The 58712-nt window shown below is 48.4% G+C and overlaps 2 protein-coding genes across 2 annotated transcripts; both read right to left on the reverse strand.

The window, feature by feature from the left end:
* Positions 1-41274: 41274 nt before the first annotated feature.
* On the reverse strand, positions 41275-42332 carry LOC127292516 (probable glutathione S-transferase GSTU1). Its single transcript, XM_051321935.2, has one exon. It carries the CDS (start codon positions 42231-42233, stop codon positions 41553-41555), a length of 681 nt encoding a protein of 226 aa, XP_051177895.1. The 5' UTR covers positions 42234-42332; the 3' UTR covers positions 41275-41552.
* A 3486-nt stretch (positions 42333-45818) lies between these two features.
* On the reverse strand, positions 45819-46857 carry LOC127292515 (probable glutathione S-transferase GSTU1). The gene has a single exon (XM_051321934.2). It carries the CDS (start codon positions 46754-46756, stop codon positions 46076-46078), a length of 681 nt encoding a protein of 226 aa, XP_051177894.1. The 5' UTR covers positions 46757-46857; the 3' UTR covers positions 45819-46075.
* Between the last annotated feature and the right edge of the window lie 11855 nt (positions 46858-58712).

Consider the following 58712-nt stretch of genomic DNA (forward strand, 5'->3'; position numbering starts at 1 on the left):
TCCTTCTTATTTGTTCTTCCTCTCTTATTCCCCCAATAGGTTTTGTATCTTTGTTGGAATTTTAGAGAGAAGTACTTGAGCATCTTTGTGGTGTTCTTGCCATTGCATTTGGTGCATCGGTTTGAGTTCTCCACGGTGATTCGTGGTGGTGAAAGCAAGAAGGTTGTTTCTCTTGGGTTCTTGGAACCCTAGATGGATTCTAGGCCTTTGTGGCGATTTGTTGGGAGCCTCCAATTAAGTTGTGGATGTGTGCCCCAATCTTTGTGTAAGGCCCGGTTTCCGCCTCGAAGGAAATCCCTTAGTGGAACCGTGACCTAGGCCTTTGTGGCGAGGGTCACCGGAGAATAAGGTGAGGCGCCTTCGTGGCGTTCGGTGTGTGGTGTGAGTACCGCATCTTGGGGTGAGGCCTTTGTGGCGTTGGTGTGCATCGAGAAACCACACCTCAAGGTGAGCCTCTTGTGGCGTTCGGGAGCACTAAGCCACCGCACCTCTCCAACGGAGATTAGCACTCGCAAGAGTGTGAACTTCGGGATAAATTTTCGTCTCCCGCGTGTCTCGGTTATCTCTATTCCCAAGCTCTTTACTTATGCACTTTACCTTGTGATAGCCATCGTGCTTGAAGTTATATATATCTTGCTATCACATAAGTTGCTTGTGTTACTTAGCATAACTTGTTGGTGCACATAGGTGAACCATTGCTTAGAATAAGTTGTTGGTGCACATAGGTGAACCATAGTATGTAGGCTTTGGGCTTGACAAAGTAAACACTAGTTTTATTCTGCATTTGTTAAGACCATCTCGTATAAGTTTTAAACCGCCTATTCACCCCCCTCTATGCGACATCCGTGTCCTTTAAAAGCTAGTACCTAGCGTAGCATTCATGGCAATAGTATGACATCAGATCTGATGACTCAGAGTCGTCAAACTCGATGGACATGGTGGACATAGTGCGACGTGTTGACGATGATGAGGCTAGAGTTAGTGTAATCGATGTCGATGACATGGCAATTGTTGAAGTAGCTCCTGATGAATCATCCACAGTTGGTGATGAAGCGGCGGTCGCGATAGTCGGTGAAGTCATGGCTTATATAGGACCCGAAGTGTTCGAGTCCAGGTGCCGCAGAACGCCACCAGCGCTGATGTTGAGGTGGACGCTACCGGACGTTATGTCCATCCCGCCATGCAGGCTTGAGAAGGTTGAACATCTCGCGATGGCGTGCGGGGTGAACTCGAAGGACCCGAAGCGGATCGAGCCCTCCGAGATCGACGATGATTGAGCCGATGGTGATGGAGATGCCGGCGAAGGTTTAGCCAACATTATCGGAATAGCCGATGAGGTGCCTTGAACTAATAGGTTTCCCACAGATGGCAACAATTGATGAGGGAGCTCCTCAGCAATGCCCACTATGAGGGGCTTAGCGTTACGGAATCCTGCAAGTTAGCACGCGACATCAGATACCGAACGAACAGAAGGCGAGATTTTACCCAGGTTCGGGGCCCTCGATGATGTAAAACCCTTACTCCTGCTTGTCTGATCATGATTTATTGATGAAAATTATAACACTGGGGCAGCCGATAGACTACATTATGGTGAACTCGCCGAACGGCAAGGTTTCTAGGGTTTTTTGTATGCGGGAGTGTGTAGGATGATTTTTATGTCTTCCGGCAGGCCCTCTCATGACCTTTATATAGGAGGCTAGGTCCCGAGAGTCCTACTCGGATTCAACTATGTTACAATGAGATCTAATCTATTCTTTCCTTATTCGACGTTTCCTTGTCTTGTTCATAAAAAATCCGTCTCCTTCTCTCTTTCCTTCATAGCAATCGACGTATTGATCCATCTTAGGCCACGGTGATCTTTATGGGTCCCTTCCTAGATCAAAGGAGGTAGGTCAATGTCCTGTACCCAAAGGATAATGCCCATATCAGACGGACAACTTCCCCAAGGTGGCCAAGGACCACGTCTTCGTCCCCTACCACCATCGGGTGGCGATGGAGGTGGTGGATGCAGCGGCAACCATCACTCGGCTCGTTCCAATGCTACCGGATGCCCTGGGTCTGCGAGACATTATAATGATCAAGCCAACCATGGAGCCAGCACAACTAGTGGATGTGTCTGACCTGAGGAATAAACTCAACCAAATCCGATAGGACAAGGTCCAGCCGTCCGCAGACAGGCATACCTATCTAAGTTATGTTTGCCCAAGCATATACTGGTTTATGATGGTGTATCCAAACCAAAACCTGGCTCCAAGAATACACCAATGTTGTCAAAATTGCCAACGGCAACGGCCTAGCACGGTCTGATATATCCCGATTATGCTCACGGGAACAACTAGGGCTTAGATTGACACCTTGCTCAATAATTCAATAAAAAGCTAGAAAGATATGGAGGATGCCTTCACTCAAAACTTTGCCGATACATACAAGCGCCCACATATAGCTGTACATCTTTATTGGTTCATCTAGCTGAAAGACAAGACTTGTTCCGAGGAGATGGCTACAAACGCATTCTTTCATGGACTAGTATGAGGAAGCAATTTTGCGGCATAAGCTTCAAAGGGAAAAGCTCACTGAACTAGGTAGAACGATTGCCAGTCCCAGCCGCCTTGCATTTCTTGGACGGTTGGGCTTCGATCTCCAGGGATAGAGCTATTCTAGCGCTGGCCTTCTGTTTCTTCGTCGTTTCCTCGGCAGTCGTAACAGCCTTGCATTTCTTGAATAGTTGGGTGCTGGCCTTATAATCGGAAGGGGACACACTGGTGGAATATTCCTAAGTGGGATACGCCGTACGTTCTCGTCGATAGCAAGGCACATGTGGCGACTTCGTCAATCACATGCATCTTGGCACAAAAAAAACTGTTAAAAACGTGCATCTGGATTTAACATTAGACTGGCAGAATGGAGGAGCGCAGCGAGTGAGCGCTGCGAGTGAGCACAGCGAGTGAGCGCTGCGAGTGAGCACAGCGAGTGAGCGCTGCGAGGCGAGGCCCCCTCCTCCGCCCGTCGCCGCGGCGACGGCGTACCCCTTCCCGGCCAAGCATGGCCTCGCCATCCCCTTCCCCAACCCCTTCCCCGGCGCCGTGGGCAAGCCCGCGCGGCCGTGAAGACCGCTGGCGCGGCGGCCGCGGTTCTGACTCCGAGGACACCCCACGCTCGTACAAGGAGGTGCTGGCCGGCGGCTCGGAGGATGAGCACGCCGGTGCGCAGGAGTCCTCTCGACGCCGCCCGGGGGTAAGATCTGTGGTGCGGCGCGAGGAGGCGAGCACCGCCATCGACGACCTGGACGATTCCGACGATCTGCTCGACGAGGAAGAAGAAGCTGCCCCGTGGGAGGAGCCCACACACGTCACCCGCAAGCGCGCCAGGGGCCACCGCGGGGGCAAGAAGGTTGCGGCGAGGACGGTGCGGCCCGTGCGCGACGTCAGCGCCTACGCGGAGTTTGACGGACTCTGCCCACTCTGCACTCAGTCGGGCCACCGCGCCAACGACTGCTTGATGGGGCCGGTCTGCCTCCGCTGCGGCGAGGTCGGCCACATGGCAAGGGAGTGTTCGCTCCCGCGCCCGCCACGACCTGTGTCGCCGCCTGGTGGTGGGGAACCTGCGAGGAAGAGGATGAACGATGGGCGGTTCCGCTAGGAGGGTGTCGGCGCCAGTGGGCTCCGTGCGCATGCGCCGGAGCCGCACCAGGCAACCATGGTGCAACGGGCGCAGCGCCGCGAGGTGGCGCCGTTGCGTGCGGACGGCGACAGGAGGCTGGCGCCACGTCACGCTCAGGCACCGCTCCGGTCCGATGATGGGGCGCGCCGCGGTGTGGCCTCTCACACTGCCACTGCGGGGCCTCGCCGTGATGCTGTGCCGTCGAGGCTTGCCCAAGGAGTCGCCTTGGTGCGCCGCGACACACAGGGTGCTGGTGCTGCGCGCGCGGTCGCTCTCGTGCCGATCCATGGTGGTGCGCCTCCGTCCAACGAGCGGGCCATGGCGCCCGTGCTGGCGGTGGCCCGTCGTGTCGCGGATGTTGCGCGTCCACGCAGGGGTGCAGATAAACAGGTGGCGCCCCTGGGTCTGCGCACGACGGCGGTGGGTGGTGAGTTGGCACGGCGCCCTGCGCGCGCTGTCTGCGTGCTCCCGCGCACGCCTGAGATGGATGAGGCCGAGGAGGCGCTCTCCAAAGCCCTCCTGGCGGTGATCTCCGGGGTTCGCCGGACCGTCACGACGGAAGAGGTGGCGTCGGTGCTCGAGGACGTGCATGGGCTCGTGCCTGGCACCTTCTCTGTGCATTGTCACCGCCCCAGGGACTTCCTGTTGTTCTTCGTCGTGCATGAGGATCGTGATCGTGTGCTCGCGGATGGGGTGCTCGCCTCCCCGTTTTTCCGGCTGCTCCTTCGACCTTGGTCACGGCGCACCCACGCGGCTTCGGGAGGCCTGTGCTTCCACACCGAAGTTGAGATCGAGGGGATTCCGGCCAACGCTTGGAGCCTAGAAACAGCGGAGGCTGTCCTCTCTCCGTCGGCGTGGTTGGAGCGCCTCCATCCTCTGACCAGAAGCCGCACGAACATGGGTGTCATGCGGCTCACGGCCTGGTGTCTCGACCCGGCGGCGATTCCGCGCGAGGTTGACATGCACGTCGTCGAGCCTGACGAGCCACCCTCTGTGGCAGACATGGCGGCGCCGGCGCAAGCGGTTGTCCCTCCCCACATTAGCACACTCGCCTACCCCCTCCTCATCCACATCACTCGCACTGTCGATTTTCGGCGTCCTACGCCGGGCGGCGCGGCGGCGGGTGGCGGCAACGATGGAAGAACGGCGGGCTGGCCAACACGAAGGCAGTACCAATACACCAGGGGTGTGCCGGACGTGCTCCATGGGTGCGGCGGCGGCGGCTCTGCTCCGTCGTCGGGCCAGGCCGGCGGTAGTGGGACGGGGACTGATACGTCTCCGACATATCGATAATTTCTTATGTTCCATGCCACATTATTGATGATATCTACATGTTTTATGCATACTTTATGTCATATTTATGCGTTTTCCGGAACTAACCTATTGACGAGATGCTGAAGGGCCAGTTGTTGTTTTCTGCTGTTTTTGGTTTCAGAAATCCTAGTAAGGAAATATTATCGGAATCGGACGAAATCAACGCCCAGAGTCTTAGAATTGGACGAAGCTTCCAGAACACCCGAGAGTCGCCAGAGAGGGGCCACAGGGCCACCAGATGACACCCTGGCGCGGCCAAGGGGGGGCCCGCGCCCCCCTAGTGTGTCGTCGCCTCGTTGACCTTCTGACGCCGCCTCTTCGCCTATAAAAAGGTCCCTGACCTAAATCTTCGATACGGAAAAGCCACGGTACGAGAAACCTTCCAGAGCCGCCGCCATCGCGAAGCCAAGATCTGGGGGACAGGAGTCTCTGTTCCGGCACGCCGCCGGGACGGGGAAGTGCCCCCGGAAGGCTTCTCCATCGACACCACCGCCATCTTCATCAACGCTGCTGTCTCCCATGAGGAGGGAGTAGTTCTCCATCGAGGCTCGGGGTTGTACCGGTAGCTATGTGGTTAATCTCTCTCCCTATGTACTTCAATACAATAATCTCATGAGCTACCTTACATGATTGAGATTCATATGATGATGCTTGTAATCTAGATGTCATTATGCTAGTCAAGTGGATTTTACTTATGTGATCTCCGGAGACTCCTTGTCCCACGTGTGTAAAGGTGACAGTGTGTGCACCGTGTGGGTCCCTTAGGCTATATTTCACAGAATACTTATTCACTGTTATGAATGGCATAGTGAAGTGCTTATTTATATCTCTTTATGATTGCAATGTGTTTTGTATCACAATTTATCTATGTGCTACTCTAGTGATGTTATTAAAGTAGTTTATTCTTCCTGCACGGTGTAATGGTGACAGTGTGTGCATCGTGTAGTACTTGGCGTAGGCTATGATTGTGATCTCTTGTAGATTATGAAGTTAACTATTGCTATGATGGTATTGATGTGATCTATGCCTCCTTTCGTAGCGTGAAGGTGACAGTGTGCATGCTATGTTAGTACTTGGTTTGGTTATGTTGATCTGTCATGCACTCTAAGGTTATTTAAATATGAATATCGAATATTGTGGAGCTTGTTAACTCCGGCATTGAGGGTTCGTGTAATCCTACACAGTTAGTGGTGTTCATCATCCAACAAGAGGGTGTAGAGTCTAGCATCTATCTATTTATTCTGTTATGTGATCAATGTTGAGAGTGTCCACTAGTGAAAGTATGATCCCTAGGCCTTGTTTCCAATACTGCTATCGCTGCTTGTTTACTGTTCTACTGCATCTGTACTGTCCGCAATATTACCACCATCATCCACACGCCAGTCCTGGGCAGCAAAGCACTTTTCTGGCACTGTTGCTACTGCTCATATATATTCATACCACCTGTATTTCACTATCTCTTCGCCGAACTAGTGCACCTATTAGGTGTGTTGGGGACACAAGAGACTTCTTGCTTTGTGGTTGCAGGGTTGCTTGAGAGGGATATCTTTGACCTCTTCCTCCCTGAGATCGATAAACCTTGGGTGATCCACTTAAGGGAAACTTGCTGCTGTTCTACAAACCTCTGCTCTTGGAGACCCAACACTGTCTACAAGAATAGAAGCTCCCGTAGACATCAAGCACTTTTCTGGCGCCGTTGCCGGGGAGGAAAGGTAAAAGGCACTCATACTCCGGTTCAGTGTAACAAGATTTCTTTCGGCGCCATTGTGTTTGTGCTCGAAGCTATTTCCTTTAGATCCTGCAATTGCATCTTTTTGTTTCTTGTTTACACTAGTTAGGCATAATGGAAAACAACAAAAATATGAGAGATCTTTATGAACTTTATCTTGAATTAGGACATGATGTGTTTGAAGAGAGAATTAAAAAACCCATGGAACTTTATATGCATGCTAATGGGAATGTTATTAATATGAATGCTTTGAACACTATTGTTGCTAATGCTATGGAAAATTCTAAGCTTGGGGAAGCTGGTTTTGATGAGCATAATCTTTTTAGTCCCCCAAGCATTGAGGAGAAAATTTACTTTGATGATACTTTGCCTCCTATTTATGATGATTATAATGATAGTGATCTTTTGGTGCCACCTGTTATGGAGGATAAATTTGATTATGATTACAATATGCCTCCTATATTTGATGATGAGAATAATAATGATAGCTACTTTGTTGAATTTGCTCCCACTTCAACTAATAAAATTGATTATGCTTATGTGGAGAGTAATAATTTTATGCATGAGACTCATGATAAGAATGCTTTATGTGATAGTTATATTATTGAGTTTGCTCATGATGCTACTGAAAGTTATTATGAGAGAGGAAAATATGGTTGTAGAAATTTTCATGTTACTAAAACACCTCTCTATATGCTAAAATTTTTGAAGCTACACTTGTTCTATCTTCCTATGCTTGTTACTTTGCTCTTCATGAACTTGTTTATTTACAAGATTCCTTTTCATAGGAAGCATATTAGGCTTAAATGTGTTTTGAATTTGCCTCTTGATGCTCTCTTTTGCTTCAAATACTATTTCTTGCGAGTGCATCATTAAAACTGCTGAGCCCATCTTAATGGCTACAAAGAAAGAACTTCTTGGGAGATAACCCATGTGTTTATTTTGCTACAGTACTTTGTTTTATATTTGTGTCTTGGAAGTTGTTTACTACTGTAGCAAACTCTCCTTATCTTAGTTTTGTGCATTGTTGTGCCAAGTAAAGTCGTTGATAGTAAGGTTCATACTATATTTGGATTACTGCGCAGAAACAGATTTCTTTGCTGTAACGAATCTGGGCCTAATTCTCTGTAGGTAACTCAGAAAATTATGCCAATTTACGTGAGTGATCCTCAGATATGTACGCAACTTTCATTCAGTTTGAGCATTTTCATTTGAGTAAGTCTGGTGCCTCAATAAAATTCGTTTTTACGGACTGTTCTGTTTTGACAGATTCTGCCTTTTATTTCGCATTGCCTCTTTTGCTATGTGGGATGGATTTCTTTGTTCCATTAACTTCCAGTAGCTTTGGGCAATGTCCAGAAGTGTTAAGAATGACTGTGTCACCTCTGAACATGTGAGTTTTTGATTATGCACTAACCCTCTAATGAGTTGTTTTGAGTTTGGTGTGGAGGAAGTTTTCAAGGATCAAGAGAGGAGGATGATACAATACGATCAAGAAGGGTGAAAAGTCTAAGCTTGGGGATGCCCCGGTGGTTCATCCCTGCATATTTCAATAAGACTCAAGCGTCTAAGCTTGGGGATGCCCAAGGCATCCCCTTCTTCATCGACAACATTATCAGGTTCCTCCCCTGAAACTATATTTTTATTCCGTCACATCTTATGTGCTTTGCTTGGAGCGTCGGTTTGTTTTTGTTTTTGTTTTGTTTGAATAAAATGGATCCTAGCATTCATTGTGTGGGAGAGAGACACACTCCGCTGTTGCATATGGACAAATATGTCCTTAGGCTTTACTCATAGTATTCATGGCGAAGTTTCTTCTTCGTTAAATTGTTATATGGTTGGAATTGGAAAATGATACATGTAGTAATTTGCTAAAATGTTTTGGATAATGTGATACTTGGCAATTGTTGTGCTCATGTTTAAGCTCTTGCATCATATACTTTGCACCTATTAATGAAGAAATACATAGAGCTTGCTAAAATTTGGTTTGCATAATTGGTCTCTCTAAGGTCTAGATAATTTCTAGTATTGAGTTTGAACAACAAGGAAGACGGTGTAGAGTCTTATAATGTTTACAATATGTCTTTTATGTGAGTTTTGCTGCACCGGTTCATCCTTGTGTTTGTTTCAAATAACCTTGCTAGCCTAAGCCTTGTATCGAGAGGGAATACTTCTCATGCATCCAAAATCCTTGAGCCAACCACTATGCCATTTGTGTCCACAATACCTACCTACTACATGGTATTTCTCCGCCATTCCAAAGTAAATTGCTTGAGTGCTACCTTTAAATTTCTATCCTCTACCTTTGCAATATATAGCTCATGGGACAAATAGCCTAAAAACTATTGTGGTATTGAATATGTACTTATGCACTTTATCTCTTATTAAGTTGCTTGTTGTGCGATAACCATGTTCCTAGGGACGCCATCAACTACTCTTTGTTGAATATCATGTGAGTTGCTATGCATGTTCGTCTTGTCTGAAGTATGGGAGATTTACCACTAAAATGGTTAGAGCATTGCATAATGTTGGAGAAGAACATTGGGCCGCTAACTAAAGCCATGATCCATGGTGGAAGTTTCAGTTTTGGACAAATATCCTCAATCTCATATGAGAAAATTAACTGTTGTTGAATGCTTATGCATAAAAGAGGAGTCCATTATCTGTTGTCTATGTTGTCCCGGTATGGATATCTAAGTTGAGAATAATCAATAGCAAGAAATCCGATGCGAGCTTTCTCCTTAGACCTTTGTACAGGCGGCATAGAGGTACCCCTTTGTGACACTTGGTTAAAACATGTGCATTGCAATGATAATCCAGGTAATCCGAGCCAATTAGGACAAGGTGCGGGCACTATTAGTATACTATGCATGAGGCTTGCAACTTGTAAGATATAATTTACATGACACATATGCTTTATTACTACCGTTGACAAAATTGTTTCTTGTTTTCAAAACCAAAGCTCTAGCACAAATATAGCAATCGATGCTTTCCTCTGCGAAGGGCCATTCTTTTACTTTCATGTTGAGTCAGTTCACCTATTTCTCTCCACCTCAAGAAGCAAACACTTGTGTGAACTGTGCATTGATTCCTACATATTTGCATATTGCACTTGTTATATTACTTTACATTCACAATATCCATGAGATATACATGTTACAAGTTGAAAGCAACCGCTGAAACTTCATCTTCCTTTGTGTTGCTTCAATACCTTTACTTTGAATTTATTGCTTTATGAGTTAACTCTTATGCAAGACTTATTGATGCTTGTCTTGAAAGTACTATTCATGAAAAGTCTTTGCTATATGATTCATTTGTTTACTCATGTCATTTACCATTGTTTTGATCGCTGCATTCATTACATGTGCTTACAATAGTATGATCAAGATTATGATGGCATGTCACTCCAGAAATTATCTTTGTTATCGTTTACCTGCTCGGGACGAGCAGAAACTAAGCTTGGGGATGCTGATACGTCTCCAACGTATCGATAATTTCTTATGTTCCATGCCACATTATTGATGATATCTACATGTTTTATGCATACTTTATGTCATATTTATGCGTTTTCCGGAACTAATCTATTGACGAGATGCCGAAGGGCCCGTTGCTGTTTTCTGCTGTTTTTGGTTTCAGAAATCCTAGTAAGGAAATATTCTCGGAATCGGACGAAATCAACGCCCAGAGTCTTAGAATTGGACGAAGCTTCCAGAACACCCAAGAGTCGCTAGAGAGGGGCCACAGGGCCACCAGATGACACCCTGGCGCGGCCAAGGGGGGGCCCGCGCCCCCCTAGTGTGTCGTCGCCTCGTTGACCTTCTGACGCCGCCTCTTCGCCTATAAAAAGGTCCCTGACCTAAATCTTCGATACGGAAAAGCCACGGTACGAGAAACCTTCCAGAGCCGCCGCCATCGCGAAGCCAAGATGCGGGGACAGGAGTCTCTGTTCCGGCACGCCGCCGGGACGGGGAAGTGCCCCCGGAAGGCTTCTCCATCGACACCACCGCCATCTTCATCAACGCTGCTGTCTCCCATGAGGAGGGAGTAGTTCTCCATCGAGGCTCGGGGCTGTACCGGTAGCTATGTGGTTAATCTCTCTCCCTATGTACTTCAATACAATAATCTCATGAGCTGCCTTACATGATTGAGATTCATATGATGATGCTTGTAATCTAGATGTCATTATGCTAGTCAAGTGGATTTTACTTATGTGATCTCCGGAGACTCCTTGTCCCACGTGTGTAAAGGTGACAGTGTGTGCACCGTGTGGGTCTCTTAGGCTATATTTCACAGAATACTTATTCACTATTATGAATGGCATAGTGAAGTGCTTATTTATATCTCTTTATGATTGCAATGTGTTTTGTATCACAATTTATCTGTGTGCTACTCTAGTGATGTTATTAAAGTAGTTTATTCCTCCTGCACGGTGTAATGGTGACAGTGTGTGCATCGTGTAGTACTTGGCGTAGGCTATGATTGTGATCTCTTGTAGATTATGAAGTTAACTATTGCTATGATGGTATTAATGTGATCTATGCCTCCTTTCGTAGCGTGAAGGTGACAGTGTGCATGCTATGTTAGTACTTGGTTTGGTTATGTTGATCTGTCATGCACTCTAAGGTTATTTAAATATGAACATCGAATATTGTGGAGCTTGTTAACTCCGGCATTGAGGGTTCGTGTAATCCTACACAGTTAGTGGTGTTCATCATCCAACAAGAGGGTGTAGAGTCTAGCATCTATCTATTTATTCTGTTATGTGATCAATGTTGAGAGTGTCCACTAGTGAAAGTATAATCCCTAGGCCTTGTTTCCAATACTGCTATCGCTGCTTGTTTACTGTTCTACTGCATCTGTACTGTCCGCAATATTACCACCATCATCCACACGCCAGTCCTGGGCAGCAAAGCACTTTTCTGGCACTGTTGCTACTGCTCATATATATTCATACCACCTGTATTTCACTATCTCTTCGCCGAACTAGTGCACCTATTAGGTGTGTTGGGGACACAAGAGACTTCTTGCTTTGTGGTTCCAGGGTTGCTTGAGAGGGATATCTTTGACCTCTTCCTCCCTGAGATCGATAAACCTTGGGTGATCCACTTAAGGGAAACTTGCTGCTGTTCTACAAACCTCTGCTCGTGGAGGCCCAACACTGTCTACAAGAATAGAAGCTCCCGTAGACATCAGGGACCACCAGGGTGTTGGCATCTGGCGCGGTCCTTGGCACCCTTGACCCGTCCACGTCGCCCCAGGGCGGGAAAAGCAAAAGGAGAAAACGCGGAGGCAGGAAGGTCCGTGCTCTGCGGGAGAAGGCTGCGGCCGCTGTCCTTAGCGCCGACAAAGTTGCTGTGGGTGGGGCTTCTGATAGAGCCCTTACCCTGGTTTCCACCTTCTGCGAGCCGTTGGACGCGCAGGATCCGGTCCACTCCGACACCCTGCCAGTGGTCGTGGAGGAGGACAACGGAGCGGGCGTGTCAGTCCGTGCTGTGGAAGGTGCGGTGCAGCTGGGCGCTGAGCTGCGGGTGGGCTCGGTCGTGGTCATCGCTGTAGCGTCAGCAGCCAGTCAAAAGGAGCTCTCCCCCGTCCAGGCTCACGCAGCGCCCGTGACTGGCAGTTCGCTGAAGGAGACGATGACAACATCTACGTCGCTCGCCCCCATGTTGGGCTCGCCCAGCCTCGGCCCAGGCCCAGCTGCGGGGTCTCCATCCTTGGCGCTGGCCACGTTGGCTGCCAGCCAGTTGGGCCAGGCCCAGGTTGGATCCGTGGCAGTCACTGTGGGCTGCATGGGCCAGTCCTAGGAGGGCGATCTGCTGCCCGCTGAGGACGCGCGGGAATCTGCTTCGGTGGGGGATTAAAATTCGACCCCCTCGATCGATGTTACCGCTGCTCCAACAGTTGCGATAGGTCTGATAGTCGCCAGCGGTACTACCCTGGTTGGTCTCCACGATGCGGATACCCATGTGTTGCAGTTGGCTACGGTTGTCGCGGTTGCGGCCCCCATGGAGGCGCGCCTCTCCGATGAGGATGACTCCGATGATGATCGAGTGGATGAGGAGATTGTGGTTGATCTGCACCCAGCACGTGTTGCACACGACGCGGCCCCACCTGCTGCTACTCCGGCAGTATGCCGCTTCGCTTCGCCACCTTTGGTGTTCCAAAGAGCTCGACAGCCTCCCCCTCCGCGCCCTCTGCCGGCGGTGGCCAGGCCTCGGACCCTAGGGGAATTCCTCACTGCGGCGAAATCACGCTCGGATGCTCTCCTACAGACCCCGGCTGTTCGACGCAGACTCGTAGAGCTCAACTTCCATCCTTGTCGGAGTTCGAGGATTGCTGGGCAACCGGGAGGTCTTAGTGCTGAGATGAAGGCTGTGCGCAACCTGTTGCGCAAGCTTGGTCTTCTCCAGGGGGATGAGGCGCCGTCAGAGGCTGCCCTTGAGGCTTACCATAAGATGTATGAGCTTCCCCTGACAGACGACATGATTGAGGCGATTGCTGAGTTCTACGGGGGGTTGCTTACGACGATCAGAGGCTGCTCTCCACCACTGCTGGGGGTGACGGGTGGTCGCCTCATTGAGGCCTGACCCCGGTGGTGGTCCACAGGTGTTTCTGCGTTGTTCCAATGTTATACGAACCTAAAGTTTTCGTGGCCAATGTGCGAGGCCTCAATGATTGTGAACGGCGTACGGGTGTTAGGAGTGTAGTGAGCACTACAGGTGCATCCATTGTATGTCTCCAGGAGACAAAGCTATATGTTGTAACTCAGGCTATCGTAATAGAAGCGCTTGGCGCAGAGTTTGACGCTTACTTCTGCTTGCCTGCGGCTCACACTCGGGGGGGGGGGGGTATTATTGTGGCTTGGGTTAGCCGGGTGGTGCAGCTCGACAGTGCACACTATGGAGCTAACAGTGTTACGGCAAGGGTCTCTCCCGTGGGTGGTGGTGCTGAGTGGTGGCTGACTTGTGTCTATGGACCTCAGGCTGAGGCTGACAAGGTCGCCTTCTTAGAGGAGCTCCGCGATGTCCGCAGAGGTCACCCTGGACCTTGGGCCCTCTGCGGGGATTTTAACTTGATATACCGGGATGAGGACAAGAACAATGGTAACCTCAACCGTAGGATGATGGGCAGATTCCGGCGCTTTCTGAATGATTGCGAGCTGAAGGAGATCTATCTACATGGACGGCGGTACACTTGGTCGAACGAGCGGGAAACGCCCACTCTGGTGCGGCTGGATCGGGTGTTTGTTTCGGTTGCCTGGGAGGAGTTGCATAGTAGCTGCATGTTGCGCTGCTTGGCAACGGTGGTGGCCGACCACTGCCCACTCCTCCTGGATTGCACCACCAAATCGGCAGGGCGGAAGAGGTTCCAGTTCGAATGCTTCTGGCTAAAGTTGGAAGGTTTTGAGGATGCTGTGCGAAGCGCCTGGGATGCTGTGGAGGGTGACCCAGCCCCTTCCGGCAGCTCACTGCAAAGCTGAAGCGCACGGAGCGCAACTTGCTGAGCTGGAGTGACAAAAAGGTAGGAAGTGTCAAACTGCAGCTGATGATAGCGCGGGAGGTCGTCTTTAGGCTGGATGTGGCCATGGAGTCTAGACAACTTTCACCGAACGAGCGCCGACTCAGGGCGCACCTCAAACACGCTTACCTGGGCCTGGCTTCGCTTGAACGCACTATGGCAAGGCAGCGGGCCAAGATCGCATGGCTGGAGGAGGGGGACGCCAACACAGCCTTCTTCCATCAACACGCGGCATACCGTCGCCATAAGAACGTGATCCACAGCCTGCAGGTGGGAGGCGCGGTCATTTCTGACCAGGCGGCCATGGTTGAAGCTGCTTTCACACACTTTGAGGGCCTGCTTGGCACCTCGGTGGATAGACAGCATTCGCTGGACTTGGACTTCCTGGATACCCACTCTGAGGACCTCGCAGAGCTGGAGGCGGTGTTCACAGAGGACGAGATCTGGGAGGTGATTCGGCGACTGCCCGGGGGCAAGGCGTCGGGGCCCGACGGGTTCACGGCTGAATTCCTTCAGAAATGCTGGGGAGTGGATAAGGGTGACTTCATGGCATCCTTCGACAAGTTGTTCACGTTGTGCGGGCGCAGGTTCCAAGGTCTCAACCTGGCCTTGCTGACCCTACTTCCTAAGCGCCCGGATGCGGCTGCGCTCGACGACTACCGCCCAATCAGCCTGATCCATATCTTTTTCAAGCTGGTTGCGAAGGCGCTCGCCACTCGTCTAGCCCCTAGGATGGAGTCGCTGGTGGATCGTAACCAATGCGCGTTCATTCGCAAGCATTGTATCCACGACAACTTCATGTTGGTCCAGCAGACAGCTAGATTTTTACACCGGGAGAAGGAGCTGCAGGTGATGCTCAAGTTGGACACTGCCGGCGCCTTTGACTCCGTTTCTTAGGCTTTCCTTTTGGAAATCTTTCGCAAGTTAGGGTTTGGGCCTAGGTTCCGCGAACTAGTGTCCATCCTCCTATCCACTGTGAGTACCAGGGTGATGCTCAATGGTGAGCCAGGCCCCCCGATTTGGCATCATAGGGGCCTGAGACAGGGAGACCCCTTGTCGCCAGCGCTGTTTGTACTGATGATGAACACCCTCAACAGGTTGTTGGCTAAGGCAATCGAGTTCGGGGTGCTGAGGCGCTTAGCACGGCGGGACTTAGTGACGTCTGTATTGCTCTATGCGGATGATGTTGTGATTTTCTGACACGCAGATGAGACGGATCTACGCGCTGTTCGTGGGATCCTGGAGCTCTTTGGCCATGCTTCGGGGCTGCGCACCAACTTCGCCAAGTGCTCGGTTTCCCCCATCGCCTGCTCTGAGGATGAGGCCGCGGGCGCTGCTGAACTCATGGAGTGCCAGCTAGCGCCGTTTCCAGTGAGATACCTTGGCATCCCGCTGTCTATCAGGAGGCTGACGGCTGCAGCATTCCAGCCCCTCATAGACCGTCTAGCCGACAAGCTACTTACCTGGAGGGCATCGATGATGCCTCGGGCAGGACGCTTGGCGCTAATCCGTTCGGTTCTCGCAGCGATACCGTTGCACCAGCTGATGGTGCTGAGTCTTGATAAGAAAGCACTCAAGCAGGTCAACAAAATCTTGCGAGGATTCCTTTGGGCTGGCAGGGCAGACGAGGCGCTTAGCACGGCGGGACTTAGTGACGTCTGTATTGCTCTATGCGGATGATGTTGTGATTTTCTGACACGCAGATGAGACGGATCTACGCGCTGTTCGTGGGATCCTGGAGCTCTTTGGCCATGCTTCGGGGCTGCGCACCAACTTCGCCAAGTGCTCGGTTTCCCCCATCGCCTGCTCTGAGGATGAGGCCGCGGGCGCTGCTGAACTCATGGAGTGCCAGCTAGCACCGTTTCCAGTGAGATACCTTGGCATCCCGCTGTCTATCAGGAGGCTGACGGCTGCAGCATTCCAGCCCCTCATAGACCGTCTAGCCGACAAGCTACTTACCTGGAGGGCATCGATGATGCCTCGGGCAGGACGCTTGGCGCTAATCCGTTCGGTTCTCGCAGCGATACCGTTGCACCAGCTGATGGTGCTGAGTCTTGATAAGAAAGCACTCAAGCAGGTCAACAAAATCTTGCGAGGATTCCTTTGGGCTGGCAGGGCAGACGCCAATGGCGGACATTGCCACGTCAACTGGGCAAGGGTGTGTAGGCCGTTGCGGCTTGGGGGGCTGGGAATCCCAGATCTCGCACACAAGGCTATCAGCCTCAGGGTGCACTGGATCTGGAGGAGGCACGCCGACCCCCTGCGACCTTGGCGCGGGTTGGACATGCATTTCTCGAAGACGGAGCTGGATGTCTTTGCGGCTTCTACCCCCATGGTAGTCGGCAACGGGGAGTCCGCCCTCTTCTGGGAGGACAGATGGCTGGACGGCAGGTCCATCAAGGAGATGGCGCCGGAGGTATACGCTTTGGTTCCAAAGCACCGGCGAAAGGCGCGCACAGTCCGTGAAGCGCTGGTTGACCGTACCTAGATCCCCGATATTGTAGGTGCACCGAGCGCCCTGGCAATGTGGCAGTACGTCCAGCTGTGGGGTAGGCTCAGGGGCATTCAACTATCGGGGGACCCGGACAGGTTGGTTTGGCGGTGGATGACGGATGGAGTATACAGCTAGATCCTGTTATGACACCCTTTTCCAGGGGGCAATCATCTCAGGGTCCTGGAAGCTCAACTGGAAATCCTGGGCGCCACCTAGGGTGAAGTTCTTCATCTGGTTGGCCTGCCTCGACAGGTGCTAGACGGGTGAGAGACTGGCACGGCGGGGGCTGCCGCATGCGCCAAGATACCCGTTATGTGACCAGTCTGCCGAAACCATGAGACACCTCCTTACAGGATGTTCCTTCTCTAGGACGGTGTGGTTTGAGGTCCCGTCGTGGATCCGATCCACCTCAGGCCCGCCCATGGCTGAGGGTGACTTCGCGGAGTGGTGGTCGCTGGTGCGAACCGCCCCTCGCCAGCTGCGCAAGGGCACTTCGTCGATTATCATGCTCACGGCATGGTGGATTTGGAAACACCGGAACGCTGTGGTCTTTGATAACGCGCGGCCTTCGGTGGCATCCTTGTTCAACGACATCACTGCCGACGCGCGGCTTTGGGCGGACGCGGGAGCCCGGGGTGTGCGCCAGTTACTCCCCTAGTTTAGGTTTTTCCATTTTCTTGGGTCGAGTTGTACGGCGTGGTGTGTCCGTCCATCGGGCTTGTACATAAACTCTTCTTTATCTATCAATGCATCGGAACCGCAAGGCTTTTGCGTTTTCGCGAAAAAATTCATGTGTTCAATCCATCTATATGTAGCTTTTGAGGCATTGATTCATCAGTTCTGGTATATGGGCTCATGAGTAAGTGTTGATGAATAATTCTGAGTAGGGCCGAGCCGGAAAAATTAAGAGCTCTGTGTGAAACTCTAAAATGGGCCCTATCTTCATAGAAATTTTGAATTATTCAACAAATATAATGTATATAGCATAATGTCTTACATAACAATTAGATATACTAGTCATCAACCCGTGCATCCGCACGTGTCATGGGTAGAATGTTTCAAGAATATATATAAGATTGTAAATGAAATTTCACAAAACACGGTTAATCACAAATTATTATAAATCTGATTTAGTTTCATATATTTGTCAGAGATTAAATTTTCTTACTTGGTTGTAGGGTTTTGAAAGTATGTATGACACTTTCTTTCTTCTATATTAAATCCACGGAAACCAAGAGGACTCATTTTGTGGCGGGACTGCAAAATTGATTTAGACAGAGGCCTCACATTTGATTAAATTCACTATTGTTCAATTCTCCAAATTTGTTCTTCGCAGCCATTAAAGGATAAACAAATAAATAAAAAACAATTGTGGTATGTCATTAAAATTTCAAGAGATATTCTCAAAAGTAAGAAAAATCATCCAGTGAAAAAAATCTTGAAATAGGCTGAGAGTTGTAAAAATATGTACCTTTAAGTTGTTGTCGCAAGATAGTCAAAATGCCATACAGACTACCAACAACAAGCTATTGTTCGGAGTACTTCAAGGATTTACCTGTTTTATTCCATCAAAACTGTTAGAAGCTACTGTTTGGACCCTTCAATTCGCAGCAAGAAATTTCAAAGATCTGTATATATATAAAACTTTTAAAAGGAAAATTTTACGATTTTAAAGAATGAGCAATAATGTTTGTCGTCATACGGAGAAGCAGACTGACCTGGAAAAATCTTCAGAAGTGAACGGGCAGAACTACTGCTTGTTTTAGCAATGAAAAATGATATAAAAAAACTAACCATGACTGATTAAATTGGAGGTTGATCTGGTAATTGCTGAATTCATCCTCGCATGCCTACAAACGCGAATTAGTCGGAGCAAACATCTGTGTTTTTAACTGAAAGAACCATAAATTTGATAGCTTAATTTACCTTACCACATCAGTGAGTTTCCTTCACAAATATTAACACATTATTGTTCTCATATTGTGTAAATAAAATTTATCATATTGTACATGTAGAAATGAGATCTATAAAGTCTACCGGATGGCTTCCTTACTTTGATCATAATAAATATATTCACATGGACGACCACTTAAATCATACAGTTTCCTAGAAAATTAAAATTATAGAGTCCTCAGGTTAGCAGGACTATGTATAAAATTAATTGTTAACTATAATCTACGTAGCACTTAGATACTACCAAGCTTGGGGAGGGGGTGGTGCGTAATGGTGTGCATATCAATCACGGATCAAGGCCCCTATACCGATACCATGCACACAGTACGTTGTAACGTCCGTTGGTTCCCCCCCCCCCCCCCCCCCCCCCTCTGTAGCAGCTACAGGGTTTGAGAGTCCACCGCTTGAGGCCGGGCCTCCCCAGGGCCTCCTCCGCCGGAATAGCCGGCCGGAGCTGGTCAGGGATAGGCGCCAGAGTAGCTACGAGTAGATGTAGGTTCAGATCTAGTAGTCTTCTTAGATTTACCCCAGTGGAGAATGGCGATATGCCCTTGGGGGCTTGGCCACGGCGGAGCTCGAGCTGCTCCCGGTGGTTGTTGGTTGTGTGGCTGCTCTCTGCGGCGCTCCGGTGGACGGAGCCAGAAGCGGAAGGCGGTGGCGCTTCCTCACCCCCTTCAATAAAGCTCGTTGGCTTCTCCCACGATCTGGACGGATCTAGCCGAGATCCTCCCTTTCTTCGCCACCATGGAGGTGGAAAGGAAGCTGGGGGTCAAGGTGGTGCCGTTCTTGGCAGATTGCCGGAGAGGCGGCCTGGAGCAGAAGATCTACCTCGTGCGCAACACATGGCGACCGAGTTCGTCGCCATGATCCACGGCCAGCATGGTGGCCCAACCTCAACCTCCAGATCAGAGGCCCTTCGATTCATCTGCTGGAGCTCGACGCTTCCAGAGGACCAAGTGGTGCGTCCCCGGTCTTCTGGTGGTTGCCAGCGGCGGAATCCTCACGTCGGCATGTAGTATTCGAGCATGCAGCTCCTGGAGCTCGGTGGAGACGCCTGGAGCTCGCCGGCGACTGGTGGCAGAGGCACTGTACTCGATTTCTTTTTCTCATGTAATTTCAGGGTGCTTTCTGTAAAGTGCGAGGTCCTTATTTCAAATAGTAGGTTTGTTAGGGCAAGAGATGACATAGGACTTCGCTGCAAAATGTACCTGCCACATGTGTATCAATAAATGCTCCTCTGGGGTCGCTGACCCCACCTTGTGTTCAAAAAAAAAAGTTGTATCGTCCAAGGTAATATCGTGGACGGTTGCAGCCGCGAAATCATCTATCAGCAATTTTGGAGAAGTATAGATACCTAATCAGTAGAGACTACTGCAAGATCGATCTAGGTTGTCGCCAAACTCCAAGATGACGGGGATGAACAGACATTTCCTGCTGCGGCCAGATGCGCACGGTGAGGTATGGCTAGATCGCCGCATTCCAAACTCCAGGATGTTGGGATGGGCAAATACTAGCCGCCGGCAAGAGGTGGATGCGAACTCCTTCTTGATGGAAAGTCATCGTCCCAGCCAGATCCGCCAACAATCCGGCATACTCTTTTTTTTGCAACTTTTTTTTCCTTTGTTAGGGTGATCGGGAGTGGGGAAAGGACACGCGGGTAAGCGGGAATAATTGTATATCATCTAACGACCTGAGTTGATTATTATTAGATCGGACGGACGTAATATCTCTAATCTCTAGGATTAACGTGGTGTCTTGTTGGGAGTCTCCAATTAGTAAATATAAAATTAAGAACCATACCTGCGTCAACTTCCGGTTGCATAATGTTCATTTCATTATTTGAACAATAGCATTTTTCTAAGGTTGAAATGCTGATTGTGGGAGGACACATGCGTTTCTTTTACAATAATACTAGACTTACGGATATGTTATGCTACGGAAACGTTACGGACACACATGTTGCGGGTTGATTGGCTGTGATTTCTAGCCTTGCTGAAAAATCGGATCGCACTCTGATTTCTAGCCTCCGTAAGTGAATTTTGTAAAAGTAGTCCGTACGTGTAGCATTGCTCTTTCTTTTATGATAAACCTGTCAGTAGCTTCCTTAATTTTCAGATTTAATTTGAACGCCTTTCTTTTCCTTTCTCTTAAACTTTTTTTTTGTATCTGATTCGTACCCCACGTTGAATCAAATCTAGATTCTGAAACACTACATAGAAAAGATAAAATAATAAAATCAGCCGCGGTTGATTGGCTTTGCCCATCAGCCTAAAAGATGTACTACTGTTTTGCTCACACGCCGTGGCCGATCAGGGTCCAGGGAAGATGGGACGGAACTCGCCTCATCTCTCTCTGCCTCTCTGGCCGGCTGGCGTTGATGGCTGACGTCTCAAGTCTCAAGAACAGCGAATTGGCAATCAATCATGGCATCGCGGCCTCGTCGCGGGAGTCAGCGAGTCAGACACGGGCCGCAGGTTTCCTATACGTCGATCGATCAGATCCAGCGGAGGGTTCGCTCGCTCAAGACGAGTCCGTGCAGGACGTGGGTTTGTGTCAGGTATAAGGGCATCTCCAACCGGCTGACCCAAACGGAAGCGCTGGGCCGTCCGTTTTGAGCCGTTTGCGTGGCCGGCCAGACACGCGGACAGCGCCCCGCGTCCGCGTGTCCGTTTGGGTCGCACGCTGCGCCCAACGCAGCGGCCACCCATTTGGCCATTTGGCCTATTTCTTTTGGAAATAGGCCATCTGGCCACACATACTTATAAATAGTATGTAACAAATATAGAAATAATATCTAACAATTATAGAATAATATCAAATAGCATAAAACAATATCAAATAAAATGTTGCATGATGAAGAAATAAAATGTGCCATAGTTCGAACAAATATAAAAATTACAAATTGAGATTGTCAACTCAATTTGGACGCTCTAGGATCTCCTTCTGCCTCTTCTCGAACCAAGCTCTCTTCGCCTCGCTCATGTTGGTCAAGTCGGCGTTCATGATCAGGTTGTCCTCGGCTTGGCGTTTGAGCTCAACTTCCTTCGCCTTCAACTCCACCTCTTGGGCCCTTGCCGATCTTTGTGAGCTCAAGTTCTCTCTCTTTGAGCTCAATTTCTCTAGCTTTGGTCTTGGCCTTGACCTCTTCTATCTCAAGCTTCTTCTTTTGGATATCGAAGTAGTTCTTCCTGTCCTCCTCTTTCTCCCGGCGCCTTCTCTCATCCCTCTTGTTCGTGGACACCTCTCTATCGGCATGCAGCTCCTTCAAAGTGCCAAACAATAACATGGACGAGGCATCACGCTTCAAGTCGGCTTTGGTTGCCTTGTGGCCGCGAGGACGACTTGCACGAGAAGCGGAGCTACCGCAAGGCTGGCCACCATCAAGGTCAATGACCGTCGCATCTTTGGCGGTCTTGTTGCCAGTCAAGGTCGCCATGTACCCCTCGTACCCCTCCTGGAACTTGGGGGTGCCATGGAGTATCTTCCAACAATGAGGGAAGGCAAAGGTCTTTTCTCCATTGACCGATTTGTACCAATCCAAAGCTTGCCACGCCTAGAGCAAAGCGAGACAAGAACGATAAACATATGTGCAAACACCGAATGAACGAGTTGAGGTTAAGAATCATACCAAGTCCTTCATGCCCATGCCGCTAACGGGGAGCCGCTTCGCGTGATCATACGCCGCCTAGAATTTGTTGCATTCCGTTTGAATTGTTCCCCACCTCTTTTGGAGCGATATTTCGCTGCGGTCGCTCTCAAATGGATCTTGTTCGTATTTGCGATGCCCATGAAAGTATTCATAGATCCGGCGCCAGAATGTGGTCCCCTTCTACTCGGCACCCGTCAATGCATCTTGCCCGATGATCAGCCATCCTTCGACCAGCACCTTGTCCTCCTTCTCCGTGTAGTTGGCGGTTCGTTTGCTTACGCGGCGAGCTCGAGCTTGTGCAGCTGCGGCTTGCGTCAACTCCTGAGCGAACAACGGCTCCTCCTCGATGTTAATGCTGCCGGGACAGGCAGTGCTGTCCTGATTTGTGTCAACGGGAGGCGGCTGGGGAGCCTGCTCGGTCGAAGCAGAGGGCATGGTGGTCGGCATTGGCTGCGTGTACACCGGAGGGGCCTGCACAGTGGACAATTCGTCGAGCAGGTTCCGTGCGCCGGCCATCGCTGCTGGTCCCACGTGCTTGGGGCCTTTGGAGTTTGCCGGCGCACGGTTCAGGTCAATGGACGAAGGAGACGGCCCCGTGAACGACTCGCCCACCTCCGGTGACCCATCCCGTGACGGGTACGCGTACCGCGCCGATGGCGTCCCCAATTCGTGCGCGCCGGGCGTGTACCCAAACGGGGCTACCGGCAGGGATGTTGACCTTGGAGGAAGGGGCCGGGTCGAGGACAAGGACGAGCTCCCCCCCGAGGCCGTGCCGGCGGCAGGGAGGATCAAGTGCTGAGCGAGCGCTTGGTGGCCATAAAAGAGCATGGCATGCTCTTGCAAGACGTCCGCCTTGGCCTCCGTCTTGAGTTGGAGAAGCTGCTCCGCCGCCCGCTGCCGCTCCTCCGCGGCAGCGATATCCCTCTTCCTTTGGTCGAGCGCCCTGCGGCGGTCGGCCCTCTTCTTGCTCTCGATCTTCCTCTGCTCCGCGGTGAGGTCGGGCTTCGCCTTCTTGGTCGCCGGCCCGGGCTCCACGACCACCGGCCCGGCCAGTTGAGGAGCCTCCGCCAAGGGAGGACCGGCAACGGCCGCGACCTGTGCCTCGTCTCCGATGGTGGCGGTGGCGGCGGCAGTCGCTTCGTCGGCCATCTCTAGGTTTTGGGAGTGGAGTGGACTGGGTGTGTTTTGGGAGACAGACAGGCGGGCCAGGGGCGGACAAGGGGAGGACGCGAGCGACCAGCATCCGGCGTCCGCGGCCACGCAAACTCGTCCCAGATTTGGGCCGGGTTTGGGTCGTCCCGGACGCCGCGGCCATCCGTTTTAGGGATAGGTCCGCGCGCTAGGCCGCGTTTTTGTCCGGCTCGACCCAAACGGACGCGCGGGCGCGGTTTGGGTCGCGCGGTTGGACATGCCCTAAAGTGCCCAGCAGCCTAGGTAAGGACTGCTTCCCTATTCTCTGTTCTATTTTTTTTTTCCAAAACTTGTTACCTGCAAATGGGAGGTCATGGGTACCACTAGCTAGAGACCGTCTTTCACTAACGAAAACTTACATACGGTTGCCACGTATGAGCCCCGCGTGAAACATCCTCCCGTGCGAGTAGAGCAGCTCTAGTATTTACATCCACGAGCGTACAACCGCGTATATTCCGTCGAGCGCATACAGCTATGCATAGCACGAGTACAATGGATGACGAGTACAACATAATAAACACCCGAGTACAGTTACATAGATGAGCGGATATAGTCGCGCACACGAGATAGGTACAGTCGCGTGCACGAATAAATACAGCCACGCACACGAACGAGTACATGTACAGTCACGCGCACGAGACAGGTACAGTCGTGCACACGAGTAAGTACAGTCGCGCACACGATCAAGTACAGGTACAATCGCGCAAACGAGACATGTACATTCACGCACACGAGTAAAATGGAAAATACACCAAATACATTCAAAACAAAAGTACTTATCAGCTCATGCACAAATATAGTTAAATACATACCACGAGTACAATCATACTAGTATAGGAAGTACAAAAAAATATATCTTAAAACCTATCAACATGAGATCTAGTTTTTAAGATCTCAACGAGAGGATCTCAAGATATTTTATTTAAAAAATGAATCTAAGAATAAAAGGAAAAAGCTTCCACTGTCTTCTCTCTTCTCCCTCATCTTCACCTTGCTTCCCCTTGCGACACGTGGCGAGCAGGGAGACCACTTCCAAAAGATTTTCTGGCACCATAGTACGCCACTTGTCGTGTGGGGAGCGAGTCGTCTTTCCTTCGCTAAGATCGGCTTTTTTCTAACGATTTCGAAAACATATTCATCGCTTCAGTCGGGAGCTAATAAGCTTCGCACGCAGCGAGACCTTACTGGGCCGCGGCCCATTTCTATATCGTGCTTTGATGGTTTCTTTGGTTTTCTACTGGTTTTCGTTTTTCTGTGTTTTTTGCTTCATTTATATTTTTTGAAAATTCTGAACTATTTTAAACAAAATTTTCAAATTTCAATATTTTAAATTCGAGCAAATTTCAAAGCTAAGCAAATTTAAATTTGAGAAAATTTCAAAATAAGCAAATTTTAAATATGAGTAAATTTTAAATCTGCGCAAATTTTAAATCTAAGCACATTTCAGATTTGGAAATTTTTAAAATATAAGAAAATTTAGAATCTAACCCAATTTAAAAACGGGGCAAATTTCAAAATTGAATTTTTGTCCGTACGGGCAAACAGAACCACGATCCATCCAAACTGTAGCAAACAATAACACAACTAAATGGGCCAAGCCTAGCTACAGCCCCGTGCGTGCAATGCGTACAAACGCAACGCACTCTAACGGCGTTCTATAGGTGCACCCGGTTCTATACATCATCCTGGTCGGTGCGGACCGGGTGCCGCACACCAAACGTGGGTGTTGGGCCGGCCTAACCATGTTTTGTTTTTTCCTTTTACCCATTTTTCTCCTTTTCTACTATTTTTTTCTTCTTTTTTCTACTTTGTTAAAAATTAAAAAAACTAATCTAAACTTTTTATGGAAAACTAAAACTTTCTAAAATCTAAATATTCTAAAAAAATTGAACATTATTTAAATATGAACATATTTTAAACTTATTTATTCTTAAAAATTTGAAAACATTATTTTCGAAAATTTACTATTTTTATATATGTACAATTTTCGAATCTGAACATTTTTTGAATTTAAACAATTTTAGAATTTAAATAATTTTATATTTGAACAATTTTCAAATTTTAGTAGTTCTCAAATTTGAACAATTTATGAGTTTAAACAGAAAAATAATCAGAAACAAAGCAGAAAACAAAAAAGAAATAACAAATAAAAGGAAAAAACAGAAACAAAAAACAAAAAAGAAAATCTAAATGGGCCAGGCCCAATACCCTACCAAGGTGTGCGGCTTGGTAGGCACCGACCTATTCAATGTATAATGTATAGGACTGACACCTGTATATAGGCCTATATAAAATTTTAGGGCCTTGTGCGGGCTGCAAATTCTGAACATGTGCAGGCTCTGCTGGCTTAACCCATGCAAGATATTTCGTTTGGCTAGACAAAAACGGGAAAGATCATATGGGTTCGTTTATTGCCCGGGCAAGCACTCTGCTTGTGGCGGAGGCAGATTTCGGAAAATGGGTGTAGATGAACCCAAAAAAAAGGCAAACATTCTAGCTTACACGATGCTAGCACTTGCGAGAGGAAGCCGAGCCCGGGCAGCCCGATTGAAGCTCCGCCCATGTCCGCAAGCACACAATAGTCAAAACCGCCGCACTCCAAGTGCAATTCATCCATGTCATCATGCCCCGACGCAGCGTCAATCCAAACCACTCCAATAGTTTGGACTCCACAAGCCTCTTGCCAACGTCAGCAACACCTCCGACAAGAAGGAGCATGGACTAGGAGACCATTCTTTTTAGAAGCACCATCAACATCTGCTCCACCATAACGCTGATAGAGGAATCACGAAATTCTAAAATACCTAGGACTAAAACACGCATAGACGAGAACCAGACTTCCTCTCCCCCTCGTGATTCCTAGACAGCAATCGGAGGGGAAGAGGAGCGACTGAATCGCCGACAAGAGCGCTGGAGTTTGGCCTGGAACCGCCCCCTCGTGCGGTTGTCTGTTACGCGAGAACTCCGACAGACTATTCTCAACGTTGGGAGAAATAAACACGCCAAGCCATTCTTTTGAGAGAACTTCGAACTTTATTAAATCAAACCAATCTGGTTACAATCAGCAACAATGTTGTCAACTAAGAAATCCGGGCAAACGCCAATCCACTCATGCATTACATTGTCAGTCCAGATTTACATCAGGCCCCCGCGTCGCTCCTCCCCTGGGCGACACGGGCGGCGACACCACCCGCCAGCAACCACCCCTCCCCCTCCGCCTCCTCCTCACCTGCCGTCGCCGGTGGTCTCCGCCGGGCAAAGCCCGCGCGGAGCGGCGGCGGCAGGACCTGTTCTCTCTCCGGCCGGCGGAGGCTAGCTCGCGGTTTGGGGGAACCGCGGCGGCGGTGTGCGATGGGCGCGGCGTGCGGCGGCGCGGCGGCGCAGCTGACTACGAGCTGCACGTGGAGGCCGTGCGGGTGTGGCGGGGCGCGGCGCGGCGGCGCCGGGAGTTGTTGGGCTCGGTCGGGCCGGATCCGGGCCTTGCGGGCCAGCTCGGGCGCGTGAGGTCCGGTGGGTGCGACCACGGGCGGCGCGGCGCTTCTGGCAGCGGGCGGCACCTGGAGGCCGCGTTGGCGTTGGCTCTGGCTCTGGCCCTCTCCGGCAGCGCGCGGAGGTTGGCCGGTGGTGCTGCCCAGGGCCAGGGCGGGTGGGGTGGCCGTGGTGGAGATGGGGGATGACGGTTGAAGGTGGGTCTGGCTAAGAGCACGAAGCAGGATGGCGCGACAAGGTTCCGGGCAAATGCCCTGTCCTCGGTGGCTGGCCGGCCGGCAGCTGGCCGAGGCCGGCCATGGCGACGGCTTCGGGCGCTGCTTCCTTCTTGAAGGCATCGCCGAGGTGATGTTTTGTCATCCTGTCTGGGAAAGCTCCGGGGTAATCCCTAGATCCGCCGTGATCGGTCGATGGCGGCGCTCTTGTGTCGTCTTCCCTCTTGAGGGCATCGATTTGGAGCTGCTTTGGTCGGAGGGACCCGTGGAAGATGGTTGGTGTTGGCATTGTGGGCTGCGTGGCAACGATGACAATGGTGAGCGGATCAGGTTTGCGGCATGTCCTTCGTCACCCCTCCCGTGATGGTGAAGTCGGAGCTGCGAGGCGACTTGTGGCAACGATGCCACTTGATTGGTGCTTGCGTCGGTGCAAGGCGTGCAACTTACTCCTATGAAGGTCACGGTTGAAGTCGGAGCTGCCTCCTCCTCGACGTGCTTGGGGGTCGACTGTTTGGCATAGGCTCGCATGGGCTCCAGTGTCGTTCGCGGCAAGGGTCTTGGTGGCGGTCGTCTACGGTGAAGTCGGTACCGCTGGCTCGTGGAGGAGTGACGACGATGACGCCCGATGACATCCTCATCGATGGTCTTTCTTCTCGGTGGCGTGTGTGCTCCGTGTGGGTAGCCAGGTTGGCCGGGGTGTCCAGTGTGTGTTGTTGGTTTTCGCCCGATTTTCTCCTAAAAATTGGGCACTTTCTTCTTTATTAATGGATGAGGCAAAGCTTTTGCCTCCGTTTCAAAAAAAAAAAACATTGTCAGTCCTAGCCAACCTGGCACATAAATGAGCCAGCCACTGTTGCCCCACCAACCTATAAAGTTTAAAGAAAACTTCTGAAACATGAGTCTTAGGCTGGCTATAGTGGTACGTATCATGTAGTAGTATCATACATATAATACTTATATATGGTAGTATCTCTATACTACTTAGTATCATGAGTATCATAGTCATGCTATATTTATTGTTTTTTAAATATCAAAACAAATTTGTGCATAAGATTTGTTTGGTATTAACTTTTCTTGTGACATTCGCTATGATACAGTATCCACATATGTTACTCTAATCTTCTCTCTCCTCTTTAATTAGTTACCACATCAGTATTTTTGACGGACTAATGTGCATGATACTAGCTATAATACTAGCACCATAGCTAGCATTACTAAGACTGGTCATAGTGGGGAGTAACTTAGACTAGTAACATATGCCATGTTACTAGTCTAGGTTACTACCTTCATAGTGGGTAGTAACTTATATGTGGTGTCATATATTGTATCATTTAATATGTTGTAGACTCATCTTGCCTTGAGGTGTGTGATGTTAGGGTAACATAGATAGTTACCACCTCACTTTTTTTTCATTTATTAGCATACCATGTCACCAAAATACCTTGAGATGTGTGATGTTATTAGCTATGTTACTTCCACTATGAGCATTCTAAGTTCATTTCATAGAGCAGAGGTGCTACCGTCCTCTCACGAGTTCTAGCTTCCCAACACCTCACTAGCTCCTCGCAGTCTACTTCAAACACGATTGCCTGAAACCCTCTTACACGCGCGAAGATTACCGCGTCACGAAACGCTAGCGCTTCCGCAATGAACGAGTCTCCAAAACAGGCCAAGCCATTAGTTGCATCTCGCATGCCTGGTGCACCAATCGTCTTCTTTCGCCCGCTGACGTGTGGCCCGATTCCTGCGACGCACCGTCGTAATTAAGTGATCAGAAGATTTACGACGTGTACATATCAGTTTGTATTGGACTCGGAAGCCACTCTTGGGACGAGATTCGGAGCTGGCTATAAATAAGATCAGTTCGGGCGTCCACCATTGTCAGCTTGGGTTTTTCTTGTTCTGTTTGAGACCGGATCAACATGAAGGGACGACGCCGCCGCTGCCGTGATGTAAGTCGTCGTTGCTCTGTGTTTTCTTCACCTTCTTGTATCCATCAGGCATCATGCATTCATGCAACCCCACCTCTCCGCGTCCTAAGTGTAGTCACGGCAAGCAACAAGAAACAACGGGGACGACAGACTAAGCCGGCTGCCCGACGACGCGCTGCTCAACATCCCCGAGCGGCTCGGCACGCTGGACGCCAACAGGACTTGCATCCTCTCCAAGAAGATGCTCAAGCTGCCCACCATGCTCTCGCAGATCTTTATCGCGACTTCTATTCTGCTATGTGCGCCAACGATCAATGCATCACGACCACGCGAGACGTGGCCTGGATCAACGGCGCGGTGGCCGACGTGACGGACAGGATCCTGATCAGCACGAGATCACCACTGATCCCCATTCGCAACCTGAAGCTCAGCTGGTTCGTCCTGAGGCGCTATGACTACCTCTCCATCGGCAAATCTGTTGTCCGCGCCATGGCAGCGCGGAAGCTAGACAGGGCCGTTGAGTTCGAAGTGCTGATGGAGTGTGGTTTCCTCGGCTACTGTCCCGACTGCGTCGACGCCGATCTCCGCCACTTCGGAAAGCAGTTCAATACTTTCCTCGGCGACTGTCCCGACGCATTCGCCTATCTGACGCGGCTGAATCTGCACAATCTGAGGTTTGGCGAAGCTGACATCCCCAAGGTCCTCGGCGCCTGCGAGCGGCTGGAGTCTCTGCGTCCCCATAATTGTGACGCAGGGATCAGTTCGGTGGTGAGAGTTGAGCATCCGAGACTCGTCGGTCGAGCTCCAGATCTTCTATGGGGAGTTTGAGACGTTGGAGCTCGTCTATCTACCCAACCTCGAGAGGATGAACTATACTAACTGGGTCTACGACGAAGATCCCTTGTATTTGGGTGACGGCCCGCAACTTTCGAAGCTAAGCCTAACAAAGGTTTGCCTTTGGGGCCGGACCATGGAGCTAAGTCGGCTGCTTGCCAATGCCCCCACCGTAACCGATCTGCATCTGGATTTTCAAAGTGAAGAGGTATCGTTGCCTATTCGACGGTACTGCAAAGGAGGGATCTTCATGGAGGGAAATAGTAGAAGTTATTGGACGGAGAGTCCTTAGGACGGTGGTACGCGAGTTATCCAGCTTCAGAACACCTGCACGAGGACAGGGCCTACTGCTGCTTGTCTGGAATTATCTGGGCGCTTTCGCGTTGTTACAATGAGTTGTGGTTGTGCCTCTAGGGTCCCCGGGATCCGGCTTATAAAGGCGCACGGATCTAGGGTTTACAAGAAGAGTTCTATCCGGAATACAAGTTATCTAACTACGGAATATTACATTGCCATGCACGTCAAGAATCCGACTTTCCTTATACGTCGTACTGGATTCGGCTACCCCTGATGGGCCAGGCCGGATCCGACCTGCAGAATCGGTTAGTGGATCCGGCTCTTTGTTCCTGGGCTGGACTTCATCCATCTTGATCTACATCAACTGCGCCGCCCGATGGGCCATATGCCACCATCACCGTCTGTGAGTCACCCGGACTTGCCAGATCCAGTCACTGTTCACCCATGAACTATATCCACAACAAGAGGTACTCATCCACGTCCTCTCTGTCTCGCGATGCAGTCGACTCATAAGATTGTTGTTATTATATCATTATTATTGGAAAAAAAACAGATTCTAAACATAGGTTTTACTTGCATGTATGTACAATAGTGTAATTGAGACTTCATTACCACTTCCGGAGGATGTAATTTATGTGCATCATACATTCGCTAATCCATCGTTTCATCGTTTGTCGCAGATATGGGTTCGACCAGAGAGCTCGAGACTGCTTGCTCCTGTGCTTGACCAATTGCGCCATTTGAATATGGACTTCCTTCCTGAAGGTTGTGACATTGCCTGGACAATGCTCTTTCTTGAAGCTGCACCATCCCTGGACGAGCTCAGGGCCGGTCCTATGATTTTTAGGGCCCGGGGCGAAACAAAAAATTAGGGCCCTTAAAATATTTATTACGCAATAATAAATTATTTTCACCTTCTGATGCATAAAGTAGTAGATATCGGTTTAAATTATCGATAAATATCTATGCATCGCTTGACTAATTATTTTTCACCGACCAATTCATAAATTTTAGATGACACGACTATTTGATGCGATATTTTTTTGATAAATCCGAGCTTTGGGGAAACTATTTTTTGTCACAACCCTTCACAAATCTATTTTGGATTCTTACACCTAGGTTTGGCGCCATTTAGAATGCAGTTGCAGTCGTGCAGATCAGCGCATGGAAAGGCAACCGTGAAACACTCGATTGTGTTGTGAAGTGTATATGTGGATTGCCTAGCCCTTTCCATCAGTTCGGACTTTTGGTTCAAGTGGCTAGTGCATGAAGCTTAACATGGTATCAGAGCCGCAGGTCTCAAGTTCAAATCCTGTCTTTCACATGGTTTTCGCAATTAAGCCTAAAAATTGCTGTTGCCCCCCTCTTTAGCCACCGCTGTTTCGGTGTGCTCTTCTTCTTTCACGTGTTGACTTTCTATTTTCCCGTCACACGCGAGTGGGGGTGTTGTGAAGTGTATATGTGGATTGCCTAGCCCTTTCCATCAGTTCGGACTTTTGGTTCAAGTGGCTAGTGCATGAAGCTTAACAGATTGCACCGATCTGCTCAATTTTGACTTCATTCTCAATATTTTGAAAGACATATCGAAGCTGATAAATTATTGTTTTTAGTTATTCTGAACGGAGGAAAAATCAAATCAGCAACTTTACCCTTCTTTGACCCGGGGCCTATGAGTGTAACAATAATAAATTATATATGTATGATGAGGTCTAAGACCCCGTGTGTGGCCCGATCTTGCGGTTGACCCGAAATCCAAAGGAGGGAGAGAGGGAGAGCGCGAAGAACACGATGAACACGATGAACTCACGCACGCACACCAACCCGATACAATCGATACTTACCCCGTGGCTCGATGGACCACGCCAATAGAATCAACCCGGAAGAGACACGCGGTAGAATTCCGAGCGGAGAGATTGGTGAGGGAGATGAATCTAGGAGTGGGAGAGAGAGTGGGTAACACTAGAATCTCACACACCAAATCCAATCATCCAACATAGGTAGCCTTGATACAAAGGGGATGAAACCCTAGGGAGACAAAGCTCATCTTCATGTCTAAGCTATCATCTTGTCTAAAGAGGTAAGGGGGCGACCGGGGTGCTTATATAGGCATACAAGGCAGCATGGGTCGAAAAGGTACAAGTTGGTGGGTCAAACCCGACGAATCCGGTCACAGGGCCGGTCGGACCGGGCCTGGGACCGGCCCATCCGGTCAACAACCGGATCCTGGACCGGACGGTGACCGGGCGAGGCTTCGGGAGCCCCGGGATGGCTTCCGGATGGCACCGGTCGACGTTCCGGTCGAAAACCGGCCGGGCCGGTCAGGGGGCCGGTCATCCGGGCCTGTGACCGGGTGGGCCAGTCAGGGGGCCGGTCAACCGGGCCTGTGACCGGCCGGCCTCCCTCCTCCCGCTTCTTCTTCCTCTTCCTTCCTTCTTCCTTCCTTCTTCTTCTTCTTCCTTCTTCCTTGCACCATGATGAATGGCTCCTCTTCCCTTCCCTCGCTTCCTTGCACCATGGGTGTTCCTCCTCTCCGGTCCTCGATGACTCTTGTACCTAATGACATATAACATGCTGACATGAGGTAGCATTCCATTCAAGGTATCTACGAGGTCGAGTATCGAGAGGAAGGAGTTCACCTTGACGCGTGTAGCGTGGGTTAGGGTTGAAGGTCCACTTGGGGGACTCTTTGGCCATGGTGTAGCGTCGACGATAGGCGGGGCTGCACTTGATGGTCTTGGTGTAGCGACGTCGGTGACCGGGGCTACATCATCTCCCCCCCCCCCCCTTGGGGAAGAGTCGTCCTCGACTCTTGTTCTTTCTCACCGACGGTGTAGTCCATGACGACTCTCCCATGTTGTGGTAGAGGGATAAAGTCGCGGTCGAAGAAGAACTTGGAGAAAAAACCACTTGCGAAGGGAAAGCTCCAAGAGGCATTTGGCAAAAATGGGAACCACAAAAGTGTGGGTGTATCCAACATGTGGAAGGGCAAAAATTTGTGCATGTAAGAGTTGTATGGTGTGAAGAATGTGTGTTGTGGCCTTGTCCCAAGCAAATGGAACAAACAAAAGGCAAGTATCGGCGGCAAAATTTGGGGCAAAATTGTTATGTGCAATGGCAAAACTATGGAGACTTCTAACTTGGGAAAGTGTGGTCGGCGTGAGCCAAGTATGGGTATCCTCAAGTGTCAAAGAATCCAATGCAAATGCCAAAGATGAAATAAAAAATTCAAAGAAGGGCAACTTTTTGTGTGACATGTGGCACAAGATGCATAAGGTATCTCTCACATGTACGACATGGTCCTTGAGAATCTCGGAGTGTATGATGAAAGCATCAAGACATACAACAATCATTGTGCCAACAAGATGTGTCAAGATATGTTGCATAAGAGGCAAAAGAGGCGACGAGGAGTTGGACCAAACCGGAAACTCGACAAGGCAAGTCGGAAACACATGAGGGCGAAGGCTTGTGGGAACATACCCTTTGGTGTGATTCCCACGGGTTAGGTCCTTGTTGGGGTAGCTCTCAATTGCGCGTTTCGTGAGCTCATGCTCCGTAGCGGTGGAGGTTAATGGTCGGGTACCTACACATGGAATGAGCAAAACAAAGAGCGTATGTGCATGGTAGAGGAACACATCATCCATCATGATGTTCCAAGACTTGTGCACATCACCATTAGTGTCAAGCAAGATAGTATGAAATGCATGGCGATAGTGCAAATGGCATGAAGGTGCATGTGTGGTATGTGGGAACTCATGATCATCAAAAATGGAGAAGGCTATGGGGGCCATCTCATGTACAATGAAATAAGCATTTTTGCATACCAAGCATAAGAAAGGTGAATTGTTCACAATCTTGGATGCAACGATCATGGAGTAGTGCAAACATTTTGGGCAAAGCATGCGGAAGCTAATATCATCATTGTCATTGCAAGCAATACATGGTAAAGAGCAAGTGGTCGACATATTGCAAGCAATGGTGGAAAAATTGAAGCTCTCATAGCATGGCATGGTCATGGTATCACAAGCAAGCAATTTCACATGATCAACAATGTTATCAAGCAAAGTATCACATGGGAAAGTGAAAGTAGCATGTGACGTAGCAAATGTATCATCAAGATCATGCATGCATTCATGAGTCATCATGTCCACTAGTGGGATCATGGCATCATCAACACCTATGTTGTTACCTTTGTAGGCCGACTCATTTGAAGTAGGTGTTGTGGAAGTGGGAGGATCCATGTGGTCGACATGTCCATCTTGGAGCAAGCATGGTGAGATATCATCATCTTCATGCACCATGTACATCGTCTCCATGAGCGGGAACTCGTCCTCCGTGGAACCTAGTGCAACATAAGAAGACACAAACGAAGGAGAGGTTAATGTGTTAGCAAAGGCGGTGTCCTCCATGGACCTATCATCTACCTCTCTCAACTCACTTTGTGTATCACTCATGTCCTCCAAACGGAAGCACTCAAACTCACATATGGGGTGGAAGTCACTCATCTCACTATCACTCTCACTCAAGTGGGCTAAGTGGCTCTCATCCTCACATGGGATTGGTACCAACTCATCAATCAAGCATATAGGAGTAGGCTCGACTTTCGCATCTCCATGCGCCTCCTTGGTTGAAGGGAAGTTCCCATGCTCAACCATCTCAACTCCGTGCGCCTCCTTAGGTGAAGGGAGAATCCCATGGTCACCATGCTCAACTCCATCGCCTCCCAAGTCGTCCTCAAGTGGTGGCGTCGTGGTGTAGTAGAGAGCTAGGCTCGAATCCACATCAACCTTGAGTTGACCTTGGCGATCTTCATCTTGAAGTGTGGGCGTGATAGGCATCTTGGAGACTTGTGCATTGAGCTCGTCGAAGTAGAGCTTCTTGGCGCTTGGCGTTGTGCATTGCCATGCCACGTGACCCTTGGCCTTGCACACCTCACATAGGAGATTGGGACATTCCCGTGGAGGGTGGCCTTGTTGCTTGCACTTGTAGCATCGGAGTCCATAGGCATGTGACGAGGTAGGGGCCATTGTGGTGGTGGCGCAAGAGGTAGAAGTCGCCTCATGAGGAAGGTATGCGCGATGTGCACTTGCCGTCCTTGTAGTGGTGGACACCCTATCATGGTGTTTGTCGCCTTCATGTCGAGGCTCTCGTCTTCGGGCATCATCACCATGGCTTGAGTGGTGTCGTCGAAGACTCGTGGAAGATGTTGGTCGATGGCGATCATGAAGTGGCTTGTGGCGGCGAAGCTCATGTGGTGACGTATGTCGATGACGGTCCTTGCCATACCTAGATGATGGCTCATGCGACTTGGCATGTTGCTTGTGGCGCCTTGTGGAGCTTGGAGAAGAGTGTCGATGACGCTCATGATGGGGACGCTCTCGATGCTCCATATGGTGTACTTGAAGTCGACGATCTTGTGCATAAGCACTCTCATGGTGGCGCCTTGTGGAGCTCGTAGGCGAGTGTCGATGACGATCATGATGAGGACGCTCTTGACAATCCATATGATGGTGCCCTCGTGGAGGTCCTCCATCTTCATATGTAGCTCCAATGGCCAAGTGGTGGTACTTGGGAGCATCGTCGTTGCTCCTTGTGGAGACTAGGTGAGGTTCCGCCATGGTGTCGATGTCGTAGGCGTGGCGTTGCTCCACCAAGTCGTCGATGTCGTACTCGTGGTGTTTCTCCGCCATGTCGTCGAGGTCGTAGTCGTGGCGTTGCTCCACCATGTCATCCATGCTTGAGGAGCCATTGTCGATGTAGAGCTCGTCGATGTCCTCCTCAAGGTGGTGCTCCACCATGTCGTCGATGCTTGAGGAGCCATTGTCGATGTAGAGCTCGTCGATGTCCTCCTCAAGGTGGTGCTCCACCATGTCGTCGATGCTTGAGGAGCCATAGTCGGTGTCGGGCTCCACATGTTCCTCCACATCCGCGGTGCTTGAGGAGGTGTCCTCCTCGAAGTGTTCCGTGTACTCCTCCGTATCCTCATCTTCGCTATCCATGTTAGCACGATGGTATGTATATGGTGTATGTTAGTGGAAGAACACTACCTCGCAATCTTACCGTGGTATGACAAGATTGGGGTGATCCAACAAACCGAGAGTTAGAACAATTGTATCGGGCACTCACACAAAGACACACGCAAAAGCTAGCAAATATGGTGGTAGGTGAGTGTGGTCGAAAGCCAAAAGACGAAATCCGAAATCAAGTTTGTTGTTAAGAGTGGGTGAAGTCCAACGAAATCAAATGTCAAAGCGATGATCACTAGAAACACGGAAAAGATATGGAACACACACACGAGATGAACGGGGTTAGTGCGACCAAAAAGTGAGCGGAAAAGTGTATGAAGCCCTTAAGCAAGGGTGCTCGATGTCACACTAACACAAGAAGAGATCAAAGCTTTGGTTGCAACGAAGAGACAACAAGATTTACACGCGGCCTCTCTTCTCTTATCTCTCTTTTGGTTAAAAGCTTATGACTCTTTTGTGTATGGTGGCACTTGACACTTTTTTGTATCTATGGTGGCACTTTGTACACTTTTGTATGTATGGGCGTATGGATGTATGGATGTATGGATGTATGGTGCTACTCGCACTCTTTTTGTGTTTTTGGGGTTTTTTTTTCACGCACTATGTTAGCGTTAGCCTCGCTTTTGCTATCTTGCCACACGAGTGTTTGCTTGGGTGCCTTACTCAACGCGACACACACACCTCACAATGCGGGGCCACGTGCAATGTCGCGCAACACTAGATAAGCAATGCTCGATAGGATGGATCGCAAAAGAAGAGGGGTTACAAGGTGGGGTGCAAGTTATACCTAGATGTTAGGCGGTGTCGGAACACACAACTTGCGATGAAGGCGGTGATGTCAAGAGTACGTTTGCAAGTCCGGGGTGCCGAGGATGTCGTCGCTTGCTTCGGAGCTGCGGGTTAGTTTCACAAACAAGGCACTCAAACCGGAACAAGCAAACACAAGTTAGCGGAAGAAAACGGTCAAAGTAGCTTGGCGGTGGTGGCGGTGGTAAGCCGGTGGTGGTGGTGTCGATGCTCTTGCGTATGCGGCGGTGTTTGTTGGGGCCGCGGTGGTGTTTGCCGGTGGTTGGGGATGATAGCGGTGCTTGCCGGCGGAGGAGAGGAGTGGCGGTGGTTGGCGGTGGAGGTGGAAGGGTGGCGCCCGGTCCAGGGGCCGGTTGGGCCGGACCTGGGACCGGCCTGGCCGGTCACACGGCCGGTCGACCGGGTTCTGGGCTGGCCCGGCCGGTCTGCAGCCCGGTTGACCGGATTCTCAACCGGGACGCAGTTTCTCTCTCCTGTTCTTCACGAAAACCAAGCCAAAATGACCAAATCGGAGGGGAAACGATGGAATTGGGGGCTAAAAGTTGGGGAGATAGTAGATCAAGCACTCCAACACCAAATCCATGGACCAAAACCACTCAAAACGCAACGAAATCGCAGATCGGTCAAGAGGCAAATTAGGGCTATTTTTGGGGATTTTTTGGGGAAAAATTTTAGAGACGAAATTGGATGGGTGGGGGGTCAAATCCGCGGAAACCAAAGGCTGCTGATACCATATGATGAGGTCTAAGACCCCGTGTGTGGCCCGATCTTGCGGTTGACCCGAAATCCAAAGGAGGGAGAGAGGGAGAGCGCGAAGAACACGAAGAACACGATGAACACGATGAACTCACGCACGCACACCAACCCGATACAATCGATACTTACCCCGTGGCTCGATGGACCACGCCAATAGAATCAACCCGGAAGAGACACGCGGTAGAATTCCGAGCGGAGAGATTGGTGAGGGAGATGAATCTAGGAGTGGGAGAGAGAGTGGGTAACACTAGAATCTCACACACCAAATCCAATCATCCAACATAGGTAGCCTTGATACAAAGGGGATGAAACCCTAGGGAGACAAAGCTCATCTTCATGTCTAAGCTATCATCTTGTCTAAAGAGGTAAGGGGGCGACCGGGGTGCTTATATAGGCATACAAGGCAGCATGGGTCGAAAAGGTACAAGTTGGTGGGTCAAACCCGACGAATCCGGTCACAGGGCCGGTCGGACCGGGCCTGGGACCGGCCCATCCGGTCAACAACCGGATCCTGGACCGGACGGTGACCGGGCGAGGCTTCGGGAGCCCCGGGATGGCTTCCGGATGGCACCGGTCGACGTTCCGGTCGAAAACTGGCCGGGCCGGTCAGGGGGCCGGTCATCCGGGCCTGTGACCGGGTGGGCCGGTCAGGGGGCCGGTCAACCGGGCCTGTGACCGGCCGGCCTCCCTCCTCCCGCTTCTTCTTCTTCCTCTTCCTTCCTTCTTCCTTCCTTCTTCTTCTTCTTCCTTCTTCCTTGCACCATGATGAATGGCTCCTCTTTCCTTCCCTCGCTTCCTTGCACCATGGGTGTTCCTCCTCTCCGGTCCTCGATGACTCTTGTACTTAATGACATATAACATGCCGACATGAGGTAGCATTCCATTCAAGGTATCTACGAGGTCGAGTATCGAGAGGAAGGAGTTCACCTTGACGCGTGTAGCGTGGGTTAGGGTTGAAGGTCCACTTGGGGGACTCTTTGGCCATGGTGTAGCGTCGACGATAGGCGGGGCTGCACTTGATGGTCTTGGTGTAGCGACGTCGGTGACCGGGGCTACATCAATGTATCTATAAAATTATACAAATAAACAATTTTACCTATATTTATACCAAATTAATTTTAGATAACATATCATAATTTTCAGCTTTGCAACTATTAGTGAAATGAACAGTCGATGCAAAAGGAATATGAATCAATTTTTTTGTTGGGCAGGAAGATGCGTTGGTTGTGTTGCTGGACCGGCTCCACCCATGGCCCCCAGCGATTTTAATACCTTTGTACATATATTTTTTTAAAGGGTAAAATGTCAAAGGCTAACCAAATGAATAAGCCCCATGTAACGAAAACGAAAAGGGGCACAAGATATTTCACTAGAGCCTTCGTGTATAACGCTTCGTCTCTGTTGTACCAGCAAGGAAAAAATAGCACGCTATAACAAAATAGCGTCGGCCGAAAAATTTGCTATTAGCGTGCTAATAGCGCGCTATAGCACCGAAATGATGTAGCGTGGGCTGTCTAAAAACGCTATAGCGTGCTATTAGCGCCGAAATAACGTGCTATTTTTTTTCCATGGTCAGTAGAGAAATTCTCCTACGGCCAGCTCTAATGGTGTCGTCGCCGCAGCATAACATATCTAGCTGCCTAGCTGGGACCTAGGGCCCCCTTGGGTCCAGGGGCCCGGGGCGGCCACCCCTCCCGCCCCCCTAGGGCCGGCCCTGGACGAGCTCTGTCTCATAGGGTGGGATCTTTGGTGTGGCGCAGAGAAACTACACGGCACCAGGAAAATGGATGTCAAGTGGCAGCCATCTACTCACGATTTCAAGCACAAGAGTTTAACCAAGCTAACTATCTATGGCTTCCAGTCAGACGACAACTTCACGGGATTTGTTTGGCGTGTCATGGAAGCTACGGCGAACGTTCAAGCGATATCTCTATATGATAGGAAGGTGTGCAAGTTCTGCACTGAAGAATTTGAGGATTATGAGACCGAGGTATTTCCATGGATAGATCCAAGGACAAGCCAGGAGAAGGATTCTTCGAGGGGGAAAATTACGAACGGGCTGATAATGGCTTCCCCCGATGTGATTCACTTCAGGTCCTAGAAAGCCTTTGGAAATCACTCGAAATATCATTCATGGAATGGTAATGATCTATCTTTTGTAGTTGGAATAATGAGTTACCGAACTCTAGAATAAATTTGCTACTGCGTGTGCATTCTTTGATTTCCTTTGCATTGACGCATGTACTGTTGCCTAATGGACTTCCTCATATGAAATGTCTCAGCCCCTCCTACCATTATTTGAATGAAACTCTATTTTGTTAGAATTAAACAGATCAGTAAACACTTTTGCTTTAAAATGAAAATGACTAATATTAGGTTCAGGGAGAATTTCCATTAGTTGATGAGAAAGTAAACCTAATGGTGATGATTAGCTTGTTGAAATGGAAATTGGCTTAATTCTCACTTAGATTATATATGTCACCTAATCTGTAACCGGGAAAACCTGAGTTGCAACTCACGTGTAACTAGAAGAAACTGATTTGCAACTCATGTCCAACCCATGTGTAACTAGGACAATCGATTGTAATTTCAAAAAAAAACTCAGTTATTTGAGCTGCAACTTGTAATTTCAAAAAATCTCAGTTACAACTCTCGAGCAACACATATGTAACAAAAAAAAATCTTACTTGCAATGCCACACGATTCATGCTGCAAACCTGACAATTTTAAAGTTGAATGAGCTCTAACTTAATTATCACTCAATTTTTTTTAGCAAAACCATAAATAAATTTGTGTTAATCCATCCATTTTCACAAGTCAGGACGACGGAGCGAGCGCCGCATGTACGAGGCTAGTATCTTTCCAAATCCATTGATTGAGAAAGGCCTAGGCAAAAAAGTAGGAAATATATCTAAAACTTTGATTGAAGCAAGCCTAGGCAATTTATATCGAGAACATGTTTGGAATCATATATCTGGGCGCAAACTCAAGGTGCCCATACTACTATACTAGGGTAGGGAGGGCAATTCTAATTCTGATGTTACCACGTGACAACTTGTCATGGGGTCGCGCCCTAAATCACCGCCAATAATTGGCAACAATCCATAGCGCTACCCAACAGAAAATTGTAGCAGTTACTAAAACGCATAAATGGCATTTGGCCAGTCTGAAATACTCTTTCTTTAGAGGCCTCTGATATACTTCCTCCTACCCTAACTAAGTTGGATATAAAGTTGAAATCTATTTTTAAATTATATGCATTTAGTATAGGAGTAGTCTTTGTATTATTATCTATTTATTTTTTGTCAAAGTTTGCAAAATTTGATTCGCACGAAAAAGTTAAGCACAACGCAGTGGGCAGCAGGAGGGAGTAAAGTTGCAAAAAAAAAAAAAATCAGCACAAACACTCACTGATTGTTCCACTCAAACGACCATCTTTTATTTTGTTCCACAAGGGAATCACACGAGGCAACTCGATGGTGCCCCGCGAGAGACACCCGTTTTGACGCACACACACATGCACAACACGAACCCACCCACACAAGGCAATGAAACAGGGACCAAGCACCAACCACACGGAAGGAAACGGTGCAGTACCTCACACTACTCCACGAACAAATCCAGCTGCGCGAAAACGCATGGCACCCACACTGAGCCGCCCATCGTCGCTCCCTGCCAGATTATTGCCGAATCTACTCGATGCCGTACATCTTCTTGAGCACGCCGATGAAGTCGTAGACCTTGTCCGGCGAGTAGAGGCTCTTGGCCACGCTCTCCCTCTTGCCGACCCTCTCGGCCCAGGCCGCAATCTTGGGCGCAACCTCAGCGACCTTGAACTCCCCGTACTTCTCGTAGCTCATGAACCACGGCGTGAAGGGCGCGAAGGCGGCGTCGACGAACCCGAAACCATGCTCCCCGCCGAAGAACTCCTTGTCCCCGAGCTCCGTCTCCAGGGTCTTGAGGATCTCCAGCATCTCCGCGCGCGCTTGTGCCTGCGGCTCGCCCTTGAGCTTCCAGAGGCGGGAGCCGCAGTCGTAGACCTTCTTGTCGACGTAGTCGGCCCAGAAGCGGGCCTGCGCGCGCGCGTAGGGGTCGGCCGGGAGGAGGGAGGGGGTGTCCGGGAAGGCCTCGTCGAGGTATTGCACGATGATGAGGGACTCGTTCACGGGCTTGCCGCCGTGGAGGAGCACCGGGATCTTCTTGTGCACCGGGTTCGACTGCAGGAGGCGGTCGCTCTTGCCGGCGAGCAGGTCTTCTTCGACGTACTCGTAGGGGAGGCTCTTCTCGGCCAGCGCGATGCGGACGCGCTGCCCGAACGGCGAGACCCAGAAGTCCAGGAGGGTTAGGTCGGAGCTGCTCTTCTCGGACGCCATTGTTGGTGCGGTGGAGGGATGTCGATCGGTTTGTGTTTGTGGATGTGAGTGTTGCGAAGATGTGGAGTGAGGATGGTGTGTGGATGTTGGTGAGCAACTGAGCATTTATAGGGGCGCGCGCGCGGGAAGACGAGAGGGTGGATGAGCTAGGTGAGGTCGTGCATGTTCCGGAATGGTCTGGTTATATGTTTTGACTCCCGATCGAGAGAGCACGGCAAGATCGAATCGAACTGGTGGTGCGTACCGATCTGGGAATTCCGGGGTGGGTGTCAGTGTCTGGCATGGGCGCACGTTTGTGTGTGTGCGACGGACGAGTACTCGGGTGAGAATGGAGGACCGTGCACGGCTCTCGGGCGCAGAGGATCGGGGATGATCTGGGGTGGAGCTGATATGTGTGCTGACGTACGCAATCCAAAGATTTTCTTCTAAACAGACAGCACAGGACAGCATGTGTATTTGATCTTGTTCTCGGATGGTAATGCGATGGTAATCGTCACAAAAGATTGAAGAGGGCACTACAGAAACAAAAAGAATACTGGTAGGGTCTGCAAATACTTTTTCCTACAGGACCTATACTCTCTTGTGTGGCCGAACCTAAGATCAGGCATACAGATGCTTTGGTAGAAGCTGGATTTTTTTAGGTTGGCTGGTTCGCCTGCTCTTGACTCAGTTGACATGTTTGGTTTGACGCCGCAAGGAAAAAATTGCTCTGCTTGCGGTACGTACGTCAGCACCTATGCAACCGGATTAGTGCTCGAGAACAACCTCTAATTGGATGGTTAGCGTGACACTGCCACTCCTAGTCTGTTAGAGTTCAAACCCGACATATTGATGTCTCATAAAGAAGTAATGTTTTCTTCAATGGTGACTCATCAATCTCAAGATCTGTACAATGAATTTAGAGGTACTCATAGAGGTAGGGTGTTATTGCGTGCGCTCATAGATGTGACTGTATATTTGTATGTATGATCGTTTCGTTTGTATTGTGTTTCACAAAAAATACCCAGGATTAGTGCTCCGGACTTCACCAGTCCACCACACAGTGGTCTACGTCGATGGGACTGAAAAACAAAGAAAGGGCAGCTTGTACTAGAAAGTGTAGCTCGAGCTACATATAGATTCTTTTTGAAGAATAAAAATAATCTTAAAACGTTAAATTGAAGATTTTAAAAAAAAATGCATATTCAAATGGAATGTTCCATTAATATGAAAAAAGAAACAACTCTAGATATACATTATATTATATTCTTGGTGACACAAGAAAGACATTTTAAAGCACACTCTTTTGTAGATAAAGACTAAGGCTAAACGTCCACTTATTGAGAACGGAGAAAGTATGTTGCTTTCCGGAGGAGGCAGAGAAAGAACCATTTTATCTCTCCTTTAGATTTCTGGTAGTTGTGTCATTGTAACTTGAGTTGATATTAAATCACTGAAGTCTATTTAGTGATGTGAGGTAATATTTAAATTTATGTTAGGAACACTAGTAGAAAATAGGTCTTTCGTCAGGCCCCTTTAGTTTCGACCCAGACTACGGCCGGGACTAAAGGCATGGCCATGTCGACCCAAAACCGCCCACGCGTATGGCACCCTTTGATCCCGGTTCATTAGAATACCAACCGGGACTAAAGGGGTGGCGGAAGGCTGCCTGCGGGCAAAATCCTTTAGTCAACCGAGACTAAACTATTTTTACGTTTTTTTGGCTCTTCACGCACCTTCACCCCACCCCCCCCCCCCCCGGATCTCATTTTTTAGCTTTGTAAAATACAAAAGAAAATAATAGAAAAATTAAAAATAAAATATAAAATATTCATGTATGTTACGCAACCTCCTATTAGGGAAAATTAAATTTTTGAATTTCAACTTTTTATGCAAAAAAGGTTTACAAAAAGGTAAAACGGGATTTCTGGTTGCATACGACGTCGAAAAAAACATATAATATATCAAAATGATCATGGGAAAAAATTACATCCGAATTCACCTGGGTTTACCTAGTTAGCCAATTTTTAGATCCTCAAAATTCCAAAGGGGAATATGAAAGCAAGAAGATTTTAGTTTTTGCCAAAAATTTAGGATTTGATATTTTTTTATTTTAAATTAATAATCAAATCATGCATAAAGATTACTCTTACTTAACCATAAAAGAGGTTAGCCACTTTTAGGTTTGGCAAAAAAAATTATTAGTGACATCATTAATGTTTATTTTAAAAAATTATTAGTGACATCATTAACGTTTATTTATTTATTCAAGATTATTATTACATCATTAATTTTGTTTATTAAAAGAATTGTTTGGATTCAAACAAGAAACACTTGGACGTCCTTCGCCTCGGCACGCTCCGCGGCGCCCACGTGGAGGGCCTTTTGTCCCGGCAGATAATCGGGCCGGGACTAAAGGTTCGGCCTTTAGTCCCGCATGTTTAGTCCCGGTTGGGGACTAAAGCGCCTTACGGGACGGGATTGAAGGGCCTGTCTTCACTAGTCGAAGCTCATTGTTCTCAAAACCAGAATACCAAAATTTCAAATATGCAAAAGAAAACTGCCATTTTGGAGAATGCGTCGGGTTTTAAACTACACTATTCACTGCACCCAAAAACTTAATAAATTATATAATATGGCATTATTTTTGGAAATCATGGTAGTCTCAGAATACTTCAAACATAATTCAATGCCACACGGACACTAAGATCAGCTAATAATTTGAGAAAAGCATTCTGATTTTATTTATTTATGAAAGTTCAGCATAGTTTTCTAAGAGGTGTTCGTCCATGACTCCATGTAATATTGGAAAGTTGTACCCCATATAGAGGTTGTTGATAAGAAATTTCCAAAAGTTCATCATCTTTTTTGAAGTTTATCCATTAAATAATGAAATCCGATCTCCAGTTCTCATTTTAGGCTGGTGCCAATGCATCACAGGCTATAGCCTCGCCACGTCAGCTTTTACCCTCACTCTCACCCCACGGTGCCAGTGCACGGGCTATAGTGCCAGCTCTCATTTCTCTCTCCTCCATATCACCGTTATGCATTTTTCCACCGTTATGCATTTTTCCTGTTTTTAATTGCTCTAAAATTACTGCTCCCATACACGCACAAGTGCAGATCAAGAACATGCTTCAATCAACTTGAGCCAACTTCTATCGAGAGTTCTCTGCCCATATCCTGCTATTTTGGCATGTAAAAAATTGGTCACATGCTGAACTAGGGGCAGAAACGTCATTTTACGTTTCAAGCTAACACCGTTAGTGCTCAGAATGCACTAGAGTGTCATATAGAGAAAAAAATAAAGTTTACATGTCAAATAGGGAAGAAAAAGTTTTTCAGGGCCAAATAAGGAATTGAGACTTTAGGTAGTGTCAAATAAGGATTTCTCTCTATAATTTATATTTTATTGACTAAATTAGTGGTCAAACTTTATCTTAAACTGCATGCGCGCCTGTTAAACCGGTCCAGGAGTAGAGTAAAAGAGAACGGAGGGACTATATTCTTTGTCAAAGTTTGTAAAGTATGAGTTGCACCGACAATATGCTGCATAGTAAGAGAGAGTAAGTTGGGAAAACAAAATGCAGCACAAACACTCATCAATTGTTCCACCAAAAGGACCAGCTTTCCTTTTATTTATTCCACACGATGGAATCACACGAGGCAACTCGATGCTGCCCCGCGAGAGACCCCGCTTTGACGCACACACGTATACGATACGCACCCACACAAGGCAATCAAACAAGGACAAGTACCTACCGCACGACGAAACGGTATCTCACACTACTCCACGAACAAATCCAGCAAACGTATGGCACGCACTGAGGCGCCCATCGCTCCTAGACAGATTATTGCCGAACCTACTCGATGCCGTACTTCTTCTTGAGGACGCCGATGTGGTCGTAGACCTTGTCCGGCGAGTAGAGGCTCTTGGCGACGCTCTCCCTCTTCCCGACCCTCTCGGCCCACGCCGCAATCTTGGGCGCAACCTCAGCGACCTTGAACTCCCCGTACTTCTCGTAGCTCATGAACCACGGCGTGAAGGGCGCGAAGGCGGCGTCGACGAACCCGAAGCCATGCTCCCCGCCGAAGAACTCCTTGTCCCCGAGCTCCGTCTCCAGGGTCTTGAGGATCTCCAGCATCTCCGCCCTGGCCTGCGCCTGCGGCTCGCCCTTGAGCTTCCAGAGGCGGGAGCCGCAGTCGTAGACCTTCTTGTCGACGTAGTCGGCCCAGAAGCGGGCCTGCGCGCGCGCGTAGGGGTCGGCCGGGAGGAGGGAGGGGGTGTCCGGGAAGGCCTCGTCGAGGTATTGCACGATGATGAGGGACTCGTTCACGGGCTTGCCGCCGTGGAGGAGCACCGGGATCTTCTTGTGCACCGGGTTCGACTGCAGGAGGCGGTCGCTCTTGCCGGCGAGCAGGTCTTCTTCGACGTACTCGTAGGGGAGGCTCTTCTCGGCCAGCGCGATGCGGACGCGCTGCCCGAACGGCGAGACCCAGAAGTCCAGGAGGGTTAGGTCGGAGCTGCTCTTCTCGGACGCCATTGTTGGTGCGGTGGAGGGATGTCGATCGGTTTGTGTTTGTGGATGTGAGTGTTGCGAAGATGTGGAGTGAGGATGGTGTGTGGATGTTGGTGAGCAACTGAGCATTTATAGGGGCGCGCGCGCGGGAAGACGAGAGGGTGGATGAGCTAGGTGAGGTCGTGCATGTTCCGGAATGGTCTGGTTATATGTTTTGACTCCCGATCGAGAGAGCACGGCAAGATCGAATCGAACTGGTGGTGCGTACCGATCTGGGAATTCCGGGGTGGGTGTCAGTGTCTGGCATGGGCGCACGTTTGTGTGTGTGCGACGGACGAGTACTCGGGTGAGAATGGAGGACCGTGCACGGCTCTCGGGCGCAGAGGATCGGGGATGATCTGGGGTGGAGCTGATATGTGTGCTGACGTACGCAATCCAAAGATTTTCTTCTAAACAGACAGCACAGGACAGCATGTGTATTTGATCTTGTTCTCGGATGGTAATGCGATGGTAATCGTCACAAAAGATTGAAGAGGGCACTACAGAAACAAAAAGAATACTGGTAGGGTCTGCAAATACTTTTTCCTACAGGACCTATACTCTCTTGTGTGGCCGAACCTAAGATCAGGCATACAGATGCTTTGGTAGAAGCTGGATTTTTTTAGGTTGGCTGGTTCGCCTGCTCTTGACTCAGTTGACATGTTTGGTTTGACGCCGCAAGGAAAAAATTGCTCTGCTTGCGGTACGTACGTCAGCACCTATGCAACCGGATTAGTGCTCGAGAACAACCTCTAATTGGATGGTTAGCGTGACACTGCCACTCCTAGTCTGTTAGAGTTCAAACCCGACATATTGATGTCTCATAAAGAAGTAATGTTTTCTTCAATGGTGACTCATCAATCTCAAGATCTGTACAATGAATTTAGAGGTACTCATAGAGGTAGGGTGTTATTGCGTGCGCTCATAGATGTGACTGTATATTTGTATGTATGATCGTTTCGTTTGTATTGTGTTTCACAAAAAAATACCCAGAATTAGTGCTCCGGACTTCACCAGTCCACCACACAGTGGTCTACGTCGATGGGACTGAAAAACAAAGAAAGGGCAGCTTGTACTAGAAAGTGTAGCTCGAGCTACATATAGATTCTTTTTGAAGAATAAAAATAATCTTAAAACGTTAAATTGAAGATTTTTTTAAAAAAAATGCATATTCAAATGGAGTGTTCCATTAATATGAAAAAAGAAACAACTCTAGATATACATTATATTATATTATTGGTGACACAAGAAAGACATTTTAAAGCACACTCTTTTGTAGATAAAGACTAAGGCTAAACGTCCACTTATTGAGAACGGAGAAAGTATGTTGCTTTCCGGAGGAGGCAGAGAAAGAACCATTTTATCTCTCCTTTAGATTTCTGGTAGTTGTGTCATTGTAACTTGAGTTGATATTAAATCACTAGTCTATTTAGTGATGTGAGGTAATATTTAAATTTATGTTAGGAACACTAGTAGAAAATAGGTCTTTCGTCAGGCCCCTTTAGTTTCGACCCAGACTACGGCCGGGACTAAAGGCATGGCCATGTCGACCCAAAACCGCCCACGCGTATGGCACCCTTTGATCCCGGTTCATTAGAATACCAACCGGGACTAAAGGGGTGGCGGAAGGCTGCCTGCGGGCAAAATCCTTTAGTCAACCGAGACTAAACTATTTTTACGTTTTTTTGGCTCTTCACGCACCTTCCCCCCCCCCCCCCCCCGTGGATCTCATTTTTTAGCTTTGTAAAATACAAAAGAAAATAATAGAAAAATATAAAATAAAATATAAAATATTCATGTATGTTACGCAACCTCCTATTAGGGAAAATTAAATTTTTGAATTTCAACTTTTTATGCAAAAAAGGTTTACAAAAAGGTAAAACGGGATTTCTGGTTGCATACGACGTCGAAAAAAACATATAATATATCAAAATGATCATGGGAAAAAATTACATCCGAATTCACCTGGGTTTACCTGGTTAGCCAATTTTTAGATCCTCAAAATTCCAAAGGGGAATATGAAAGCAAGAAGATTTTAGTTTTTGCCAAAAATTTAGGATTTGATATTTTTTATTTTAAATTAATAATCAAATCATGCATAAAGATTACTCTTACTTAACCATAAAAGAGGTTAGCCACTTTTAGGTTTGGCAAAAAAAATTATTAGTGACATCATTAATGTTTATTTTAAAAAATTATTAGTGACATCATTAAGGTTTATTTATTTATTCAAGATTATTATTACATCATTAATTTTGTTTATTAAAAGAATTGTTTGGATTCAAACAAGAAGCACTTGGAGGTCCTTCGCCTCGGCACGCTCCGCGGCGCCCACGTGGCCGGGACTAAAGGTTCGGCCTTTAGTCCCGCATGTTTAGTCCCGGTTGGCCAACCGGGACTAAAGCGCCTTACGGGACGGGACTGAAGGGCCTGTCTTCACTAGTCGAAGCTCGTTGTTCTCAAAACCAGAATACCAAAATTTCAAATATGCAAAAGAAAACTGCCATTTTGGAGAATGCGTCGGGTTTTAAACTACACTATTCACTGCACCCAAAAACTTAATAAATTATATAATATGGCATTATTTTTGGAAATCATGGTAGTCTCAGCATACTTCAAACATAATTCAATGCTACACGGACACTAAGATCAGCTAATAATTTGAGAAAAGCATTCTGATTTTATTTATTTATGAAAGTTCAGCATAGTTTTCTAAGAGGTGTTCGTCCATGACTCCATGTAATATTGGAAAGTTGTACCCCATATAGAGGTTGTTGATAAGAAATTTCCAAAAGTTCATCATCTTTTTTGAAGTTTATCCATTAAATAATGAAATCCGATCTCCAGTTCTCATTTTAGGCTGGTGCCAATGCATCACAGGCTATAGCCTCGCCACGTCAGCTTTTACCCTCACTCTCACCCCACTCTCACCCCACGGTGCCAGTGCACGGACTATAGTGCCAGCTCTCATTTCTCTCTCCTTCATATCACCATTTCTTTTTCAGATTAAGTTATTTCACTCAATTTTTTTTAGACATTCAAAATAATGCAAGAAAATTATTTTATTCAACTCAAAATGTTACCGATTACATAATAATTAATAAAATTGCATAATAAATTTTAAAAATTACATAAAAAATAAAAAATAAATTCTAATTCTCTTCCTCCTCCTCCTCCTCGTCGTCATCATCTTCCAGACCAAGCTCTTTTTCCACTATCTGGATGGCCTTCGCATGTTCGTGCTTTTCTGCTTCGTTCATGTCGGCGGTTGATCGGTCTTTCATTTTGTTCCATTGCTTGAGTAGCTTAGCCTTCACTAAACCATTCCACATGTTCTTCATCGCGAAGGATTTACTTGCTACCTCACTGCTTGGTGAGGATTCCTTCCCCTTCCTCCTATGCTTACGTGATGCGGCCTTGGCCCTATCGCGGCCCGTTGGACGCTCCTCCTCCGTCGCCGCCTCGCTAGAGCTATACTCACCAGAAACTCCCAGACGGCTTCTCTTGGCAGTGGAATCGGATCCACTACCAGGACCATGTTGTCCTTTCCACTTCGCTTCATTGCGGACAGCTTCCCACCAGTGGTGCCGTTTGAACGGCTGAGTCACTCTTTTGTCACTCGCGTACCTCGCCATTGCCGCCTTCATGACCATTGCATCGTCTGCTCCACTCTGACGTAACGCTTCTTCTTGGATGTGGTATGCATTGAACAGGGACACCTCCTTGTTGTAGGCTTTCCAATGATCCTTCAGTTGCTTCGAGGTCCGATGACGGGCAGGATCCGAGGTAGAGTTGAAGGTTGCAGCTATCTGACCCCAAAAACTATTACCGGTCTTGCAATTACCGGCGACAGAGTCCTTGGAGTTAAAAACCCAAGCATGAACCTACCCCGAAATAGATATTGTTAGTGAAAAATCCAAGCAAGAACCAACCCCGAAATAAATATGTGATGGGTAAGTAAAGTACCAGTTTTTCCTCGTCCGCAGTTGTCTAGTCAAGCCTCTTTGGACGCGTTGGTAGGATTGTTTCCGCGGCATCAGACTCCAAGCTTGGAGCACTGGCTTCAGGAGGTGGTGGGGGTACGGACCATATGGCGCGTATGGATACGGAGGTGGAGCGTATGAACCGTACGAAGGTGGTGGGTAAGGAGGTACAGTCCCACTCCCGCTACCTGTAGGTAGAGCATGTGGAGGTGGTGGGGGGTTGGATACGGAGGCGGAGGGTATGAACCATATGGCGCCGGAGGTGGAGCGTATGGCCCATATGGCCCCGGAGGTGGTGTGCCGGAGGAGTATAAAACTCGGGGAAGCGGCGAAGAACCGACATTGGAGCGACGATGTGTCGGAGAGACATCATCTAGTTGTACGGCTGGTGACCCGTCGGGCTGCAAGAGATCCGTGAACGAGGTCAAATCTGGAGTCCAACCAGACATGGTGGAGAAGATTTGAGAGAGTGAAGGAGATGAATAAGATGAAATGGGTGTGGAGTGAGTGAAACCATATGGGGGGTATTTATAGGGGGTGGGGATGAAATTTTGGGGTTTTTGGCTTTTTTTCGAATTTTTTGAGCCAGCAACGGCTACCCCAACGGTTAGCTGACGTGGACGAATCAAATCGCGCCACGTCAGCTAGCCGTTACCCCTTCCCTCTCGCCCCCACTCTCGCCCCGACGCGCCACGTCAGCTAGCCGTTACCCCTTCCCTCTCGCCCCCACTCTCGCCCCGACGCGCCAACGTTGTCGCTCCCCTCTCGCCCCCCTCTCGCCTCCCTCTCCGCGCCAGAGCGGGCGGCAGCCGGGCGGTAGCGGGCGCTACCGCCGGGCGGTGGATCCACCGCCCCGCGCTGCCGTCTCGCCCGCCTCTCGCCCTGTCGCGGGCGGTACCGCCTCCTCTCCAGCCCGCGTTGGCACCAGCCTTAGAACTATAATCAATAACCACCCTTCCAGCTTCTGTTGATGTCGTCACCACCTACCTCATATTTTCCTGGGATACCAACCGCGATCAACTGTGTTGCACATGTGTCATCCTCGCCCACTACTCATACTGTTACAGGCTTGACATGCGACCAACTAGATGCCCACATAATACATCTTCAGAGGCGCTGATCTCCTCAGAAAGGCCGGGGAAGCCCTCCCGTACGTGACGCAGGCGGTGACACACCGGACCAAACCAGCAGTAAATTCGATTCAAACCAACCACACACGAGCTCAACCTCTCCAGCTCCCCTATAAATCCTCACCCACGTCCTCACCTCCTCCTCAATCCATATTGAGTAATGCTACATCTACAGGCAATTTACTTACAAAACAATCTTACGGACTGACGTGTCAAACCAAGGGTGCATCAGTGTGAGCAAATTTCGGAACAACAACCGGATCTCTCCAACTGCAGGAGGCCACGTTCGTCCGTAAGTTTCATCCGTAAGTCATTTTCCGTAGGTCTGGGATTACCGATCCATATTCCATACACACAACACGTCAACACACACACGTATACAGAGTACGTACAGACTCGAGAGAGAAATCCATCTAATCAGCAATGGCGGGTGAGAAGAATGACGGCCTGGTGCTGCTGGACTTCTGGGTGAGCCCGTTCGGGATGCGCTGCCGCATCGCGCTTGCCGAGAAAGGCCTCCCGTACAAGCACGTGGAAGAAGACCTCTTCGGCGGGAAGAGCGACCTTCTCCTGCGCTCCAACCCCGTCCACAAGAAGATCCCCGTCCTCCTCCCACTACATCACGGTATAAAATTTGGGGCATTTCAAAGTGCCCCAAATTTGAACCAAAGTGCCACTAATTAGCTATAGGGGCACTTTTTCAAGTGCCACCTTTACTTGGGTCTCTAAAAGTATTTGGGGCACTACCTAGTGGCACTTTGCCAAGTGCCACTAAATGCAATTAGGGGCACTTCTAAAAGTGCCACTAAATCCAATTAGGGGCACTTTGCCAAGTGCCACTAAATGCAATTAGGGGCACTTCTAAAAGTGCCACTAAATCTAATTAGGGGCACTTTGCCAAGTGCCACTAAATGCAATTAGGGGCACTTTGCCAAGTGCCATTAAATCCAATTAGGGGTACTTTGCCAAGTGCCACTAAATGCAATTAGGGGCACTTCTAAAAGTGCCACTAAATCCAATTAGGGGCACTTTGCCAAGTGCCACTAAATCCAATTAGGGGTACTTTGAGATGTGCCCAATATACTCAAATACCATTTCATATACTCAATTAGGGGACTGTCATACAAGAATGAGCACACAACATGAACATTATGTCATACAAGAATGAGCACATACTGTCATACAAGAATAAGAACAAACAGTACCAACATATATACTATCGTACACACTGTCATACAAGAATCCAATACACTTTGTCGCGTCCAACATAATATCTCTCTATGTCTCACAGAGCAAAACGGAGACGGAAATTATGACACTCTCAGTTTGTATACTGTCAAATCATCACCATGTTTCGACTTCGAACATCATAACTGATCAATATCATCTTCAGTTGTACCCAGACGACTGAGACTGTACGGCATCAGTGAGCAGCATCACCTTGAGTATTGAGCATTGTACCTTGAGTATTGAGCATTGTACCTTGAGTATTGAGCATTGTACCTTGAGAGAAATAGTAATATGATTCAACAAAAAGTAGATGAAAAATAGAAGTGCACTGTCCATGCTCAGATGACAGTAAGTAGTTAACCAAGTAGTAAAAGATAGATACCCAATATCTCCATCTACAGTATGCATTTCTTCAGAAAAGTAAGAAGAGAAAGAGGGGCTTGGATTAATGCAAGTACCAGCCTGCCCGTGTGAAGTACTTTTTCCTAGCATGCAAACTGAGGGTCATTTAATAAATGCTTTTTTCGGTACTTTTTCTGCCCGCTTTAGTATGCAAATATGCAGAGCAAGGGTAGTGATGCTGGACATGCTAAGGGCTTGTATGTTGGGTTACAGAGAAGTGAAGATGTTATTAAAATGGATGGATGAAGTACTTGATCCAATAAGTTCATGCAAAAGCAAAACACTATAGGAACAATCTGTTGTTTGGACAAAAAGCAACTAGTCTGTCCATCTGAGCTTCAAGAAAAATGTACATACACGACAATTTTCGATTCTTCACTTAACTAATATAAATTCAGTTAACAGTTCAGGGGTAGTGATGTTGGGCTTGTATGTTGGTTTCAGAGAACTCAAGTTAGTGATGCTGGACATGCTTAGCCCTTAGAAATGCTGTCATAAAGAACACACAGGGTGTTCAAAAGAAGGGGGCTGGATTAAGAGGAGGAGGGGCTGGAGGTGGATCAGAAGCACCCAGATGGTTTGTGGAATGGTCGCAGGGCGAGGGACTGGAAGAAATGGAATGGTCACAGGGCGAGGGACTGGAAGAAAACAAGGCTTGCAACTTGGCAGTGCAAGAGTCAAGGGCAATGGGTTTGGAAGTCCTTGAAACAGCATTGTTTGTCAAGAAGAAATCACAGAGCGACGGAACAAACAGGAATGATGCCATGGACAGTGCGGAGGATAAGAACCAGAGCAAGGCTTTCCCAGTCCCAGGAAGCTGCAACGATGAGAAGGCCAAGCATGCACCAATCATTAGCGGCAGCAAGACGTCTGACAATGCAGCATGGGATCACTCTCCTCCTGCTCAACCTAAGCAATAGCACCGGGTAGTCAGCGTCGACAGAAAAGAAGCAGCCACCAGCGGAGGCACAGCTCATTCACCCATGACCTCAAGAGAGCGGCCTCGTGGCTGGGAGGCAAGCCATCAGGCGAGAGCACAAAGATGGATGAGTTGTACCATTTGACCTAAATGACGGCGACCACCAGAGCAGAACGATGATGCCCAATAATGGCATCCCGCTGGAGCTGGGTGACAACGGCAGCGTCCCGGCTCTGAACCCGGTGCCTACCCCTGTTGATTCGCCCGCGTACGGTGTACCTGGCCCCGACATGGGTCATGTCTGTAGTTCTTCAGAGGTTTGAGGCCAATGACTGTTACGTCCATTTGTTGTAGTTTACACACTTGGACCATTTCTATTTATTAACTTTATGAAATATGTAGAGCAAGGGTAGTGATGTTGGGCATGATAAGGGTAATAAGACTGATTATCAAGTTTGGTTGTCTGTAACAGGCTGTAACTATTCACATGTGACATGTGGGACAGGTACCAGATAAATGCATAGATAATTGTCATGCAGCAGATAAATTATGAGGGGAAAATCAGGAATCAATAATGACAAAGCAAGAAGTCAAAGCAAGGTTCAAAAATAATGCAGTGAAAATTAGCTAGGAGATAATAGCAGGGCTAATATTCTGCATAGCATTGTTTTAGATGGTCATGGTATGTGCACAAATCTACTAATAGTTAAGTGACATTTGTACCTTGTGGTTTACTACTTGTCCTCTTCTTGCACTTCACATCTCGAGGGTCATTTTCCCACAGCTCTTTCTCCACCTTTCTCACAACTTCTTTATTTATGCTATCCAGTTCTAGCTCTGTCAGCTGCAAGTCAATGTCAGATAGCTAAAAGTTTGTCAGCCATAATTTTTGTAAATGTGTCATGGCAGCATTTAGATGTGAAAAGAATATTTTAGTGCAGTCATCGTCACCTACATGTTTTTTTGGCCACGGTATGCAGTGCGCTTCAGCTTGTCCTACATTTTTTATCTTGCCTTTAGCTTTAGGAAGTACTGTGGTTTTCTTGTAAACAATGTTAACAAGAACTTCAACAAATTCTTCGCTTTCTACATCTTGTACTGTTCCTAGTGCAACCAACTGTAAGCTGTTTGGTGAGGTCAATCCCACTTCCATCCCTGTTTTGATTTTGTCAACCTGACCATTAAGATACAACATAACTATGTATACTCATATCAAGTACTACTCAATAATTTCAAGTTTTAATATTGTAAGCTTACCTTCATTGCTTTTCTTGGTGGAAACCAAGCTTTCTGCTTCTTACTTGCAATGATTTCTTCTACCTTCTCTTCCTTAATTTTGATCGATTCTTCGCAGCCTTCTAACAACTTCTTGTATGATGTCTTGGGTTTTGGTTTTGCACAGTCTGGTGCAACCACACATTGTAGCTCCCCAACTTGAGAATCAATGATATTCTGCAGTTTCTTAGTCTTGGGTGGTACTGTTGCTTCTTGGCTTGTTTCATCTACTTGTGTATATGCTTCTGTTGTTATCTTCAAGCAATCAGTTGTTGTTGACTTGAAGGAGTCAGCTGCACTCCTTTTCTTTTTCTTGGGTAGTGTTGTTGCTTCTTTTGTTGTTGCTTTGCTTGATTCCATGTACTGAATACTTGCTGTTGTTCCTCTGACTTGACTTGATTCAGTTATTTCTGTAGGTCCTTTTTCTTCTACTGCTCTCCTCTTGTTTAGGCCAGCTTTGTTGCTCTTTTCTATGGTTCCTGGTAACTTTATTTCAGTGCTTTCCTTGACGGTTTGTTTCGGTTGGCTTGCTGCATTTGTTTGCTGCGAGTGCTTGCCTCCTCGGATTGCTTCATCTTTGTTAGCTTCAGTTGCTTGTCTGCACCTTTTTATTGATGCTGCTGCTGCTCCTTCAGTTGCTTCCACTTGCTCAGTCTCGGGCAACATTTGCTCGGCAATGGTTGCCTCTTCTTGTGCTGTAGAGGTGGATTTCAGCTCTTGAGTTGCTATGAACGAGTGCTTCAACTGCTTCCCTAGAAGTTGGCTTGCTGCATTTGTTTGCTGCGAGTACTTTGCTCCTTGGCTTGCTTGAGCTGCTTGTTTCAAGTGCTTGGCTCCTCTGATTGATTCCTCTGTTTGCTTCAAGTGCTTGCCTCCTCGGATTGCTTCATCTTTGTTATATTCAGTTGCTTGTCTGCACCTTTTTATGGATGCTGCTGCTGCTCCTTCAGTTGCTTCCACTTGCTCAGCCTCGGGCAACATTTGCTCGGCAATGGTTGCCTCTTCTTGTGCTGTAGAGGTGGATTTCAGCTCTTGAGTTGCTATGAAGGAGTTCAATTTATCTTCTATTAGTTGACTCCTCTCTGTTAGAGCTGCCTGGCTTGCCAGTAGTGTTTGTACCAGGCCTCTGAGTTGCAGGTTCTCTTCTTTTGAATCTCTAAATGCAGATACAGCTTCACTTAGCAGTACACTTGACTTTCCACCAACCACTAGCCCGAATCCATGCATTCTTGACTTGCTGGGATTTGGGAAGATGTGAGAATATAGATCTTCTCCGTGTTCTTCACGTATCAGTGATGGTTTCACATGGAAAGCAGCAGTTATCTCCTCCTGTCAACAGAAGCACGCAACGACACTTTTTAAAAACTTCTTGTCAGCCAACAATGCTATCAGTTGTATACACAAGAGAATGGTACATACAATTTTAGCTGCAGAATAATCGTCTACTAGAAGTCCATCTTTGTTTGTATGGACAATACGGTACAGTTGAGACCTAGATACAGGCTGTCCTTGCTTAATTTCCTGTAATTTGCACAGTACAACAACTTCAAATGAAAATTGCTTCTCAGATTGCACACAATTATATGGAAATTGCTTATCAGTAATAGTCCATACTTGCTGGGAAATTGCACACAAGTATGAATCAACTATACCACCAAAAAGCACACATACCATAACCAGGAAACCTACCTCCTGTTCATGCACAACCACGAAGCTCCTAGTACCAACAGTATGTCGAGCATTGTTCTGATTTACCCTTGTTGCTTTATTTACTGCCGACATTGCCTGTAAGATTATGTAAGTCCATGGACAAGCACATGTGAACAAGTTAAATAATCATGTAGTAATACATCAGAACTGACCATTGTCTTTTTCTTTCGCTCACATAGTCATCCTCCTCGCTCACATAGTCGTCGTCCTCGCTCACATAGTCGTCTCCATCATCACTGATATCCTCATCTAAATCACTGAAAAATGTTCAATCAAATGACGAATAGGCTTATCATTGAAATGTTACCAAGCCTTATCATTGAAAAACTTCAGAGGTGCTCAATCATAATATGTGATTCTATAAAACCTGACAGTACAACATAGCATATTGATTTTCTAGTAAGACGTTGCTTATGCCATTGATAATATAATATGATTCTCCAAAATCTGACAGAGAAATGACAACTAACTGAATTTGTGTTGTACCAAAATTGTGCTGTACCAAAATCTGACAGAGAAATGACAACTAACATGATCATTATAGGAGGATGGAAGGGAGGCATACATCGTTGGCGGACGACGCGCTGTTGGAGTAGGCTGCGCAGGTGGCTGAGGGAGCGCCGGTGGCAGAGGACGCGCCGGTGGAGTAGGCTGCGCAGGTGGCTGGGGGAGCGCCGGTGGCAGAGGACGCGCGGATAGCTGAGGGAAAGCCGGTGGTTGATGCCGCGCCGGTGGCTGAGGACGCGTCGGTGGCTGAGGACGCGTCGGTGAAGGATGCCGCGCCGGTGGAGGAGGCTGCGCGGGTGGCTGATGACGCGTCGGTGGCGGATGTTTAAACTCAGAGGTGGACACACCAAAATCTGAATTGCTATACAGTAAAGAAATATGGTTCAGTCAGTACCACTAGTACTGTTTAACTGATCAACTATGAGTTTGTCTAGTCGAACAATCATTTGTTATCTTTTTTCCTCTTACATTTTTATTCAGTAATAATGAAGTGGTGGGAGTAGTCACATAAGAAATAACAACAAAGTTTGAAATCTAAAGGAATGTTGCACTTTAGCAGGAGGAGAGAAGGGAGGCATACATGATCTCCTGCGCTGTTGGAGTAGGACGCGCCGGTGTAGGATGCTGCGCAGGTGGCTGGGGGAGCGCCGGTGGAGGAGGCCGCGCCGGTGGAGGAGGATGCATGGGTGTGGCTGAGGACGCGTCGGTGAAGGATGCCGCGCCAGCGGAGGAGGCTGCGCCGATGAAACCCTGCATTTTTCATTGTCATGTCAGCTTCTTTTAAG

This window comes from Lolium perenne, chromosome 4, assembly GCF_019359855.2.
Source record: "Lolium perenne isolate Kyuss_39 chromosome 4, Kyuss_2.0, whole genome shotgun sequence".
Taxonomy (NCBI): domain Eukaryota; kingdom Viridiplantae; phylum Streptophyta; class Magnoliopsida; order Poales; family Poaceae; genus Lolium; species Lolium perenne.

Excerpts from the sequence above, each read along its gene's own strand:
- LOC127292516 (XM_051321935.2), bottom strand. The coding sequence starts at position 42,233 with ATGGCGTCCGAGAAGAGCAGCTCCGACCTAACCCTCCTGGACTTCTGG.
- LOC127292515 (XM_051321934.2), bottom strand. The coding sequence starts at position 46,756 with ATGGCGTCCGAGAAGAGCAGCTCCGACCTAACCCTCCTGGACTTCTGG.